General features: G+C 39.6%; 1 protein-coding gene across 5 annotated transcripts; it reads left to right on the top strand.

Moving 5' to 3' along the window:
* Positions 1–37,077: 37,077 nt before the first annotated feature.
* SDR16C5 (short chain dehydrogenase/reductase family 16C member 5) lies at positions 37,078–71,405 on the top strand. 5 transcript variants are annotated; one of them, XM_075213541.1, is made up of 7 exons: positions 37,078–37,158; positions 53,101–53,450; positions 56,452–56,583; positions 58,092–58,191; positions 62,715–62,859; positions 69,353–69,478; positions 70,912–71,405. In XM_075213541.1, exons 2-7 carry the CDS (start codon positions 53,130–53,132, stop codon positions 71,003–71,005), a joined length of 918 nt encoding a protein of 305 aa, XP_075069642.1. In that variant the 5' UTR covers positions 37,078–37,158; positions 53,101–53,129; the 3' UTR covers positions 71,006–71,405. The 5 variants fall into 5 exon arrangements, with proteins under 5 accessions (XP_075069642.1, XP_075069641.1, XP_075069643.1 ...); XM_075213540.1 differs by lacking the exon at positions 37,078–37,158 and adding an exon at positions 37,165–37,246; XM_075213542.1 differs by lacking the exon at positions 37,078–37,158 and adding an exon at positions 37,172–37,257.
* The last annotated feature ends 684 nt before the right edge of the window (positions 71,406–72,089 follow it).

The raw sequence follows: 72,089 nt of genomic DNA, 5'->3' as shown, positions 1-72,089 counted from the left end.
TATTATTTCTTGACTGTGGTAGTTGACGAGCACTTGTAACATTTCCTAAAGCTTGTTGCCTGATTTGGATATATTTTGTTATTTTAAACAGCACAGTAAATGCTGTACTGTGTAAGCCAGCAACATATAGCATAAAGCAACACAATAATTGTTTATCCACTGTATGACCATATCATCTGCTTTTACACCACTATCAAGGATTTGTGCAGCAGGATCCTGTCTTTTACAAACTAGCAATTTTTATGATGTGGGGATTTTTTGAATGATGGACATCTGCATGTTATATGAACTGCATGTTAATTTACTAAGAGCTACAATAGATACAAGGATATACGCCAACCCAGACAGATTGTGAGGTGATGCAATCATTAAAAACATTTTCAAAAGATACCTCAGGAGCAAATTAAAAAAATATATTTAGTCACAAAATAAATATTTAAGCAAATACAAAAACTTTTATATACTCTCCCCCAATTTCTTCAAAATAATATATTTAACATAATTTTATGTCATCTTCTAAAGAATACTTAAGATTGTTGCCCTGTATCCTTCACTTCTTTCCCTAATGTTGTCACACTTGGGCCAATCTCCACTGCTCGATGCAGGAATAGAGGTCAGGGATCATCATTCAATGTTACTACATATGTAGGTAACCAAATCATCCAAAATGTTAAGTTTTTGCTGTTCTGTGTTGTTTTTGCTGCCCTGTTGTTTCAGATATCCAGTCCAGATCTTGCTGAATGTCAGAGTGTTGTGTTTCTGTTGCTGAGCAACCTTACTCAACCAGCTTCCTGAGCTGCTCATGAGGATTCCAACTTGCAGCTAAACAGTCAACAATTTCTGCTCCCATGATTTCTACACCGCAGCTAGTTGGTCAGGACTATTTACCTAGACTAGTTCCTCCCTCTTTCTCCTATGAAGATTGGTATATCTTCTGCTGCTGGTTCACTTTGTTGGACCTTGACTTTGTTTACTGGACCTTGCTGTTGGTTCTCTGCCTACCCTTGAGCTCCCGGCCTGTTTATTGACTTTGTGTACCTCTCCTGTCCTCTGTCCCTGCTTGCCAATTAACCATTCTCTTTCATGTCCTGTTTGTCTTGTTCTAGCTGTTTGTTGCTCCATAACTATGTGTCTCCCTGACTCTACTTCACTCACAACACTACATAGGCTCTGTATAGGAGTTATTAGTTGCTGATTGTGGGGTTCACGACACATAATCTGGTAGTTCATCTCTATGTCGAGCAGCACAATCAATTCCGGCTTTATTGCATTCTGCTATTGTGCTCACATTCAGGCTGTTAGAGAGCATCTGCCAACCATATTTTCCATGATGTCCAAAACTAGCATGTAGATGGCAGTTAGAAATGGCTGCATGTTAGATGAGCTCTATGTCCTATCATCCACATAATCATCTCCTCACAAATTAAAAACAGTTAAAATATTTGTGAAAGCAGTGAGAAATTACAGAGTAGTGCATCACACCAAGGATGGAGTTGTTTTGAATATTTACTGGAATACCATCTCAAATCAGCTGCTGGATGCAGTGAGTTGAACTATCATTGCTGTTGCCATCTCTGTACCTCCTTTGGTGATCTCTGCCGCCACTATTAAGACTTTGATCCTAATTTGTATCTGCTCTGCAGTACTGCTATGCTACCAGAGGTGGTGCTGTTTTGTCATTTCCACCTTGCCTGCATTACCTGCACCTGTTCCACTGGCTATTAGACCCTATCATACATTGCTTCTTGCAGTTCATCGTTGTTTAATGCTTCTGGTCCCTGTCAGTACTCCTATGTAAATGTACCTACTGTGCTCCTGATTATCTGACTTCTGCCTGTTCCATCACTTTGCACCGTTCCCTGTGACCCGAGACCCCAGCTTTGTTTTGACCTTGCTCCTGCCTAATCCCTGGTACCTTTGTCTGATTCCCCACTGGTCATCCAGTCTCTCTGTGCCAGCAGATCATTTCACCTGCCGGGTCTCCAGCTCACAAGTTTCCCAGCTTAACCAGGACATTCGGACTTGTTGTGCATGCAGATCACATCACCTGCCTGGTAACCAGAGTCTTCAGCTTCTTAGCCCTTTCTGGCAATCCAGAACTTGTGTTATCTGCCTTTTCATTTGATACATCTCAGTTTTACCTGTATGTTCCGTGTTTAAATAAATCCCAACACAACTCTCCATGGTTCTGTTACTGGGAACCCTAACTTCCACAAATAAGCCACAACTTCTGCTAACATCCAGAATGTGAGGGAAGTGGGATGACAGAAACCAAGAGAGGCGATTGTCACACATGGTGCACACTATCTCCATTGCTATTGTAATTGTGCTCATTATACTTCTCTTATAAACTGTGTGGACTCTAATTGCACTGGTGAGAGATGAGTTAGGAATGATGTTATGGGGTATAGGACTTGTTTGCGTGATTCATTAAGGAAAGTAAGGCAAAAAAAAGTAAGTTTTCTCCTGGACAAAACCATGTTATAGTGTAAGGGGTGCAAATTAGTTTATTATTTTGCACATAAGATAAATACTGGTTTTTTAATGGCTGTTTTTTCATGTAGCACACAAATACTTGATAGCTTTATTTGTACACTGAAATTTAAAGTTTATCTAGAACATGTCTTACCCCAACTATAAATCTGCCTCACATTTTAAATTTGCATTCCCCTCCAATTCAACATGATTTTGCCAAGGTGCAAAGTTACTCATTTTTTTGCTTTACTTTCCTAAATGAATCAGGCCCGTTATATTTAAATTACATCAGGTGGTATCATGTGGAAACAACATTACTGGCCCACTGTTTCCTCTCCAGTGGTTCCATTGTCCTACCATGTCCCTCAGCAAACTTCCAGGTGCCCTAACAGTGGTGGAGTACCTAGCCCATATCACCTTCGGGAGGGGTGGAAAGGTTTGGCCAGTGACAGTTTTATTATATCAGTGGATGCCTCAGGATGGGGAGCTGTCAGTTCCCAGGAAGAAGGAAAAAAGGAAAGACTGCCCTGAAAGGTGATTCTCTGGTCAGGGTAAACTTGTCATCAGGACTGACTTTTTGCCAGTCATTTGCTTTGGGAACTGTAACCTGCCATCTGATGAACTCTATTACCCAGTCAGTGATAGTATTTTATGCTGGTGTGTTCTGTTGATGTTTCTGTCTGTCCTTCAACACTTAAATAAATCTTGTTGGATTCATACCTGGGGTAAATGTATCAAAGTGCGATTTTGCAAATCCAGCGATTTTCTCGGGAGAGTTGAAACTCGCAGATGTATGAAGCTGAGATTTCATACAAAATCGCCAGAGTTCTGCTTCTGTCAAAATCGCTATTTGCAAAATCGCCAGAGATTAAACTCCCGACTGTTTGCCACTGCAGCTATACAAGTCTCCAATGTATGAAGCTGCGAGTAAGCAAACTCATGAGAGTTTGCTTCAAAACACGCCAGATACAACACGCTGCTTGATAGCAGCGTGTTGTATAAACACATCACTGTTACACTGCCCTGGCAGTGTTAAAATGTTAAAGAATAGATAAAAGTTGAAAAAAAAAAAAAGCGTGAGGTCCCCCCGCTATTCATGCTTAACCCTAGTGCTGCCTGACTAGTGCTGGTGCCGTGAAAATCGGGGGAAAATTTTGCATTGGGTCCCCCCGATTTTCACTTTACTGATTTTCAGTTATACAGATCATACTTATCACATAAAAATCAGTAGAGATGCAACAAGGAGTAATCCAACTGGTTCAGGGTAGATGCTTTAGCAGAAATGACTGTAGACTAGGGTCACTTTACGATATACAAAACTGCAGGCTTAAGTGAATTTTCAACTAACACATGAAGCTTATTTACTTGTACAAAGTGAAATCATTAATCAACTTGAAACATACATGACTCCAGAGCTCTGTAAATTACAGCAATTTTGCACAATAAAAGATTTCCAGTGTAAAGGATTCAGTGTCCACTTAGCAATCTGTCTAATGGAATAAGCAGCTCTCTTACAGCAACTGTAGGGTTAAACAACTTGCAATTCTCTCTACATTTTTAGGCAGTTTCACCAAAGAATCAAACTTTTGATGCAATATAGACAAATTCTTGTTATAAATGATTTCTCTCTCTATGTCCCTTATATATTGCATCAGCTTGCAGGTAACTTTAAATACAGCAGATTTGGCTGGAATAAACTTTCTCTTCAGAAAGCAGTATAACCTCTCAATAGCAATATTACAGTCCCAGTCAGAGGTTTTAATCACACAGTTTGCTGCCTCATTTGTTTCAAGAACTTGAACAGAGCAAAGGAAAATACATCATAAACCTATCTGTCTTCATATGAGTCCTGCTGGCATCTGATAGACACTGGCAAGCTAGGTCTTTTCCTATTTCTTCAAAGATGTTTCCTTATGGGCTGGCTTCAAAGTCTTAGAACTTTAGCAGCAGAAATCCCTCACGACAAAGAAATATCATTCAGTGGCTCTTTGCGGGAAGATCCTCCATTATCACGAGCAGCCTTCATAGCACACTTCACACCAAAACATCCATAAGTCTCTAACAGTCAATTTTGACCCTTCCCCTTTTCCCCAAGAATCTTTTGGAGCCTTCTAGTTCATTCATTGCACTTTGTCCACTCCAAAATTGCTGACACAATTTGTATTTAACTTTCCAGAGGCACTCTGGGGAACTGTAGTTTTCTGAATGGGTACATAAAGTACTAAACCTGTAATTTGCAGGGTATTACAGAAGTACCTCAGTACGGGGTCTAGAGAGAGGCAGCTTTGTGTCCTGCAAGAAGCAGGGGAGCTGAAAAAGGATCAGTTTGTAGACAGCTAAAAGGACTGGATTCCACCTGTCAGGATAATAGAGTCCTGTATTACAGGGAGAAGTTGCAAGCCCAGATCTAGGACAAGTTGGAAACAGACAGGTGCTCTGTTTACCGAGTGTGTGCCATACAAGAGCTCAGCAGAGTTCTGTATTACAGAAAACAATGATGTCTACAGTGTCAAGCTGGAAACAGGAGAGAGTCTTATCCCTGGATAGCTGGAATCATGTCAAGTGATCAGTGACTGGCTGAAGAGGGACTTCAGATGTGCAATGACTTTTGACTGTAAGTTTTGCCTCTAAAGAGAGTGGTAAGTGCCCCAGTTGTACTCAAATTAGAGAAGTAATATACTTCTGTGAATAGTATATTTTTTGGGGGGAAACAGTTAATATTGCTTGTGGTCCTAAAGCTAATTAAAATAAATTAATTATTTATGTTCACAAGTCGGATGTTACTGGGTGGAGACTATAATGTGCACCTAAACACCATGGGCCTCACATAGAGTTCTACGTATGCATTTCCGTACTGCACATGCACACCAAGGATAAGTACACATACAGCTGTATGCAGATTGGGCTGCAGATTGCACTCAGGACTACTTACACTTAAAAAGATTGAATGGGGGAGTGAAGGTGTGACCAAGCATAGGCTGAGTACAGTACGGGTATGTTCCTTTCATTTTGAATAAATCAGAGCTGGATATAACCTGTCAGTGGGCACAACACTTGGGGACGCTTGGCCACTGGTGTAAAGATACATCCTAATAATGATGATCATCAGAATAGACCTTTATCGTGTAAACAAAAAAGCATCTAAAAAAGTGAACTTAGCACCAGTGCTCATAGCCTGAATTTTTTAGGGAATTCAAAACCATGCTGAATGACTGGGCTGGGGTTGTGCCCCACTATAATAGGGGAGGGGTCCTACTGTAAGGTCTTGGTATTATAACTGGTTTATTCCAGTAACATTAGAGAATACACACATTCTTTTGGAATACAAAGATTTTGTAATAAACTTCAGTAGCTGACAGGTATTTTATTGCAGTCTTTAAGAAATATACAATATAAGTTGCTACTCAGGACAGCTTACACTGATTCCAGTTTGAGGCCGCTAGTCTCCGACTCTTTCATTCTGGCTGGTTGCCAGGTAGCTGAGACATTGTGCTTCAGGGATTGATGGACATGACCGAAATTACCAATTACTGCAAGGGGGCATAAATGCTCTTCATGGAGTATTTTAATGTCCCTCTTAAGTTTAAATGGCTGTCCCTTGAAATTCTCTGCTTGCTGTCCGCCTTAGACTCCTGGCTTTGTTTCTGGACTACTTGCTGCCTGCCCTGACCTCTGGCTTGTCTCCAGTTATCCCTGCTCGCTGCTTGCCTTCAACCATTTGCATTTCTCTCTGGATTATCCTTGGTATATCACCTACTACGCTCTATCATTTTCTTCCAGTCTCAATACCCCATCGCTACCTGGTACCTAAGTCCCAGGGGATCCCAGGAACCTGTTAGAATATCACTCTCTACAGGAAACACAGCTTGCTGGAGGTGAAGACCGCTCTTACATCTTGTTCTAAGAGTTTATCAGGTTTCCAGTGGGAGCTGTTACAATAAGAGCTTTTGTACTTTGGGTACCAGAATGTCCACTGAAATAATTGTGCAATATGTAGCCAGTTTAAAGGTCCAAAGGGTAGCCAAGGGTTAGCAAACAAGCAGGTTAGTCTTCTGGATCCAAATGTGTTAAGAACCAAAAGGGTATTCATGCAAACTCAAAGGTCAAACACAGGTAAACAGTCCAAGTCCCAAGAAGTTTTCAGTGCACTGGTACAAAGAAGGAGCTTCAATGAAGCAGCATTGTGTTGTTGACAGGAAACTGTCTATAGAGGCATGAACATGAGGTAACAAGTCTCAGTTACTGGCAATTCATTACCAGCAGCAGAACATTCTGCGGCTCAAGAACTTTTTTTTTTTTCTGCAATCAAGCACAAAGATTCGGGAAATTACAAATATGGGCCCCTTGTGGGCGAAGTGTTCCAGTTTCTCAAGAATCGTTTATGGAGGTATAAAATGGATGGGACTGGGGCAAGCCGTCAAGATGGAAGTATAAATATTAAGGGACTGGGGCAAGCCAGAACCTTGGTAAGAAGAAAGAAGATAGCATTGGTAAGTATTTGTTTTTTTTTATTTTTATTAAATAGATGTGGTAAAAAAGAGGGTGGGTAGTGTATTTATTGTGGGGTTTTTATTTTTAATAAATATATGTGGTGTTTATGAGGGTGTTGTTATTTATTTAACTTTTTTATTTGTGGAAGTACAGGTCCCAGCGAGCCAGGGATGTCAGGGCATGTTGGCACTTTTGGTTCTCCAAGTGCCAACATGCCCTGGCTGCCGTGGGTATGCTGGTGCTTGTAGTTATACAAGCAACAGCATGGCCACAGTTTTTAGGGCAACCTGGCTGGCTGGGACTTGTAGTTCCACAAAAAAAATTGGTGTCAGTTTGTTTTTTTCACTATTTACTGCCGTATTACCCTACTACCCGCGGCCCAGGGGTAGTAGGAAGAGCCCTAGTGCTATCAGCACTGGGCTGGTTTTTTCTGGGGGGGGGGGGGGGGGCGCTAGTTTTTTTCCGGCGGACCCCACTCCCTAGGGAATCCAGCCCAGCGCTGAACAGTCTAGGGTTGGTTAGTCATTATGGCAGGGGGACCCCTGCCGCGCGTCCCCCTGCTATAGTGCCGCCAACCCTGGCTGGTTTGCCTAGTGTTGGTAAAGTGAAAATAGGCGGGACCCCACGCAAATTTTTCCCCGATTTTCACGGGACCAGCACTAGTCAGGCAACACTAGGGTTAAGCATAAATAGTGGGGGGACCTCACGCTTTTTTTTAAAAAAACTTTTATCTATTCTTTAACTTTTTAACACTGCCAGGGCAGTGTAACAGGGATGTGTTGATACAACACGCTGCTATCAAGCAGCGTGTTGTATCTGGCGTGTTTAGAAGCAAACTCTCCTGAGTTTGCTAACTCGCAGCTTCATACATTGGAGACTTGTATAGCTGCAGTGGCAAACAGTCGGGAGTTTGATCTCTGGCGATTTTGCAAGTAGCGATTTTGACAGAAGCACAACTCTGGCGATTTTGTATGAAAACTCAGCTTCATATATCGGCGAGTTTCAACTCTCCCGAGAAAATCGCTGGAGTTGCAAAATCGCACTTTGATACATTTACCCCCTGGTGTACTGATGAAAAAACAGGAACAAACAAGTAATAAATAGTTGTGCTCTAGTATGTCCTAGAGCTTATATCAGAACTAGGTAGAAACAGTGAAGTCAGTGAATTGATTCAAGCTGACAGTCTCAGCATCCAATGAGCTATGAGGAAGAACTAATAAATGATTAATAATTAATTCCAGTTTAAGAAGAGCTCTTAGCTGTGCATAGTATTTTTAATGCTGATTCTGCATTTTGACTTTGAAATTATAAATAAAGTATGATTTACCCTTAAAGTATGTGTAATATGCTGCAGATGATTTTCACACAAATATGAATTCAGTTTGCACAGTCTGCAAATTCAGCTTAGTCACCTGCATATAATGTTCCATTAGAATCATGAAATGTTCTTCGCTTTTCCCTTGCAGTTTAATGTAAGCAGCAAAAAATAAAAAAGGTTCTAAAATTTATTTTCAAAAAACCAGAATGAGTTCTAAGTTTAAAAATGACCTTAATAGATCACTAAACCTCAAAAAGAAGTTGCCCTTAAAGACCTTATTTACATTCAGAAATATATATGTTACATTTTCAGGTGGATATAAGGTTGGGAAACATTCTTATATGCACAGAAAACTTGCTTTAAGACTTTTAATAGGTACAGTCAGTGGGCATCTCTTAGTCTAAAATTACTAATAAATAGAATCAACAGCTATCAGTAAATATAAATAAATAGATACAGTTCCAAACTTCTCTCAATATATTGAAATATTTACATAATTATTTGTTGATTTGATTAAGATCTCTATTTTAAATAAGGCAATGCTTTAGGTTAAATTGTCTTCTAAAGAGCAAATAAGCCATTATATATATTAAAGATTGTGTATTTCCGGCCTAAATTATAAACCTAAAATAACTGAAGAATTTAAACTTACGGGGGGTATTCAATTGACTGCAATTTTTTTTTCCCCTGCAGCGTTGAAAAAAAAAAAAAAAAATCACCCGCGGTTTTTAACTGCTATAGCGACCGTTTTTAGTTAACGCAGCGCAAAAACTCATGCAATTGAATTGAAAAAGAGGGAACGCTGCCCCTGCGCGTTAATCATTGTGTTTGCCGAGTTTTTAGGATAGTGAAGGGGAGTTTTAAAGCGATCATGTATAACACAAAAAAAAGGATTTGCATACATTTTCATACATTAGATTGCATTACACATTGATAATATCTACATTACAGTACTTTCTTTAGCATATTTTTTTATTGAACTATTTTTTACCATAGAATCATCTATACATGTCAAAACACATTAGTACATTCATATTTGTACCAAAAACATACATAAATCTAATTGGTGATTTTAATTTTATATTTTTTTCATTAATGTTTTATAAGAAAATCAACTTTTACATGTTAGGAATTACTGATAAACATAGTTGATCTTTTTTTTCAATATTACATGATTTCAAATACTTTTCTTACGTTTTTTATTTTTATCACACCCCAAAGAGGTGCGAGATAAAACAGCATATTTACCTGTTTAACGCGCCGCGTTAAAAAATAATTGAATAGCTTTTAACGCGGCTGCCTCTCGCACACCCTACACTTTCAATAGACCTTCTACTGGAGTGCGAGAGGACCGTTTAATGAAAAAAAAACGTAGCGGTAAAAATGGAATTGAATCGCGGGTAATGTTAACCCGCTCGAAAATGATAAAAAAAAACAGCTTTAAAATGACTTAACGCGGTCTAAAAAAAATACTTGCCGTCAAATGAATAATTCTCACAGAATGATTCCAACTTTACTTAGCTTAGTTATATTCTATCCCAAAGTTTACTTACTATAGGTGCAGTGTGTCTTGGTGTTCGCCAGATCCTTTGATGTCAAGTGCTGTTCTGTTGCCTCCTGCTCCCCCAGCTGGTAGCATGTGGCCTGTCTGAAAAAAAGACAGGAACCGCACAGCATTGAGGAGAGTGCAGCAGAAATCATTAGACACTCCTCAGTGCAGCCAGACTCCAGGTAAGTAAACATTTGGGATAGGGTAAGAATTCAATTCTTCTGTTCAAACATTATTTTTTTTCTCTAACTTTCTTCCTTACTGTCACCTCTTATTTCTTCTCTGTTCAACATTATTTTTCCTGCATCTTCCTCTGTCTCTTTTCTTAAGATATCTCAGAGCAGGGGCGGAACAGTGCATCACTGGGCACCAAAGTTTGAGTAGGAGCCCAGCGATGACCTTCTAGGTTCCTGGGCATCCTGCTCTGCTGTAAAAAAGTGTCGTGGGGCCTCTTATGAGCATGCGTGGGCCAGCACATGTTCAGAAGATACAGTCAAATACTGATCAATACATCATAGGTTATGTGACTTTGAGCAATAAACTGATTAAAAGCTTTATTGTTAAATGAAGAACTGTATTAAGGTCTCCAGCAGCACTGTCAAGACTAGAGCTAGCCATTATATTGTCTGGATTAACGTGTACCTTGTAGAGTGCAGTAGCCGGCTCACCCCATTGATCAGGTCCCACCACCCAGTCATCTGCTGAGTTCTACCATGTTGCCAGTGACTTGAACCCACTTGAGCACTGTAGGAACTGACAATCTTGGTGCAGACTATTTTGGGATACTACCAAAATCTCTTTCTCATGACTAATTATAATGTGCTCCATAGATACTTGTCCAGGTAACAAGACAAATCAAGACTTCACTGGATTGGCAGAGGTTCAGGAATTCATTAAATGGAAGTGGAGAAGAGTATCATGCAGAGGACAGCCAATCAGAGTGTCAGCAGAAGCTTCACTCTAGCAGTAGCAGGGCCGGACTGCCCATCTGGCAACTCTGGCATTTGCCAGAAGGGCTGAATGCCAGATGTCGCCCATCAAACCCTGGTCATCAAACTGTGTTTTTTTTCCCTGCCGTGATGACGTCATTGCATCATTCGCGGCCGTGACATCATGGCGCTACCGCGTAGAGGCTAGGAGGAGCGGTTCCAGTAGCGCGGCTGCACACACTGATGCCCATTTAATAGCAGCCAGCAAGCAAGCAGGTAATTAATTCACAGAATCCATTAATATTCCCCGCTAAATGAAGGGACTAAAAAGTCCAGAAATCGTCATATCAGGAGGAAAGACCTCATTATAGACCCAAGGTACCCTCTTTCATCTTTTTATCAGACGTGTCAATTTGGTAGTAAGGATTGGGGTTGCCTTTGGACCGGAGATTCCGGGCATAAGACTTATCCAAAATTCTCTTTCCTTCTGATATGACGATTTTGGGACTTCTTTTTTCCTGGTGGCAACTGGAATAAATATATAGAGGTGTTTTCCTATATTTGAAGGGACTGCAGTGTTTCATGTTCAGGAATATTTATTCAATGGTTGCCTTTTTTGAGAATGCTTAATGCTATATGGATCCATTTACATATATTTTTTCTGGGCTGATTTTTTTCATTCTTATTTTTCATTTTCACTTTTGTTTGCAGGAAATATTAACTTTTGTGTGTGTCTAAGTTATTTTACAATTATACGTTATTTATTTGTGCCCTTTCTTTTTTGGCATTTAGTCCCGTCATTACTTATTTAGAGAGGATTAGGGATCTCCTTTCTGGTTCCCCACATATGGCAGCTCTTTTTAGGACACAGCGGAGAGCGCTGGTATACTTTTATTTTTTGAATTCATTAATTCCATTAATGTACCGAAATTGAGGGCGTCTGTGTGTTACATTACAGTGCAATTTTGTTTTAAATTTATTTTATGTCTGAAAAATGGTTATTCAATAATATTTCCAGCATTGGATGGTATTGTAATTTTGATTTTTTAGGTGTGGACTTATTTAGCTCTTCAACTGCCATCCATACACATACTATTTTGGCCCCGCCCCCAGTGATGTAATGCCTGTTTTCGGTCTTTTTACACTGGTAAAAAGACCCAAAGCAGGCATTGCACCGGTGGGGGTGGGGCCAAAATGTGGCGATTAGCAAAGCCCCGCCCCCTCCACCCATACACATCTCCATGACGGCGGTGATGCGGGAGAAATGCCAGGTCTACTCGGCATTCGGCAGTCTCATGAACATTCTGGGAGAGTTGTCATGTATGAACAAAGTGTGATACACAAGTTTGTGCTGATACTTCATGTTGGACTGCACTAGCAACGCCACTTCAGCTTGTAACAATATTGTGCACGGAGCCCACAGCAGGTGGGCCTGTGTGCTTTAAATGCAAGGGCTGATTTTTAGTCCCAGTCCGGCCCTGAGCAGTAGTCATGTATCAGTCGAAGTATGATCATCAATGCAGCTGCTTCCTACATATTCCATACGTTTCAAAGAAGAGCACTTTAGCCTCAACTGTTTTGTTGCTACATAGGTTTTTATCAGGTGAAAGCCAAGCACCAACTCAGAAATTATATTGGTTGCAAAGTAAATTTGGAGGTGTCAAACGTACAGTATATATCACTTTCTTATGAGCGCCCTGTCTTTAAATCTTTGGATCATGCAGCAAGCTTCTAAAAGTATGTAGACAACAGTTTTCTGCCACTAGAACCTTTCAAAACAAGCTGTGTTCTAACATTTTCTTACTCTCTGAAAGCTGAATCTCCATTTTAGACAATTACAACTAGTACTACTATTTATGTAAATAGAAACAACGTATTCTACACAGCAGCACGTAAGAATGAATAAATCAAAAGAAGCACAAATAACATCTATTGCAAATAATCACCAAACATCTTGGCAAGCAAAGCAAAATGACAGAACTACCCCAAGCTCCCAAGCTCCAACACAATACGCTTTGCGACATTGCTACCTAAGCTTTAAAAAAACAACTGTCTTTATTACTAAGGATCAATCAAAATGTTCCGCTTTATCAGACCCTGCCTTTTAGGAAGAGCTTTCAGATGTCACCAAATGTGTATTTTAAATGTTAAATTAATATTGTTTACACTTCTACTTTATTCCGGATGGTAAGAAGAGAATGATGGAAGACTGGATTCTAAACTGATTCCTCAAATTACATATTTCAATGTGCGCAGGGAGCTCTTTGCACTCATTAATACACGGGACGTGCATGCATAAGTGCCTAAGGTAGAGGAAAACTCTAAATATCAAATCTCTACAAAGCAGAGAATCAATAATTTAAAAACGAGACACCTAGAGACCTAGAACACAAATATCATTAAATGATAAAAGTCTTTAGGCACATGAATGTAAACAACACCAATCTATCACAGACAGACGTTTTACGTCAAACATAGCAAAAAAGCAATTGCACCTTTGACATGTAAAAGATAGTGACATCCTTTTACTACAGAGAGTTGATAATATTTTCTACACATCACTGATCGGTTTGTATCATCGCTAGAGGATTTTGCTTCACTTTTGAAGTATTGAATCAATCATAAAAACAATCTCGCCTATAAATCTTATTGCCTTTAATGTTACAGCTTCAGAAATAGTATGTATTATTAATCACAAAGATTATTATTTGCTTATTTACATAGTACCAGCATACACCATGCAGCTTTACAATTGGAAACAAACACGTTAACAAGACTGGGCATTAAGCTATAGTAACAAATCTATAAATTACTAAGAAAATCTCATACAGCAAATTACATACATTAAGGTGTGTCAAGAGTGGGGTATCAGGCACTGTTAAAAAAAGGTAAGTCTGTGTGGAATTACCTTCCATCAAAAACTATGTTATTTCATTTTTTTTCACACACATTACCATTCATCTACCATTTTGAACACCCACCTTTTTGCTAATTTTCACTGTTTACATTCCTCTGAGGCTATTGTTAAATAAATCCTGTGTGTAGTGCTGCATCTCAGACAATTCCTGCATCATCCTGAGGACCACTTCTCACCTCTCTCCTGGATGGCGTTAATGTGTGTTTAGTACTTTCAGTTCAGTGGTTTTACCATGTGTAGGGAATGGCATTGGGGTATTATAACTATTATTGGAGATTTGAAAGGCGCCATAGGGCTCCACAGCACCAGTGGGGAAAATAGAACATACAAGGTAAACAAAATACATGCAGATATAAACAAAGAATAAAGAGGGCCATGCTCATGAGAGAGCTTATATTCTGGAAGAGGGCACTTCTGAAACAAGAAGACCGAGTGTGGCTCAGAGAGGAGATTGGGACAGCTGTGAGGGTAGTATTAGTGTGAGTAGTATAGGTAGGAGCAGGATAGCTCTAATAAAGAGATGGTTTATCAGAGCCCATTGACTCCGCTCCTTCATTGTCTTTGCACCTTTTTCAGTGGCTCTAAACCTGTCAGTTGTGCTCACACTAATGGGCACAGGTTTCAGCCTGCACTGAATATACTCTTTGCACCCCAGTAGCTGTGTTGAGAGTTGCAGTGTTATATGTTTACTGTATTGTACTGTTATATCATGTACTGTCTCGTTGTTTGCCCTCTGTACAGCACTGCGGACCTCATGTGGCGCCCTATAAATAAAGGTTAATAGTAATAATATTAGGCATGCGTCAGCAGGTTTGATTGAGCATGTTCCAGCCTGAGAACTTCCAGTTTATTAATTCACTTGAATAAGGTCTAAACATTGCATTAAAGGCCATGGGCATTGAATAAGATTGTATTGCACACTTGCCATTTTTAAGAGGCTGGAGCATGCATCTACTACATGGCGGTAAATCCGTGGACTTCTGGTGCACGTACTTCCAATGCAAGAATTCACTATGAAAGTGGTGTATAATCTAAAAGAGAAGATAAAGAGGGTATGAGCAGGTTGTAGATTACCAGTAATGTGTACATGCTCTAAGATCATACAATGATACAAAGATAGTAAACATGATTAAATGAATGACGTCTTGATAATATGAATTGGGGCATCAGGTATTTTTGAGGCACCTAAGTTCAAATAAGTAACTATTATCTTTCTATTGTCTATTTTATTGTGTGATTTTATAATAGTGTTTACACATTTGCCAGTTTTCCACAACCGGCGAAGTTCTATCGATCTCCTCTTTTACATTATACAACACTTTCATATTGAAATCTGCTCTTTATATTGGATTGGAATCTAGCTTTCTAAGGTAGCTTTCAGTCACTTCTTGGATTGATGGGCTATTGAAGTGTAACACCCTTTTGGGCCCTTTAATGTAAAAGGCTGGGTGACTGTAAATAGGAGCTGTGTAATTGTCTCTCACCTTTAAGTCTTGATGGTGCCTCCACCTGAACCTGGATTCTTCCTCCGGGCTGTGTTTCAGGAATTTGTACACTGGGGATCTATTCAGGAGAACCTTTGCCCCATACTAGACCAAGGGTATATCTACTAAACTGCGGGTTTGAAAAAGTAGGGATGTTGCCTATAGCAACCAATCGGATTCTAGCTTTGATTTATTTAGTACCTTCTACAAAATGACAGCTAGAATCTGATTGGTTGCTATAGGCAACATCCCCACTTTTTCAAACCCGCAACTTAGTCAATCTAGCCCCTAGTCCCCCTCCAAAGGACACTCAAACAATATAATAATGTATAAACTACCCTTTGGTGTGATATTTATTTACAGTATAAGTAGTTGTTCCGCGATAAATTGTACAAAATAACTTACTGTCTCTACTCCATCACAATATATATTCCTCAGAAGCGCACATAAGTATTTCTTTATAACTCACTAAGATTTATTAAAAAACTAGCAACTAATAAATACATTACGTTTTGAGACAATATAATAACATACTCAAAAGTTATTAATTACACTGCATCACACAATATAACTAGGAAAAGGCCTCCATTTTGCTAATAGTAATCTTATGTATACATGGCCAAGGACATTGGTGCACATCAGAATTACACTGGTCAACACTCATTTTATTGCCAATCATAATAGAGTAATTTTGGGGTATCTTTTTGGTGCTGATTTCGAATATGAAATCGGTTTTGCTATTGGCTCTAATTTTTTAAATAATTGGTACCCCATTGAAGAACATAAAATGCAAAAAATGTAATGGTACATCATAACCTACTGACAAATCACATTGAAATTGTCTCAAATCATACAAAAGAAACACATTAATACATAATGGCATATTATTCTGTATACTAACAGGTAAACATAGTAAGCCCATTCGGATAATTACAATTAATGCATAGTAAAAAGCTGTTTGCATGATTTTCTTTCATGTTGGGACAATCACGTTGGAGGCTCAAGCATCATGTGTCTGTCCCATCTGCCTGGATACCTTTCCTCCATCGTCTTTATATCTTGATGAAACCTCTCCCCTTGTTCCTCACTGAAATCTGTGTACGTGGCGATGGAGAAAGTGTTCCTTTATACTTATATTAGTCTCCAAATTTTGGGAGTATGTTCATAATTGTCTGCTTTGTGGTTACCCAAGAAGCTCTTGACAACTGAGACATAACTGCACCAGGCAAAAGCTTCAACACCATTGTGGAATTAGAATCCTTGATAAGTTTACGAATTTGAGAACCATCAAAGATTCCAGATTTTAGTTTTCCATACTTAGTCCAGGGAACGATCTACAAATGTATTTGAAGCAATGGCCATCTTTTTCCAAGGCCTTAACAAATTCTTTCATTAGTCCTGGCTTGATATGGAGTAGTGGGAGAATGATATTTTCACTCTGTATATACAAATTGTCACTACAACCACTCTCGTATACAACTTGACTTATTTACACTAATTACATGTATACAAATATATTACACAGATGAGAAACAAGAAAAACACAATAGACAACAGGAACCGCTCAACTGCCAACTGACTGCTGGTTGGGTGACCGATCACTTATATACAGAAGGGGAATATTCAAGAATAACCACGGAATGAACACCTAGGGGTATATTCACTGAACCTGTGGTTTAAAAAAGTGGAGATGTTGCCTATAGCAACCAATCAGATTCTAGTTATCATTTATTTAGTACATTCTACAAAATGATAACTAGAATCTGATTTGTTGCTAGAGACAACATCTCCACTTTTTCAAACCGCAGGTTCAGTGAATATAGCCCCTAAAGTATTCAGGTGTCTCACCTTCTAAACTGTTCCGATAGATTCCCATATGCAAGTGTTATAGCTAAGTTCTCTATTAATTGAGGGTATACATTACCTCAAGAACTAGAGCCAATTGAAAAAAGAATACTTTCGTTTTTGAAATTAGCAACCACAAAATACCCTAAATTCGTTCAAATATCCTTAACAACTTTTTTTGTTGGGCTGTGTTATTTATAAAACATTGGCAGTTAGATGCTGGTAGCAAGCACTGTTCCTGAATGGAATGCAGTAGTATCAGTGACAGTGAAATAAGACAATGAGCTCACAATTTGTCAGATAAACAGGCAAGTGCTGACATTGTCATTAATTGAAGATAGCGTGAATGCTGTATAATTTTGTTAGCTTGCCAGAAGATTTACTCTGCAACTCATATATATACAGTGTATATATATATATATATATATATATATATATATATATATATATGTAGTGTTTAACTGAAACTGGCAAATTAACTGTCAGTAGATACATTGCTCCTCATCCTCCTATTGTGACATCACCCACTTCATATCACTGTGATGTTAGCTCCTGTAAACTGTTTCTCACTGTCCTTTCTATGCTTCTGCCAGTATAGTTAGTAAGTGCTGTACACAAGTATATTAATCCTTGTACCGGACTCTGACATCAGACCTAACTTTCCCATATCTCGCAAGGGGGACTCCGGACCCCTTACTTGAACAGGTACTCGCTTGACCTTAGCCAAAAGGCCGAGAACTATATAATACGTGCTTCCAGGTACCTACCATTATATGACTACTTGGCCACTGCACGGCATTTCTTCTGTTTTCATCTACAGAATATATTTCTGAAGCTTTTATTGCAGTGACTGGGACACATCTGATCTCACAGATGCGATATGATTTATTTATTTCTTTTTTTTAGAAACACCAATGTTTAAATATATGAAAATATTTGAATACATAAACCAGAATCATAAATAAATATTCTGTTTGTTTGGAAACCAAAATCGATTACAGATCTTTGTGACATTTGCAATTAAAATATAGTTCATACACAATCTTCATTGTATATTCAACATATTTTAACAATTGCCTTTGTTGACCCAAACTTTTGTGGTCTCCCCAGCTTGATATTGTGAGATATACAGTACATGGTATTAAAAAATTGGTTGGAAATCATTGTCCCACTATGGAATAGATGCACAGAGGAATCATTCACTGTTCACAGAAGAGAAGTGTGTCCATTAGACTAAACGCAGTTAAAATCATGCGGGTGAGTGACTTGCCAAAGAACCTGTTATCTGTGTATTCCTGGAGTTTCAGCCAATGGAAGCAGGAAGGGGTTGGGACTTATATACAGTTATAAGTCAATGCACAGAGGATATAGTTCTTCCTGCTTCTGGATTCCTCCCGCCCTCCCTGCAATTTCTTGGGTAACTTTGAGTTGTAGTTGGTTAGAGTAGGAGAGCAGTGCAGTCGGTAACTGTGCATATGGTGCTCGGGTCACTACCCCTCTGTGGTTATGGTGTCATACCATGGTTGGTCCGTATGTTAGGAGGACCATTGGGCCAGTTTTGTATGGTTTATACTGGCGGAGTTTATAGGGGGCGTAGTCTTGCCGTTGGACTTGATCTTAGCACCGACTAATAGATAAGGTATGATCCTGGGTTGGTGGTACTATGGTCTGACCTTTCCACCTTTATTGGTTTTGCATTCCTGACTGCCCTGCTCTCGTCCGCCTTACAGTCCTATTAGTTTAAATATTAATAAATACCGTCATTCATTTCAACTTTAATTTGGTGTCCGTGTTTTTAATTGGTTTGGTAAAGGTTATGTCACAGGTGTGTTATTTGGGGAAAGCTTCCCCGCTGTGCATTTTATAACATTTTAGTGAACATGTACAGATAATAAAGTAATAATAAATAATTTTTTAATGGGTTGTAGCTTTCTTTTAAACTGAGATAGTGATCCAAGCCTGATAATTCTGAGAGGCTTTAAGGAATTTCAAGGGTAAGCCTACGTTCATAGAATTGTCCAGACACAGTTGGGTTTGTTTCCTATATGCTTAGAATCGAAGATAGATTTGCTCTGCTGATGCATTTGCATCTAAAGCAAATATCTAAGGTTAACGCTGCTAATTTGCATGGACAGTAGAATTCTCGGAAGATGGGCTTCCCTTTAAGTACCTGTACTAGGTCATTACAAAGGACACACATCATTACTATATTAGATGACATTTAATAACAATAAGGCTTTTTTATAAATATGCATATCAGCTAATGAACCAACTAATTATTGTATGCAACAGTTGAGACAGTATAGGAAATAACTCAGTGGAAATGTTTTTCTCTTGAGCTAAATAAGTAAAATGTGTGTAAATTACATTTGCATATTGATACACCCTACTCCCATGTCCACATGTTCTGACGTACACAGCAGCAACACCATACAGCAGCAGTGATGTATAAAGCTTCCACTCTGGTGATCATAGATGATTTTAACATTAGCTTTAAATACATATGTATTAACAAGTTAACCCATGCATGATACTCATGCATTCTAGTCAAATCAAGCTACTTAAGGTGTTAAAAAGGTTCTTGTCATGCATTTGGGCCTAGCCCAGGCCTCCTCAGGGGAAGAGCGTTACTTCCCGACGCAAGCACCCTTTTTTAACGTGGTTTTGTCCACATGTCACCACCTCATCATTTTTCTCCATCACCTCATCCTTCATCTTCATCACCACATCCTTCATCAAGCTACTTAAGGTGTTAAAAACTCCCCACTGTCACCCCCGACAACCACCAACCACTCCCAACTGTCACTTCTCCTTCAAGAAATATATAGGTCAGTGTATAACTCTGCCCAGCAGGTGGCACTGCAGCTTGGTTTTTTTTTTCCACACACGCCACTAGGCATTTATATAGTAGATGTGCTCAGGGGTGTAGGAATAATGGGGGCAGAGGGGGCAGTTGTAGAACAGTGGCCTAGTTGTTAGCACTTCTGCCTCACAGCACTGGGGTCATGAGCTTGATTCCCAACCATGGCCTTATCTTTGTGGAGTTTGTATGTTCTTCCAGTGTTTGCGTGGGTTTCCTCCGTGTGCTCTGGTTCCTCCCACACTCCAAAAACATACTGGTAGGTTAATTGGGTGCTATCAAAATTGATCCTAGTCTGTCTGTGTGTGTATGTTAGGGAATTTAGACTGTAAGCTCCAATGGGACAGGGACTTATGTGAATGAGTTCTCTGAACAGCGCTGCGGAATTAGTGGCGCTATATAAATAAATGGTGATGATGATTTCTAAAGGGTGGGCAAGGACTGACATAAGGTCCATTTCTGAGCTTGCGCAGAGCTATTTTACGTAAGATACACTACTGCAAATTGGACATATGAACATCAGGCCCCAGTGGCGCATGCAGGGGGGGTTTCTGGGTCTCCAGAAACCCCCCCTCCACTAAAAAGTACCCTACATGTCGGCACTGTAGTATAGAGCAGCCGCGGCGCTGTCTAAGAAGCGTCCGCGGCGGTGCTGTATTGTATACAGCACCGCCGCGGACGCTTCTTTGACAGCACCGCGGCTGCTGTATACTACAGTGCAGCCGAAACGGCGCTGCCGCGCATGCGCTGCAGGTCTCTATAATTTATTCTTTTTCCAGGGGCGGAGGAAACCCCCCCTGACAAATCCTCCGTGCGCCCCTGGGCCCATTGTATCTAAAGTGTTTTGGTTTTTTTTTTTCAAAAGTTTTGCCCATGCAGTACCTCTTTCTACCACCAGATGTCATATTGTGCCTAAAACACAATTGAAATGAATGGTAAAACTCCCTAATAGATTAATAAATAAGCACTCATGGTCTGTTGAGGACAATGCAATTTTTTGATGGGGTGCGCATTGTCACGTATTAGGACTTTTTTTTATTTTATTTCTATTGAATAATGCAGTGGATGAGAATTTTCAATTGGACTACAGTACGTCTGGAAGAGATTTTATTTTTAATAACATGAAGAAAGAGAAAGTCTTTATTACAATAAAAGGTTCATTAACCCCTTGTGTGCATCTTTATCTTGTTTGCTTTTTCAACTGTTGTGGAACTGCATGATCCACAGCAAGCACTGGCATTCCTGCACATGCTGGTGCTTACAGTTCAACAACCTCCAGCATTAACAGTCGATGGCTGCCAGTGCTTGCTGGGTCATGTAGTGCTACAATAGCTGGAACCACTAGGGTCGAGTATTTGCAGCTCCAGTGACACAAATTTATTTATATTACTATTACCATGGTCTCAAAAGACCAGGAAGTATATTTACTAAACTGCGGGTTTGAAAACGAGATGTTACCCATAGCAACCAATAAGATTCCAGCTGTCATTTTGTAGGATGTACTAAATAAATGAAAACTAGAATTTAATTGGTTGCTATAGGCAACATCTCCACTTTTTCAAACCTGCAGTTTAGTATATATACCCCCAGTTGTGCTGGGAAGCTGCTATTCAGAATGGGGATGATGATCTTTAGAAGACATTTCTAATACCTTTATTTTTTACACTGCAGTACAATATTCCCTACAACCATATTGTGTGTGTGAGTGTGCGTGCGCGCGCATGTGTGCATAGGAGTTATTCAGCCTATACATTTAACTCCTGTAGAGGGATTCACAAGTATGTTATGGAACAGGAACTTGTAATAATCTTTTAAAGTTGTATGTTGCGGTGTTAGTCATATTAGCAGGGGAACCCACAACAGGGGTCCCTCTGCCATGATGCCATCCAGCCCCAGGCTGGAGAGCACGGGGCTGGGTTCCCTAAGGAATTGGGGTCTGCAAAGATAATGTGGGCCCAGCTCCGTGCTGACAGCACCAGGGTGATTGTCATAATCACTCAAACACAGCCGGGCCGCTCTAGGTAGCTCTAAAGGTGTAAAAAAAAGAAGATTTTTTTAACCATTTACTGCTCGCAACCACCACCAAAGGGTTTTGCAAGCACCAGGGCTCTTGCAACACCCCGGGGCGGTGGTTGCAAGTAATAAATGGTTAAAAAAAAATCTTCTTTTTTTTACACCTTTAGAGCTACCTAGAGCGGCCAGGCTGTGTTTGAGTGATTATGACAATCACCCAGTCTTCCAATTAAGCTGTCACTCACACTGTGCAATATTGTTAGACTTTTCCAAACTAACAAGTCTATTTTAAGTAAGTCCAAAATGACTGGATGTAGGCACATGGTATGTGATGTAAATCATAAGATATACTATGAAAGATAAAAATTAAATATTTCCTGGTGGTGTGTAAAACTCAAAAATGAAGTCTTGAAAATTGACACTTTTCAGAAAAAATAGCTCGGCTGAGAGAGCAATTTGAAGGGCAGTGTGATAGTCTCTCGGCATGAAGGTGATGAGGCAAACATGCCACCTTAATTACCAGATCATCCAAATGACTAACTGCATGTTGTGCAGAGAGGAAAATGCCCTAGAATGGAAAGGAATGCATTCTTATTTGTCACACAAGAGAGTATTATTAGCTGTACAATACTAGATACCTTTGTGCTGGGTGTTTTTCAGATATCTTGGAAGACACGAGTTCAAAGTATGATTAGAGGAAACATAATTGGAAAAGAGCCTGAAGTGTGCAGTCTGGAAATGAGAAAAAGAAATAGCTGAAAAAAGTTGAAATTAAAGCAAAGAGAGAGAGAGAGGGAGTTTTGTTCTCATGTCAGTCAACACTTGTTTAATACAGTTAGACAAAGCCACACACAGGGAAGCCAGTAATATGAGGGCGGTAGCTTTTTAGCAATGTACTGAGATATCAGACCTGGTTTTTTTTTTTTAACTCCAAATTTTATTATGTGAAAGCATAGATGACACAGACAGAAAGAGAAAAGAAACTTGCACGAAGCATTCAAAATACAAGTATCAAGCAATGTTCCTTTTCACAATAAATAATTTTCTTCTTTGTTACATTCCTTGTATTTCCACAACAATATTTCAGTCCCTTTTATTTGTAACACTTTACATGCACAACACCTTTCCATCTCCAATACTTTATTTACTCACGTTAGTTTCCTTTTATTATTAGAAATGTTGTTGCCACATGGTATGTGCTTATAAGCAGGGGAGGGCTGGTGAATGTTAGCCCAGGGTGCAAGACTCGACTCAGCAGCCTATTAGGAACATTTTAAAGAAAAAAAATGCAGGTGGCCCAGTGACCAAGCCCAAAGTAGCCCAGTATGGGACCGGCCCAGGGGGCTAATGCCCCCCTGCCCCCCCAGCCAGCCCCTGCTTACAAGGGTATTTAAAATATTTGTAAAGTGTCAAAATACCCTGAAATAAAGGATGTAAGCCTTTGTTTGTCCCCTACGGGTTGCTGCACATCCCCTTCAGACTCACCTGTCACACCCAGGATACTGTTTAGTGGGTTCCATCACAATTAGGTAAATAGCTAAATGTAACTGTGATACAATTTTATTCAAGATTTCACAGTTAAAAAAAAAAATCAACATTTAAAATGCTTGATCATATATAACAGTAGACTACAGATTAATTACACTGAAAAAAACGAATTAAAACATTATAAGAATACTGATAATTTTGTCAAACATATAACAACAGTTTACTGGCACTATGGCACTTCTCGCTAGAAGCTCCAGATCATTCCAGTGTCCCACCGCCACTGTGGCAATGATCCAGCTCAGGAGGCATCAGCACACACCTTCACAAAAGACCTATGGACATGTACTGCTTATAACTTCCAGAGATCAGCACTACTTCCCAGCCAGTCCTTGCTTCAAGAAATTACAGTTACACTTCAGCTCAGTCCTTGCTTCAAGAAATTACAGTTACACTTCAGCTCAGAACTTCCTTACTTCTACTAGGATGGGACTTTTAAACTCTCCCAATTTCCCACACTCTAATCCTATGGGGGCTGCCCCTTATTTTTTTTTTCCATTGGATGGCATAATCTTCAGGAAGCTGGTTAGCAGGGATAGGTACTGCCTGCCACCCACCCCAACCGGAAGAGGGTCCTTTAAATCTGGAAGGGGGCTCTCCAAGGCCACACAGAGAACAATAGCTGGTCAATCGGAAGCCTCCTAGATACTTATGCATTGGTGAACATACATGCAGCACATTGGTCAAATACATTTCATATATTAACAGTCCCTTTCAAGGACAATGTAAAAATCAAACATTAACATTACAAATATACAACACAGAGATCATGTTTCTGCTGTATACTCTGTATAACAGCTTATGCCATTTTGTGATTGAAAAGTTTGTACTGGATCCTACAGTTTCTGTTTCCTTCAACAGTATCACTTTCTGTGTTGCCCATACTAGCTTCAAGTAGTGAGTACAAGGACATGTTGGACATATAATGCAGTGAATATACATTGAGAGGCTTTTTAATAATGAATGGCTTGTTTCCCTGTTTAGGATGGTTTGGTGATGGTGTCTTAGTGGAGGCAGCCCAGTTTCTCTGCCAGAGAGGTTGAACTGCTGGTGAAGAGGCTGCCACAGCTAAACAGCGTATGTTGGAGGAGATCACAGTGCAGGGCAAGCAGTGACTGAGGTCAATAAAGCAGCAATGTTTTTTATAAATTACTATATTATACTCTGCATACCTAGTACACTTTGTCAAAACATTAAAACATTGTCCAACAATGATAGACTAACATCTTTAATACATTTAAAAACTTTAAAACATTGTCAACATTGACAATCCTACTAGTCTTAAAAAAAGGTTTATGACTGGGTAGCTTTCTGTTATTAGTATGTGACCTTTAGGCCCAATACATTTCTATCTAAATGCATGTCTGCCCATGGCTTTGTATATTATTTTCACAGTATAAGTTACAACATTGTTAACTTTGGACATTTCACACAGGGGGCAAGACTTTAAGCGTCGCCTCAAGGACAAGTTGAAGGACCACTGCAGACATGCTAGGGTGTTACGTCCGTATGTATTGTTTGCAATATTCTCCAATGCGATCGCTGTGGATATAAAACACATAGGTTTTGGCATGCATACGCTTGCACTGTTAGCAGTAACACAGGCTTCTATCAGAACGCTCTGGTTTCCAAACCCAGAGGTGAACAATTTAAACACTGTAGAGTTGTAAAAGGAGTGACATCACAAAGATACACAGTTACAGTATTAAGGTCCACATTCATAGGTCGATGGGTCATGACCTCCCAAGAACTCGATGTACCATTGGTTGATTCCTCTGGTCATTGTTCCTTCAAGTGGCCAGGTGTCCTTTCCTCAGGCTCCCACCTCAAGACCTGTATAAACTGGTTCTTTTATGACATCTCTAGACTTGCTATTTGGTGTATGAAAAGTGATATTATTTATAAAACTCGATACTAAACTTGATGTAATTTAAATATTGGAAACAATAATTAGCCTTTTCACCATTTTATATAAAAAAATAGAAAATACGTTAAACTTATTTGAATGTTACGATAATACTTGCGCTGCGTATTAATCGCATTGCAACTGATTGTAATGTACAGAAATTATTAATTACCACCTTCGTCCAATTATTAAACTTCAACAACGGGCACCGGCAGTGGTTCCATGGCTCCTTGGACCTCAGTCCCCTGGAGATCACGGCATTGGCCTGCATAGATGATTAGTTCATGCAGGGTGTGGGCTGCATAGACACCAGCAACAGCACCCCACTCCCTAACCACACCACTATCCCCCAGAGGTAACTTTCAGATCACAATGCATAAATAAAGAATTCAAATTACTATTGCTTTGTTGAAAGAAATATAAACACACCCAACAGCAATAGAAATATTGAAGGTTTTTTCAAAATATAGTCTTGTATTTTTAGCACTTAAAACAGGGATACTCTGCACTCTCCAAACACATAATTAATGCTGTACTAAATACTTTTCTATATTAAAAACAGGGAATGTTAGTTCCACATATTGCAATATATGTTAAGCTGACCAACTCACGCCAAAGTCTTCCCATTCTGGTCAGTCCTAACATGATCAAATGCTATGCTTTTTTATCTGGGCTTAAGGCTTACCTGCACACAGCTTTTAAAGGCAAGTCTTTCCCAAGCACTAGCAGCCATGGGAGACCTGGGACTCACCTGACACAAGTTGGAATTAATTCATTGGAATAGGCACAGTCATACAGTCAGCGCCATTTAGTCTCTGGAAAACTCCTAAACTCCAAGGAGCAACAGTGCATCACTGCTGTTGACACATATACAGTCAGGTCCATAAATATTGGGACATCGACACAATTCTCATATTTTGGGCTCTATACACCACCACAATGGATTTGAAATGAAACAAACAAGATGTGCTTTAACTGCAGACTTTCAGCTTTAATTTGAGGGAATTTAATCCAAATCAAGTGAACAGTGAAGGAATTACAACGGTTTCTATATGTGCCTCCCACTTTTTAAGGGAGCAACAACACTACTGCACCCACTACTTTCAGAACTCACTGCACCCCACCACTGCCTGCCAGAACATACGTACTGCACCCCACCACTGCCTGCCAGAACATACATACATACGCGCTGCACCCCACCACTGCCTGCCAGAACATACGTGCTGCACCCCACCACTGCCTGCCAGAACATACATACATACGCGCTGCACCCCACCACTGCCTGCCAGAACATACATACATGCTGCACCCCACCACTGTCTGTCAGAACATACATACATATGCGCTGCACCCCACCACTGGCTGCCAGAACATACATACATGCTGCACCCAACCACTGCCTGCCAGAAAATACGTGCTGCACCCAACCACTGCCTGCCAAAACATACATGCTGCACCCCACTGCCTGCCAGAAAAAAAGAGCACACCGACACTGGGCTGTGGAGCAGTGGAAACGTGTTCTGTTGAGCGACGAATCATGCTTCTCTGTTTAGCAGTCAGATGGGCGAGTCTGGGTTTGGTGGATGCCGGGAGAACGTTACCTGCCTGACTGCAGTATGTGAAGTTTAGTGGAGAAGGTATAATGGTATGTGATTGTTTTTCAGGGCTTGGGCTAGGTCCCTTATCTCCAGTGAAGGGGAATCTTAATGCTTTAGCATGCCAAGTCATTTTGTCTGGTCTTCGTATTTTGTTGTTCATGTATCATGTTATGTGTAATGGATCACTGCTTTCTGTATATGTCATGTATGGCGCTGCAGACCCTTTGTGGCGCCTTATGAATAAAAGATAATAATAATAATAATAATAATAATAATTTAGGACAATGCTATGCTTCCAACTTTGTGGCAACAGTTTGGGGAAGGCCCTTTTTTATTTCAACATGACTTTGCCCCAGTGCACAAAACAAGGACTACAAAGACATGGTTTGATGAGTGCTGTGTGGAAGAACTTGACTGGCCCACCCAAAGCCCTGACCTCAACCCCATAGAACACTTTTGGGATGAACTGGAACGGAAATTGCGAGCCAGGCCTTTTGGTTTAATATCAATGCCTGACCTCATAAACACTCTACAGAATGAATGGGCACAAATTCCCACAGAAACAATCCAACATCTTGTGGAAAGACTTCCAAGAAGAGTGGAAGCTGTTATCGCTGCAAAAGGGGGACCAACTCCATATTATAGTATATGCATGTGAATACAATGTCATTACAGTTCCTGTTGGTGTAATGGTCAAGCGTCCAAATACTTTTGTCCATATGGTGTATATAAAGTGACCGGAGGCACAAAATATATATGAGCAACATGTTCATTGACATTGCCTACAATATAAGCTTACTACCATTTGTATATATGAATGTACTATAATAGTTTGAAGTACATTAACTGCATAAGCTTTCATACTGCCTGTCTGTTCAACTGGGAGCAACTGTATATATGTATATATCATCTGTTACAACAAGTTCTGAAATAAAACCAACACATTGGTTAAGTCTAAAAGTTTCTTGTGGTTTAACATCTACCACCAACGCCGTAAAAACCTATTATATATAACAGTACGAGTGCCCTGATAATAGGTTTCATACCAATACCATGATGCTGCCCACATGCCCAGTGGCATGGTGCTGCTCACTGTAGGCCTTTCAAAATTTTCAGCATCAGATCCATGTGGCCCTTAATTTGGCCCTGTGCTTGGGAGTGGAGCAAACATGATTGGTGCATGCTAATGACATCCATAGAAGCAGCAGCTAATGAAGACCTTGTGGTTATATCTTGAACAGATTATTGATTAGTATATCATTTAGGATAGTGACGATTTATTGTTTTATAAATTTGATATTCACTCATTCCACACTTCTATGCATTCCTACTAAGTTCTATGTACAGAAGTGTGGCATTGGAAGGAACAGGTTTATAAAAATGTTATATGGGTATACTATGTACAAATAACTGCTCCCAGCAGATACTATCATTGTGTATGTATTGTGCAGTCCTCAAACTTCAGATTAAGTGGGAGAGCACAGACAGGACATAAAGTATGGGTAGCCCCATTAATCAAGGAGAAAGGTTGGAAGAAAGGTAGACAGACAGAAGTAATAGCCTAGGGACCAGGCGACAATGCTGCTGTTTTAATTGATGATCATGATGCTGATATCAGATATTTCCCTTTTTTACAGATTACTACCTTTGCCATAAGATGAGAGAATAATGTTTTACTTCAACTGCAAACCAAATATTCTGCTGCAATAACACGTTGAATTTATGCACACATGCCATCAGTGTGAATACGTCATGGACTAGCTTTTACTATAAAAGACATTTTTTGTAAGAGCATTAAATGGTAAATGTAACATGTAAACATATGAATTCTTTAGTCTCTCGTTAGCAGGTAACAAATCATGGAGGTCATTTAGAGTTGGACACATGTTTTCTGCATAAGATATGCATTTCCTTACCACGCATGTGTACCAGAAAGTCTTTTGCGTATCAGTGACTTGCGCCTTCTTGTGCCTGGAGAGGCAGAGCGGGTGCTCGCAGAGGTGGCCAAGCGTAGGCTGAGTAGAGTAAATGTGTGTTTTACGCAATTGCTACACAATTAGATATGGACACATATCCATACATGGAGCTGTATCGCTAACAAGTGCTGGAGGGTGGTGCAACAATCCACAATGGTGATGATGACTATCAGCAGCATAATGCAGCTTATTTAGCTGCTTTTGATTGGCTGATTGCGTATTGCTATTACTTAACTGTCATTTTCATTTAGACTGCTTGTAATTATATTTATAAATCAATATTCTCCCTCTTGTATAGGACGCTTCATTATATTAGTATATTGTGCACAAATATGGTAACGTGACCACTGTTCCACTGTTGCTTATCTCTAAAACAAAGTCCAACACTGGAAAGGATGAAACGTGTTGGAAGATTGAGCGACCGATTGACCGACCAAAACTAGACGTCTAACCTGCACCATTCAACCCTTCACCTTGCGTCCACCAGACACCAAGGGAACAACAGGGCTATGCACCAGCGTCAGTGTTTTCGCTGAACAGAAAGTGCAGAAGCTGGAACACAAACTGTGTTACAAGGAGTAACCACACTACTGGACAAAAGAAACTGTGCATACAATGAATAAAAATAGAGATTCAACTGGATATGCTTATAAGAGCACTCCCCCTAATCACCCACTAGCCCCACAGCTTCATCACTTACCCATTACCCAAATTAACATCTCAGTACCAACATCAGCACCACATAAGTAACATCACACATGCCCACCATTACACCAACGCATCTGTTCACGACGACACCTCTATTCAATAAACATCTGACACCACTTAGCAAGCAGCAGCACATATTGTGGCACGGAGCACATTCTAACAATAGATTGCACAATATATAGACAGTGTGAGCTTTAAACTTTGTTCGTATTACACATTCCCAATACCGTGAGCCATAAACATTACACACTGAGCTATAAGAGTTAGAGCCATAGACTAATCAAGCTATAAACACAGTGCAGTAGTAACAATATACACTATAAATACACAGTGCTATAACCATGGAACGCTATAAACACACAGCTATAAACAACAAAAACAAAACAGCATTCAATAAAAGGATATACCTACAAGGTAAACCTTTCACTTTCTCCCAGACCTTCTCTTTTTCAATATACAGGTAAAAGAACTGAACAGCACCCCCAAAAGTACTGCACCATGGAAACCCTTGGCACATTCTGAACTACAGAACTGGAACTCCTGAACCTCGAGTAACACAGCAACTTTCACCCAAGACCCCACAGACAGTCTAACACTCCTTCAAGTACATATCGCAGCCTTGCAGAATATATTGCCTTTGGATTTAATATTGGCTAGCAAGGGTGTAGTGTGCGCACTGGCAGGGTGGGTGCTCATGATAAGGTTGAAGCTAATTTTCAAGACACAAAGTAAGTCCAAGAGATTAAGTTGAGGTAGTGGTTATGGACATTAAATTCTGCATGGTATCATTATGCACTTTTTATACACTTTGCAGTTGTAATGCTACTGAAATGTTTGAGTTTGAAGTGTTCCAATGTCTCTGTAAAGCAGGGGTGTCCAACCTTTTAGCTTCCCTGGGCCACATTGGAAGACGACGAGTTGGTTTGGGCCGCACATAAGATACACTAACAATAACGATAGCTGATCATCCAAAAAAACAGAAAACATAGTTAATATATATATATGAGAAAAAAAGTGATATATATATATATATATATATATATATCACTTTTTTTTCAAATCCCCCTATTCTTACCCTGTTCAAAAAATCCTCTCTAGTTATTATACTATAATCGCTTTTTGTATTGTTACGATGCAATATCAATAAAGTGCATTTAAGCCAGGCATTGTATATCAGGGTGCCCTGACCAGGCCTGCGGTACCTGACATATACACCACTGTGACCCCAAATTGTCACCTGTTTTGCTAATTACACCACTATGTTAGTTAAGAGATAACAACTTATAATGGGCCAAAGAGAATAATATATAATGCCCCATTAGTATTACAAGTAGAAGTATGTAGCAGGGAGATAAGGTCTATGATGCTCCAGGACCAGGTGATTTTTATTCACTGGTCAGCGTCCCTTGAAATAATAAAAAAAAATCCCCCTTAACTTACCTTTTAATCGGCTTGTTCTCCTGTCCTCTTCTCTTCTTTTCTCCAATTCTGTGCTGCTGATTGTTCTTCTCGCGCGGGTGTCTCCTCTGTGCTGCGCTCCGCAATGGATGTTGGGCATGACATCACGCCCGACATTCACTGCGAGCACCTCATGGAGGAGGAGACAAGGGAGGGAGCCGGAGTACCAGCTGACGTGACCGCAATGTAAGTATTTTCTTTTCTTTTTTTTGCAGGATTTTTTTTTCCCATTAACAGTGCTGCCCCCTTGCCACAACCAAAACTCTTTCTGGGCCACATTTACAGGCGTGCTGGGCCGCATGCGGCCCGCGGGCCGCGGGTTGGACAATCCTGCTGTAAAGGATGTATCTCTTACTGTTCTCACTAAAACTGTGAATCAAGGTAGTTCAGTTCATTGATACATTTCATGAATAGCAGTTATATACCACAGGTCTGATTTATCAAGGAACGCAAAATGAACATATACTACATTTTTAAAAAAACGTACATATATCAGGTATACGCGCGTCCATATTCAACAAGGAACGGATCTGAAGATCATCATCATTTATTTCTATACCGCCAGCAGATTCCGTAGCGCTTTACAATTGGGAACAAATAGTAATAAAACAATACTGGGTAATACATACATACATAGAGGTAAGAGGGCCCTGCCCACAAGCTTACAATCTATGGGATACTAATACACTATGGTTTCAGCGCTCGCCAATAGTACCCAAATGATCTATGTGGTGCATATGCCTCTATCGATGATCAGATGTGCTATAATGAATGCAATGGACTATCTCAAAATAACAACATTTATTATCAAACAGTTAAAATTAAATATAATAGCATAACATTAAATTGATATATAGGAAATTATGCATAGGCAAAAGATCTACAGGTAGAAACATCCATAAGTGGCACATAACAAGAGGAGCTTGTGGTGATAACAGCTGTCCCCAATGGCCATGCAGATAGAGCCTGTAAAACAAGTACACGCAAAGATCCAAATGATGCAAAGGACTTTACGGATAAAGTTCCAATACTTGCGGTAAGTTGCTCAGGAGAATAATGCCCCTGATCTGATTCTAACGTCAGTGCGGTCGTGCCGAGCCGTGTCTGTCTATGGGGAGGAGACGGACACAGGTTATCAAAAATGATAGCCCCAAGGAAGGCACGATCACGGGACAAAACGCGCCAGTGGCAATCAGCATGCCACTCCAAAGAAGTAGACAGGTGCGCGCCATGTTGTAACACAAACTGACTTTTCAGATCCCAGCACAAACCAGCATCGCACCTTCTCCTACCCATAGACAGACACGGCTCGGCATGACCGTACTGACATTAGGATTCAAAAGACTGTCAAATTGTGGGAAGATGATAGGAGTGACTTGCCAACACTGCTAGGCATATCAAAAACACCCACCCGAGCAAAAGAGAGGACCTCATTGCAGGACCTGCCAAAGCAGAGGACCCGGAATCCGAAGGCAAGTACATTTTATTATTTAATTTAATTAATTTCACCTTAAGGTTTAGATTTGGATGGAGCAATACTTTAGTGTTCTCCCCACGCTTTATTTGGCGGGCCCCCAGCCCGGCAAAAATACTCTGCCGCCCAGCACCAAGAACTCACTACTCATTATGACGAGTCGACTGACAGGCAGTAACCCTTGACGTCCGACACTCATATGATGTGACCAAAACTGGTGTATATGGGGAGTGGTGAATATGGGAAACCGTGGGGTGGGGTGAATATGGCAAACCTGGGGCCGGGCGGTGGGTGTCAATTACAGGTGGAGTGTCAATTTTGCGTGTCAGGGGGTGTCAAACTTCAGGGGAGAGGGTGAGAGCACTCTTGTAAAAGAAAGCGCACGTCTGCCAGCAGTTCACTTGCTGGTAAACCTTAAAGACAGTGATTCTTACTTGGGCGTCTTTTGTGTATAGCCAGCATTAGTGCATTATCTGGGCACAGCTTAAGCAGCACTTGTGCAGTATCTGGGCACAGTATAAACAGCATTTGTGCAGTATCTGGGCACAGTTTAAGCAGCATTTGTGCAGTATCTGGGCACAGCTTAAGCAGCACTTGTGCAGTATCTGGGCACAGTATAAACAGCATTTGTGCAGTATCTGGTCACAGTTTAAGCAGCACTTGTGCAGTATCTGGGCACAGTATAAACAGTATTTGTGCAGTATCTGGGCACAGGATTTTCTAGTCTAAAACAAATTAAAACCTGTTTAAGGAATCGCATGAAGCAGAGCACACTGAAAAATCTGATGCTGATTTCATTAGAGGGACCAGATCCTATACTCTCTGATTATGAAAAAGCTGCAGATGACTGGTTCTCCAAGAAGAAGAGAAGAATTAATATATAAAATGTTAATCTAGAGGTTAAATCAATATAAGGTCAGGATTTCAACATTTAATTTGTGCAAAGGCCCCCAAACGGCTACTTTGTCATGCTACTCGGCTAGTAAAATTTTCTGGGGGGAACACTGCGTTATTATGTACAGCTAAACAAATGTATATGTTAGTACCTATTAATGTATAATATGGCTGTACCACAACATTTTTAGACCAAACCCTTCCCCCTATTTGTTAGGTACAAACACTTACTGGAATAACTAATTAAAACCTTGGCCTGTCTCTGGAAACAAAGACTAATAAACAACTATGAATGACCACTCAAGCAAGTAGTAAACATACCTGTTATCAAGATCCTAACTCACAATCAGAAGTAAAAGCAAGCTTACATCGTTGTGCAGATAATGGGGCTTATTTAACAAGGCCCTAATTCTCTGACCTCTGCACCTTTAAGTATCCTTTCTACTTCTGAATAGGGGATAGTTATGAATGGCGTCAGTCATTGAAGTCTATAGGGAAAGCATTGCGGCCGGTAGAGCAGGGGTAGGGAACCTTTTTTCTGCCAAGGGCCATTTGGAGATTTATATCATCATCTGCGGGCCATACAAAATTATCAACTTAAAAAATAGCTTGCAGTATTTGGTCAAACATTTAATTAACTCACCCTTAATGTGATGGCTGGAAATGCTTCTTTTTGGTAGGGTCTGTCAGAGAGGATTTTTTAATTTCTTGTGGGCTGGCTGAGAAGCGGGGGAGCGCCTCTTAGGTTTGGTGCCCCCCTGCCTTGCTTACCACGTTCCGCTGACTTTGCTTGGCATGGCCAGACCAAATGATTTTCCAGGCCTTATACAGCCCACCGGACGGATGTTCCCCACTCCTGCTTTAAAGGGATCTTTGGATCCTTCACCGCTTCTAACCTGCTCTCCCCTACAGTGACTATTGCAAATATGGCCATATCATGATAATGACCATAGCAGAGATAGATGTTCGCCAGGATAGTCATTTATAGCAACTGCTGTTCTGGCTGAACACTTTTAATAAATGGTCACGATCTTTCATTCCTTATGATTATAATATAATAAAAGAATGAAAATGACAGTGAAAAAAAAATTGTCAAATATACCCCTCTGTTTCCTAATTTACCTTAGTTATAGTTGGCTAACAACACCTCAAAGCAATGAGACAAGCCCTGCCTCATTTATATAAGCTTCTCTCAGTCTGGAAGTCATTTCCCTAGCAATTTATAACTGTTTTAGGTTTTAAAGAACTGTCCTGGCTTTTCTGTACCTCTTTTGATATTGTTTTTAATATTGATCTATTGTTCTGCACTGTATCCCATGTGGTTTGTATTGGTGTTCTGTGGCCCCAGTATCCTCAGATTCACCTGTCAGTCAGCAAGGTGTCCTGTATATGGTTTGCAAATGTAGAATATAAACCCCTCACAGCTCCTCCTTTTCTTATACATTGTCCTGGCATCTCCCACGTCCATATCTCTAACTATACCTAGGCACTACCCTTCCTATGCCCCCCAGAATGTTATACACTACTACTACGCCCCAATCACACCCCTGATTGTTATACACTACTACTACGCCCTAATCACCCCCATAATGTTATACACTACTACTACGCCCCAATCACCCCCCATAATGTTATACACTACTACTACTACGCCCCAATCACCCCCCTGAATGTTATACATTACTACTACGCTCCAATCACCCCCCATAATGTTATACACTACTACTACTATGCCCCAATCACCCCCCTGAATGTTATACACTACTACTACGCCCCAATCGCCCCCCTGAATGTTATACACTACTACTACTATGCCCCAATCACACTCCTGAATGTTATACATTACTACTATGCCCCAATCACCCCCCATAATGTTATACACTACTACTACGCCCCAATCACCCCCCTGAATGTTATAAACTACTACTGCGCCCTAATCACCCCACATAATGTTATACACTACTATTACTATGCCCCAATCACCCCCCTGAATGTTATACACTACTACTACGCCCCAATCACACCCCTGATTGTTATACACTACTACTACTACGCCCTAATCACCCCCCATAATGTTATACACTACTACTACTACGCCCCAATCACCCCCCTGAATGTTATAAACTACTACTGCGCCCTAATCACCCCCCTGAATGTTATAAACTACTACTGCGCCCTAATCACCCCACATAATGTTATACACTACTATTACTATGCCCCAATCACGCCCCTGAATGTTATACACTACTACTACGCCCCAATCACTCCCCTGATTGTTATACACTACTACTACGCCCTAATCACCCCCCATAATGTTATACACTACTACTACTACGCCCCAATCACCCCCCTGAATGTTATAAACTACTACTGCGCCCTAATCACCCCCTGAATGTTATACACTACTATAACTACGCCCCAATCACCCCCTGAATGTTATACACTACTACTACGCCCTAATCACCCCCCATAATGTTATACACTACTACTACACCCCAATCACCCCCCATGTTATACACTACTACTACTACGCCCCAATCACCCCCCATGTTATACACTACTACTACGCCCCAATCACCCCCCATAATGTTATACACTACTACTACAACCCAATCCCCCCCTGAATATTATACACTACTACTACTACGCCCCAATCACCCCCCATGTTATACATTTCTACTACGCCTCAATCACCCCCTGAATGTTATACACTACTACTACGCCTCAATCACCCCCCTGAATGTTATACAGTACTACGCCCCAATCACCCCCCTGAATGTTATACACTACTAATACTACCCTCCAATCACCCACCTGAATGTTATACACTACTACTACGCCCCAATCACCCCCCTGAATGTTATACACTACTACTACGCCCCAATCACCCCCCTGAATGTTATACACTACTACTACAACCCAATCCCCCCCTGAATATTATACACTACTACTACTACGCCCCAATCACCCCCCATGTTATACATTTCTACTACGCCTCAATCACCCCCTGAATGTTATACACTACTACTACGCCTCAATCACCCCCCTGAATGTTATACAGTACTACGCCCCAATCACCCCCCTGAATGTTATACACTACTAATACTACCCTCCAATCACCCCCCTGAATGTTATACACTACTACTACGCCCCAATCACCCCCCTGAATGTTATACACTACTACTACGCCCCAATCACCCCCCTGAATGTTATACACTACTACACCCCAATCAGCCCCCTCCGGATCAGCCCCTGTTGTCCGGTGGCCAATATAGGTTCCTGGAGGAGGCTGACCTGCAGTAGGTGTATAAGGTTCTTACCACGGATAGTGGGGAGGGTGAGGTCTCTTTTCGTGTATCATTAATTGTATTTATAGTTTATAATAACTGTCTTATTATAGTTATTCTCCTTCCTATAATGTGTATTTCTTACAGCCGGCTGTTCTGCCAACAAACTGAGCTTTTAAATGCAGTCTCCCGAATGGTTCCTATTCCTACAGTGTTCTGCTTGTCACACATACTCCTCCTCTACACCCAGTCATTGCCCTGGCACTGTGTAGGCTGCTCCCTCGTCACTATGAGTCGCATGCCCAGTATGGTACATAGCTGCAGCCCATTTAACTCCTAGCTCCTCCTCCCACTGCTCGTACCCCGCCCGTCTGTCACTCCTGGAGGAAGGGTCACTGGATAAGGAAGTGTTCCTACATGCGCAGTGTGGGGTAAGCGCCCCCGGCTATAAGTGTAATTGCAGAATTATTGTGATACTCTTACACTGAACTTGTCTGTACCATATTCCTGCTGTGAGTGGTGAGTCTATGGTAATGTTAAAGCTGTACACTATGTCCTATTCAATTTCAACTCTTTACTGCAAAACCGTTATAAATAATAATATAGCAAAGTTATGTGTTCTCTACCATATATCTGCATTGCGAATAACAAATGTAATTGAATACATGTTAATAATCGTTCAAGTAATGCATGTATTTCACTGTGTATTTTATTTCCACTGCTGTTCATTATCTTCTTTAAACGTTCCTTTGTCACCGAGTTATAGTAGTTGCCTATAATCATAGTGTTTGTTTTCCTCCTTATAGTTTATTTTTATTGATGTCATAGCAGACTAGTGCTCTCAAAAAAACATTTATACGTTTCTAGCTGGAGCACTCAGTTACAACATACCTTTCTTACCTCATTTACTTGTTTAAACATCACTTAAAATAAATAGACAATCAAAAAAAGAACAAAGGTTACATATGTAGGAAGTCTGTTGCCTACTTCTCTTTACACAATATTGCATTTTTCTGGCCTTGCAACATATATTGTAATACAGAGCAGATCTTTAGAAATGAATTGGGTAAGGGGTTTATTGCATTACATATTTAAGTTTTGTTTTATTGAGTAGCTTGTGTGGTAGAATATTTTATTGGCTTTTTTTACTTTTTTTTTTTGTTTTGTTTTGTTTGTTTTTTTACCTTAGATTATCTCTGTGGTTGTTTTTAGAACACCAGAGACCGGTAGAATACAGGAGGATGATAACTAATTATACACAAATGATGCTAATACATGTATGAACTCTTGTAAGTAATATCTGTAAATGATGAGTTCTGATGTCCTCGGGGCGGATTGGGGATTTAAAGTGGCCCTGGAAATTACTCTGAAAGTGGCCTCGTGGTAGGTGTGGTCAGATTGGCAGCAGGCAGGGTCATATCAATAGGAGGCAGGTTGTGTGTGTGAGTGGGGGGAGGGGGGGGGCGCTGCATATGGGAGTAAACAACACGCAAGGGGTGTAGCCTTCGCTTTAGGCAATGTTAAGCCATCCTCCAACGATATCCCTTTCAAACACACTAGCAAGGCTGCTTGCACCACTTTTAGGTGCATGTGGCTCCACCTTCAAGCAGAGCAGCGTAAAGTGGGATATACAGCAATACCCTGCCAACTCTCCACATTGACCAGCTATACCAACCCCAAACTACAGCAATACTACCAGCCGTCTCCCCGCACACTGCCCCTATACCACCCCTCTCACCCTGCACACTGCCCCTATACCACCCCTCTCACCCTGCACACTGCCCCTATACCACCACTCTCACCCTGCACACTGCCCCTATACCACCCCTCTCACCCTGCACACTGCCCCTATACCACCCCTCTCACTCTGCACATTGCCCCTATACCACCCCTCTCACCTTGCACACTGCCCCTATACCACCCCTCTCACCCTGCACACTGCCCCTATAACACCCCTCTCATTCTGCCCCTATACCACCCCTCTCATCCAGCACACTGCCCCTATACCACCCCTCTCACCCTGCACACTGCCCCTATACCACCCCTCTCATCCTGCCCCTATACCACCCCTCTCATCCTGACCCTATACCACCCCTCTCATCCTGACCCTATACCACCCCTCTTACCCTGCACATTGCCCCTATACCACCCCTCTCATCCAGCACACTGCCCCTATACCACCACTCTCATCCTGCCCCTATACCACCCCTCTCATTCTGCCCCTATACCACCCCTCTCATCCAGCACACTGCCCCTATACCACCCCTCTCATCCAGCACACTGCTCCTATACCACCCCTCTCATCCTGCCCCTATACCACCCCTCTCATCCTGCCCCTATACCACCCCTCTCATTCTGCCCCTATACCACCCCTCTCATCCAGCACACTGCCCCTATACCACCCCTCTCATCCAGCACGCTGCCCCTATACCACCCCTCTCACCCTGCACACTGCCCCTATACCACCCCTCTCATCCAGCACACTGCCCCTATACCACCCCTCTCATCCTGCCCCTATACCACCCCTCTCATCCTGCCCCTATACCACCCCTTTCACCCTGCATATTGCCCCAATACCACTCATCTCACTGCACCAGCACCATCCCTGTGCCCACACACTGCACCAATTCTATCCCTGTGCCCACACTAAAGACATCAGACGGCCTCATTAAGCTACCGGCCTACCGAAAAAAGTCCCAATAAGGCCCATGTCCAATCCGCCCCTGGATGTCATTATTTGAAACCAGTAAATGGTGATGTCATAACTTCAGTGTTCATTCAGAAATCTTGTGTATTATAAGGAACAATTCACACCTTGGTTATTAGTAGTCCTCTTTGGAGATCCCTGACTATATAGTGGTATTTGTGTAATACTGCTGTAATAAAAAACAACTGTGAGGCGATATGGCTATTTTTTATTATCAGATATTACTGGACGTTGCTTTAGCAGAGTTCAGAGGGAGAATTGCATGATGCAAATAGACCGGAAAAGGGGGACTGAAGAAGAGGAGGGTGAAAAAAGTTGGTGTAACTCAGCCATGTGTTTACATATTATAAAATCTGGCAATATTTCAGTTAGCTCCTTTCTTCAGGGCGGAGAGTGAGAGAAGGTCAGTAGCTGGCCGACACACTTGTGGACTTAACCTCACTTTTGATTGAAGACGAGATATGTATGTATAGGCTATATGCATTGTGCACGTGCATGAGTATTATGTGGGCAAATAATTACTGACCTGACTGTTTGACAATTGATGCATGCAACAGATTGTACCAGGTGTGACCAGCGTGTGGACACTGGTCTTCAGTTAGATCAGTTATTAAAGCCTAGTTTGATTACAAAGTTCTCCACTATTGGTATATACTCACAGGCATTTATACCGCCTGGTGCATTCCCCAGCACTGTGTTCACCAGCAGGTAAATGCAGTTTAAGAAGACCTCAAAATAGGGACTTATTGATCACTATGAGGAACGGTTTGTCTGTAATCACTGGACGGACCCTGAATGCAACTTTTTGGTCTGTCCTGTGACATTGTTTACCATAGCGATCAGAATACTATTGTAAGTTATGCTCATACTGCATTCTACTTTCAGAGCATACCACTACACCACGAGTGGACATATAACCGCCCAGGAGTACAAGCCTTATGTCTGTCAGGGATACAATTTCCTTTTGAAAATAGGTTTTTCAAGCTAAGAATGCTTATCTCATAGACTTTGATATAATATGAGTTTTATCTTTGTGACCCGACCTTAGTTCTAGACTGATATTTGCACATGTTTTGCACAGCTGGACATATTTACCCTAATGTCTAGATTGCAACATTGTAAAAGTGATCTCCAGTTAAAACAAAATTACCCCCACAGTTTCCTTGTGCCCCAACTACTATAACCACGGTTGTTGCTTTCTCTCCAACCCCATTATATGTGAAATCCATCTGTGCATAGCTGTAGATTGGAGCTGACTGGGCTGCTTCAGATTGTTGCTCCTTTACTCTGCTCAGATTCTAGCTGTCATTTTGTAGAAAGTACTAAATAAATGAAAGCTAGAATCTGATTGGTTGCTATAGGCAACATCCCCACTTTTTCAAACCTGCAGCTTAGTAAATCTAGCCCAAAGTCTTCAAGACTGACCAAGCTATGTAATATGAGGGTATATCCAGATCAACTGGGGTCCCTGGTGGAACTAAGCTGTTCTACTAGGTCAGTGATGGTTAACCTGTGACACTCCAGGTGTTGTGAAACTACAAGCCCCAGCATGCTTTGTCAGTTATCAGCTAGTTATCTACTGGCAAAGCATGCTGGGGCTTGTAGTTTCACAACACCTGGAGTGTCACAGGTTAGCCATCACTGTACTAGGTGGAGGAAGGGGAATTTACATAGAAATTAAGGTTGTTACTTTTATCCCAGTGGGAGCATAAGGGCGTTTGCCGTCGGAAACAAAATATGCAGATATATGGATTATTGATTGAAAAATTTGAAATGCATAAATATTTACTCTAAAATATTAATCTGTTAACATGAAGCACGACAGTTCTAAATACAAATTTATTTAAATCAAAGAACTACTAGTAACATTCACCAATGCAATATATAAGCACGTCTGGAACTTATAAGAGTTCAAGATTTTTCACATATGTAGAAAGCTGTAACCATATGGGATCATTTTTTTCCTATGTACATAAGATGTAAACCTATTCTATGTCCCTGTTCACAGCCTTTCAGAATATGAAATGGCTGCTAACATAAAAAACAAACAATAGCTTGCCTTCATCAGATCTAAATAGAATGTAATACAATATAAAGGTGGGTGGACACTTGGTAGAGATGAGCGGTTAGGATTACTTGAAATCCGACGTTGGGGATCCGAGTGAACCTGAGTAGTGACTCGGTTTCTCCCGCAAGTCGGATCTCAAAACAAGGCATTTCCGTGTTTTGTTTTTTTTTTTTTTTTTTTTTCTCCAAAACTCGCAAGAGTTTTTTATCGCCATCTTTTGTGTATATATATATATAGTCTGTCCTCGTTTTCTCAAGTGCCATTTTAGAATAGACAGCGTGTAGGGAGGAGGTTAGCTGCAGTGCTCTACTCATAAACACCAAGGACATAGGAAAGCAATAGAATCCTGTCATTATTGTAAAGCACTTCTGTAGAGAATAGTCAGCTACAATAGTTTGCTGATCAGTTGCTTTTAATTTCAATCTTAAATACACAGATTAGTTGCTAATGTTGGTTGTTAATGCATTCATCATCATCATTATTTATTTATTTATTTATATAGCGCCTCTAATTATGCAACGCTGTACAGAGAACCCATTCACATCAGTCCCTGCCCCATTGGAGGTTCTAATCTAAAATACACAGACCAAGAGAGACTAAGGGCAATTTAATAGCAGACAATTTACCTACCAGTATGTTTTTGGAATGTGGGAGGAAACCGGAGAAAACCCACGCAAACACGGGGAGAACATACAAACTCCACACAGAGATATATATATATATATATATATATATATAATTTATTAGTACTAGGCAGTATATACAGACTGAGTTAGAGAGAGATCATTCTGAACTAACTAGTACATTCTTTGAGAAAAGCAGTGCTCTTGCTGTCAGACTATTAGCAGCAGAATTCAAAAAACAAACAATTTCTTTTAAAATTGAAAGTCTTTCTAGTGTAAGTGCACTCAGGAGAGGAAAACCCCCCTGTGGAGGAAACCTCTGGGGAGCCATGGCTGAAGGACTGCCCTCCCTCTAGGCATTAAGAGGCTGTGCAGCGTTAAATCACCAAACTTAGTCGGCATGTGAGACTGAAATATACATAACACCACATACTGATAGCTAACGTAGGCTTGGCGGATACAATTAGTATAGCGTGTGCCCCCATCTTCTTACACTATATTCCTCACAAAGCTGTGCAATGTGCTGAAGAGAACGGTCATCCACTTTTGAGAAGCACCAAATTACCCGAATGTCTAAGGTATCGCCATAGCAGCGCTGCCCTGCTAGAACCTCCAATGGGAGAAGCAAACAAGCTCACGGTCATATTTTAGGGTAGTCGAGCTCCAAGTCTGCAGACACATCCCAGTGAAACGCCCTTGACGAGATCCTTACCTTATGTGGGTATCGGTCTGTCCATTAACTGTATGTATCAGGGTGCTAGAGATGTATATTAAGTAAATGACAGCAGTGATAGTGCTAGGTCAGTGTCCTGGATGTGTATGAGAGAGGCAGCAACAGCAAAGCCCTGATATCAGCAGTTACCATTATGACATCACAACATGACCTAACTGATGTCTAAATTCCATAAAGGAGAAGCACAAGTCATAAGAATCTGTGGTGATGTGTGATATGTTTATATACCGCCCTCACCGTTGCTTCTCATCATACAGAAGCCATTTATTACACATGTGCTTTTACCATCTCCTCAGTTCTCACTTCCTGCATCCAATTACATTCAGCTCCTATCACCTCTTTCTCATGTCATTAATCTGCTGTCTCTTTCCACTTTTCATTTTTGTGAAGAAGGCTAATTGGTTAGAAATCAAGCATGGGATTCCAGTAATTTAAAGAAACAATACAAATATTGCATCAAGTTTTTTCAACATTGCATTTATACCAATAGTCAGGCCAAAACCAGTTCCAGCTATGAGGATCATGTTGTCTTCTACATGACTGACATAAGGGAAATGTGGGAAAGTCATTTTTTTTTCCTTCCCGTTTTAAAACCATTCCATTCACATTAGAATATTATCTATTATTTCTATGGCAGGGATTCCTTGGTGGTCATTGGCTATACTTTATTAATTACCACAACAATCCTGTGTGGGGCAGTTACAACTGAATTAATTTGGAAACAAACTGGGTGTTTGCGTGTGAGATTCAGCAGCAGTCTGTCACTGGTGGGAGGAAGTGCAGTTGCTGTTCCACCAGTGGCAGATGCAGATTCACAAGATCCTTCGTTAAGACAACAGTGGACAACTACGGACAGCGGCATTAGTAGGCGCTTAAAAGATTATGAGAGGGCACAATGTTAAAAGATGCAAGTAAAGATGGCATTGTCCTTGGAGTGAGGTACATCTGTGCCGTAAGGCTGCCCTTCTGAATCAAACCAGAGGACTGGTAACAGACAGCTGGTTTGGCAGCTTTTTATATTAAATTATTGCTGCCTTTTGAATGGACGGGGGGGGAGGGGGTGCTCTTGTCCCCATTTCTCCTAACTCAGTGCTACTGGTTCCTGCTCATAAGCTGTTACCACGTTGAATTACGTCCTGGGGGGCATTTGAATACCTGTGAGTACGTCTAACTCTATGGGAAAGGCGGCTGCTATAGGTGAAGACCTCTCCTGCTAGTTCTAAAAGCTTATTACTAGGAAGCTGTAACATCATAAAGGATTATATCCTGGGACCAGTGGGGTAATGGCAATTTGACCTTACACTATTTGGTTTTGCTATTAGTTGTTAGCTGACTCACATTGCTCTCTTAGCCACCATTTTTGTTTAAATATAAACTGTGACCTTTTGCCAATAATCAGTTTATTATTTTTTGAATTGAATCAGAGAAACCAAATGCAATGATGGCAAAGTTACAAAATCCTTCATTAAGACAGCTCGCTGCAGACTTTGGCCCACATTGGTGAAAATTGGGACCGCTGTGAAGGGATCAATAGAAAATAGACTGGGAATGACTGTTAATGCTATAAATGGTAATATCGGAGTAAAAACAGCTCAAAATGAGATTATTTTACCTATTTCTCACAATTTTTAAATCAAATCCAGATCCAAAAGCAAAACCTTTCGCGTTTGTTAGTCAAAACCGGTTGCAAAGCCGAAACATGAGGTTGGTTTAGAACCCACACTGGTTTCGAAACCGAAACACAAGGGTCAGCACATCAAAGTGTTGTAGCTAAAATAAATGTAGTGTTTAAAAGGTAATTTAATGTTTAAACAATATGTGGACACATATCCATCATGGATGTTATTAATAATTATTTCCAGCAAGTTACTCACATGGTAAATTGTGAAAGGACAAAAAAAAAGAGCCCTCACTCAAAATGGTTTCCTTTGCATCAGATCTCTGTCAGGAGACCATTAATTGCTTCCACAGTTTCTTTCTCTTCCTAACTTATTCGTATTGCTTACAGTCCTCCTTGGCCGTTATTGCGTCCCCTGAAAACGTTATTAACCTTGTACATTTTAAAATCCATGAGGCTAATCTGAATGCACAGTCTCTGCATCAAAGAGATGTCAGGCAGAACTCCCCACAATCCCGTGCTCAGAGAGGAAGTGTTTCAGTGTTATAGTATATGTGTGTGTGTGTATAAAATACAGTATAGTATTCATTAGGGCACTTATCCAATTGGGTTGTGGCCTACTTGTGCTTGTTAGTACCTACTTTTGCCTCTTGAAAAGGTAAACACAGGGTTAAATGACTGAACCAATGCTGCTAAATCAAAAGGTCCCAGTATGTGACACAGTTTGGGGCACTGCCTCATGGTAATCAGTGAATGACATGGTGAATTGTGGTCGCCATTTTATTTTGTTTATTGTCAATGCCGGCTGAATCAAGTTTCCTGTGCTGCCGTTGCTTCCTATGCTTCAAACACTTTTAAATAGGCATAAGGTGGAAATGGGGGCAGGGAAGGGGTAAAGACATGCAATAGAAAGAAGGACTGGAGCAATGACTCTGTTGCCGCTGCTCCTGAGACCCCTAACAGCGCACTGGGAGTTAGTACCGTGGCACATGGTGTATGTGTTGGTAGTTCAATGCTGTTCATACTTCGCTTGGCAGATTTATTCGCATGTATTTTACTACTTGACGCATGGAAAGTTTTCTGTTTAGGACAGTGGTCAGGGAACAGGGGTAAATTACCCCAAATGGGGTCAAAATGAAATTCCTGGGGGTATGCTGTCAGTTGGATTGTAGACTCCTTTAAATGTGAAATTGCTGTTGTACCAGAAGAGCTTTAAGGGTTGGCAGAGGCACTTCTTGAGCTTCAATGCAATAATGAAGCACGTATTGCATTTAAAAAACAAAGCAGATCTGTCATATATTTGGATGCCAACAGCTGCAAAGGCATTCAACATTGCACATGAGGAGGCAGTCAAAAAGTTGCTGCCTTTTGCAACAACCTACCTTTGCGAGCAAGGATTTTCCACTCTAACGAACAAAAAAACAAAGCAGAGAAATCGATTGAACGCTGAAGACTGTATCCAAATTGCTCTGACATCAAAATGCCCCAATATTGATGCTCTCGTATCAAAAATGAAGCAACATCATTTCTCCAAATACTGAAGTTTTGAAGTTGAAGCTTTCAAATAAATTTTGAATAGATTCAAAAAAATTTGAATTCCAATAATTAATAATATATGATTTCCTTCCTTTCAAATCAAGGGGATAACGTCGGCGTATCTAAATATATTTTGGGGTAAAAGGTAAAAAAGTTCCCTGACCCCTGGTTTAGGATAACTAGAAAATTGGATTATGCTGGTTTTAAGTATATAATAAAACTGCAAATGCATACTGTTATCTGATTAGTGTACAGAATGTATACTTTAACAAGTCACCAATAGATTTGTGTGCTGTGTAGTTGTTGTGTGTTTTTTTTTATCTGTACAACTCCTTTAAGCAAGACATATTTTAAGTAAAAATTTTCATACACATCATATCTTTCCAGAATACAGTATACTGATATTATCAGTCTTCTCACCATAGTTTCACTCAGTAACGAGCTGTCTTTTACTGTGTGCTCCTTACTTATACCACATGCTTCAGAATAAATTACAGTTTTATTTGCACTTCTGTAAAACCGTTCCCCATCCAAGTGGATTTTCAGCTTATCACCTGTCTAACTTATGACATGGCTGTAAAGCTGTAAACATTTGACAAAGGGACTTGAGGTGAATTTTCTAATTTAGTGCTCACTCTGGCATTTTCTTTTAAGCACTGTTTGTTATGCACTATTCTCAGAGCTGCATAAAATGGCTGTGACACTGATATTAGTGGGAGGACCAATCGGAAAGCCCATTCTTCATATTGGCCGCTTCTGATTGGCCCTCCAACTTCTCACTTCCGTCATAATTTTCATCTAGTTCTGTATAGATTAATCACAGAGCCCTGTGGAAGCAAATCCAAGATGGATCAGTGACATGCCCAAATATGTCTTTATTTTTAAATTGAATATGTTGGCAGTCATAAAGTTTGTTTATTGCAATAGTAATGTCACTCACCGGACCGTGAGTGCCTCTGCGCTGGTGCGTGGTTCTCTATCCTTCCTGCCGGCGCCTGTCCTGAGCCGTCAGCCATCTTGATAGACTGCGCATGCGCAGCATCCATGAACTCTTATGACTTTGCTTTTAACCTAATTGGTGGAATCAATCACCTCTCCCTATTTAAGGCACCTGTGGCCATGGTATCGTTGCCTGATCTTGAGTCTCATTCTCTGTGAGTCTCTGAAGGTGTCTCCTGTGTCCTGCTCGTATCTTCAGTTTCCTGCTGGATTACCTGCTCTGCTCATCGGCGGTTCCCATACCCGCTACTGACTCCTGTGTCCTGCTCGTGTCTTTAGCTGTCTGCTGGATTACCTGCTCTGCTCACCTGCGGTTCCCATACCCGCTACAGTCTCTCAGCTCTCCTGCTGTGCCTGCATATCCTCGTTGGACAAGCTTCTCTACTCAGCAGCGGTATGCATACTTGCTATTGACTATCAGCCGTTATCCTGCATATCCGCTTTGGACAAGCTTCTCTACTCAGCAGCGGTATCCATGCCCGCTATAGACTATTAGCCGTTACGCTGCATATCTGTTTGAACAAGCTTCTCTACTCAGCAGCGATATGCATACTTGTTATTGACTTTCAGTTGTTATCCTGCATATCCGCTCTGGACAAGCCTCTCTACTCAGCAGCGGTATACATACCCGCTATAGACTATTAGCTGTGATGCTACATATCTGTTTGGGACTAGCTCCTCTACTCTCCAATTGTATTTATACAGTTATAGACTCTTATCACTCCTCCACTTATCCGCACCTGGACAAGTCCTCACCTCATCACAGCAGTGGTACAACTTGCTGTACGCAGACCACTGACTCTCCCGCTACCTACCTACACCTGGACAAGTCTTCCCTTCACAGCAGTGGTACAACTTGCTATACGCAGACCACTGACTCTCCCGCTACCTACCTGCACCTGGACAAGTCTTCCCTTCACAGCAGTGGTACAACTTGCTGTACGCAGACCACTAACTCTCCCGCTACCTACATGCACCTGGACAAGTCTTCCCTTCACAGCAGTGGTACAACTTGCTATCCGCAGACCACTGACTCTCCCGTTACCTTCCTTCACCTGTTCACGTCCACTCTACTCTCCTACCAGTACAGCTGCAAGTCGCTGACTCTCATCTCCATTGGCATTCTCTCTCCATCTGCTGTTATATACGTTCCTACTATTCACCCTACTGCCCAGAGGACCGCTGTGTAAACCTCGCCCCTCTGGTAACCATTATCAACTGGTGAATCCTGGGCAGAACTCCTAGTGCCCGTGACAAGTAATTGTTACAGCAAGTCATCACTTGGGGCATTTTACTTCTCAAACATCTCAAACAGGTCACAATTCATAAGATTTGCTCTGCGACCACACATGAAGTTTTGTAATACTGCTTCATGTGTAGCCCTATATAGCAACTTTTTTTTTTCAGGAATGATCCTATCAGAAATTAACAAATTGTATCCAGATAGCTCCATTTCCTTCCATCTTCGTCACCTACATTTGTGTGACCAAATTGGAAATGGGCCTTGTTTATTATGTGTTGCCAGCATCCGGGAATTTGCACACACAAGTCTGAGAGCTACAACATTTTTGCACCATTAGAGGTGCTAGGAAAAAAAAAAGAGTAATTGAAAGCAGAGAAAAATAAATTTATATTTGTAATAATCAGCCATTACTACATTATTTATACTTTTATTACTTGCATTCTTGTTTTTCTTTGCTGTATTTTCTAAGCATGTGAATATTCAAGATGACCTCTGGGTCAGACAAAGCAAAATGTTGACACTTAATGTGAAAAGCGGATTTAATAATGTATACAAATGTATGGAATTCATTTTTTATCCTTCGTTATTAACTTGTAAAAACAGAGCTGATTTCAGAGCCTTTAAAAATAAAACTGGTTGAGATTTAAAAGATGTGACAGGACCTAATTATGTTTACTGTTGTCACCTATGTGTAAGGCGTCATAGTGCTCTGCAGCGTCGCATATTGAGAAATGTCAATTTTCATAGGTCAGAATAGATTGAACTACTGTGGATACCATTTTTATTCTTCATCCATGTTTGAGCTTATCTTTTGTGGGGGGAAAAAAATACCTATTGTTAATATTGGCTTTTTTTATCAGTCAGATGGCATTCCTATACATAGGTGTGACATAAACGCAGGGAAAGGCAGATATGTATCTTACAGACTTCTGGCTTGTACGTTTTAAAAGCCTGGGGAGATTGCTGCATTAGGAAAAGCTGGTAAGGGTCCCTGGGGTTATGAATGGAGAGAGAAGGGCAGGCTCCATTCATTTGAACCATTTCAGATTTTCTAGGGAGCTAGGAAGTTGCTGGCTTATCAAGAGTTGCACCTGCAATATTAAGGGCTGTTATTTTGTGTGTGTGTTTTATGTCTTGTTTATTTTTGATGCTGGTGAATAAGTCTAGCTGAGGCCAGTTAAACCAAGACACTGAACTGGTGTGATTTATCTGGCTGGAACGTGTGAAGTGCAGCCATCTAACCCCAGGAGATGCTACCCCAACCCGATCTTATGACAATAGGATTGCATCTTGGACATGTTGTGTATGAGGCTTGAGTGACTTATAATGTCTGTATGCTATTGATGGCTTGGTGATGGCCACCAAATGTAGCAAGTTATATAAATATCATTACAATCTATTTATGTTTTCATGGCCTCCAGCTTTTATGAGGGCTCCATATGCTTTTGAGGAGTTTATTTTTTAAATAGCCTTCTTCATAGTAACACTTAGACAACACTGACATATACACAGATTTCTGGTTTGTGCATCGCAGTGACAGCCATCCTTTTTTCTTTGTCAGCTTCATCAATATTAAAGGACAGCTACACCTAGATTCAGTTTTGGGTGAAATATCCAAAGGTAAACCTGGTCCCCAAAGGTTCCTTACCTGGGCTCAGGCTCTTTGCTGAGTGCCCTGACGTGCAGCTAGCACTCACTGCTGCTTCCCTCAGTCCTGCATGCTCCCAGACTAGAGTCCAACTACACTCTTCTCATTCCCGTTGACCTGGTCTTTGTTCAGACAGGCCGTATGTTGTCCACCTACTTGTTCCCTGAGGCAGTGTGCAGGAGTGAGAGGTGCATGCAGGACATAAGAGGACCCGCCAGAGAGTCTGAACGCTTGGCCCTTTTAAGTAATCTGTGGGAACCAGTTTCACTTAGGATAGTCCAGCCAAAACTGAATTATCCTTCGCTCATCTATTGCAAAATTAGTCTTGAAAAGTTATTGCAGACCTTTAACCTTCAACGGAGCCGCACATTCCCTTTTTAATCTCGATAATAACTTAATACGATACATTTAATGAAAGAAAGACACCTGTCTGTAATGACATATCAGCAGACATTTTAAACAAGTGTTACAAGCTATGACAAACAAATATGATAATGAAGCAGGAAGGACCTGGAGGCTCAGAGGGCTGCATGTGGCCCTAAGGCTGCGTGCTGTTCATGACTACTGTTATTGACTATTATTGACTCTAAACGTTTGTATAGTTCTGCTTTGCGTATGTTTAATAGTTATCTTATACTCAATTCTGATTGACATAACATTTGATAGATTCCCCTTTCTGCCCCGAAGCTGCATACTTCAGATACTTCCCTAATTTTTTTTCATGCTTTCCTATTTAGTGACATCGTAGACGACTCCTCCTCATGCTCCACCTGCCCCTTCTTCTTCATTCTCTCCATCTCTATTGTCTTTGTTTGCTTCCCATCCACGCTACACGAATCTCTCTTCTTGCTCATCGTATCTTCCACTCACCATTATCGTCTCCATTTGCTTCTTTGCCCCTCTTGAGTGTTGGCTCTCACAAGCTTGGCACACCTACCACCTATCTCCTCACTCTCTTTGTAAGGTTTCCTTTGTTCTAGTTGTGTCTTCTAACCTATTTGCTTTCTATATTGTCTCTACTTGTATTGGTTTTTACTGATGCTATTGTTGTATGGTGGATTCTGTGGAATCTTGTAAATAAACTATAATGATGATGACTTGTTCTCTAATAATTATGTAAATTTGTAGCCAACCATCATGTTTATCGAATATATTAACATATCTTACCCATATCCTATAGATTTCAATCTTGCAAGTTTAGCTCTCTTACCTCTTTGTCTGTATAATAATATCCAAATGTATTTTATTTACTGTGTTTGTTCCCAGTTGTAAAACAATGTGTAGTATGCTAGTGCTATATAAATACATGTTAAAAATGAGCTAACATGAAGTTGTAGTGTGAGGTACAGATTTGGCCAAAGACTTTTATATATACACTAACATCATAATTATACTTCATTATCTAGGTTACAAAACCGGTTGGGCACCTAAGCACTCTTAAAGACGTGAAATCTAATCTTTATTAACTGCCTGCTAAAGGTTGTGACTGAAATAATGGCGTGATCTATTATTTATGTCTCCATAGGCTGAAATTAAACGACAATACAAAAAACAAGCTTTTCAGTACAGCTTTGTAAAAAAAAAAAATATATATATATCAAAGTATGATGGGGTATTTCCTTCCCTCTCCATTGCAAACTGCAAAACACAAAAATCCCACAGCTTGCAATCACTGAGGGTTATTTATTAACATTACTTAAAGGTGCAAATCTCCACTAAAGCCAAAGTAACTAAACATCTGCTTTTGTTGTCTAATTTAGACCAGTGGTTCCCAAACTTTTGCAGTTCGCGACACCCTTAGAGTCTCCATAATTTTTTCAAGGCACCCCTCCAAAATAATTACTGAACAGTCCTGTTTTAGAAGTAGTTGGGTCAAAAAAACGTAAGTATTTAGGTCAGGACAGAAATACTTATTTAGTTGTATGCAAATATAATACACATAAATCCAAGGGAAAATAATATTTGTATATTTTTTTTTCCAATTATATTTGTGTCAAAGAATAATTGACAGCTAACTCGCACTGTGTCCTCCTTCATCTCCTCACACTCTGCCCCCTCTGCATCCAGTCATGCTGCCCTCTCTCGTGCTGCCTCCTCTGCCCTCACTCACGCTGCCCCCTCTGCATCCAGTTACGCTGCCCTCACTCACGCTGCCTCCTCTGCCCTCACTCACGCTGCCCCCTCTGCATCCAGTCACACTGCCCCTTCTCATGCTGCCCCCTCTGCCGTTGCCAGCCAAAGAAAAACTTGCCAATCCGAGATTTTTTTTCACCTAATTATATAGCTCTGCCAGTGTAGAAGGACAGGATTCCATAAATAACTATATTTATCAGATAGATTTCCCTCAACTGTTTTTCATGGAGATGCCCTTAATGCCCCAATTCGGTTGGAGGAGATAGCAGGTGCCATAAAACTATGCCCCTTGGAATGCCATCTAGGCACGCGCTTTGGCCAAGTCATTTATATGTCCCCTTAATTTGGGCTTTCTCTGAGTGTTTGGGTATTGCCATCACCAGAGACTGGTGGGACTATGGAAAGCTAAACATAACACCTGTGATGGACCAATGCAAGACCAAGCACTGTGGTCACTCCCACTAACCCCCAGGTAGCATCAGCATAGTTAAATATATATTTCTTCCCTAGGTACTGTATGCTATACGTCTCCGCTCCACTACCATGCCTAATGGCAGCTACAACAACTCTTTCGTCTAATACATTCTTTGTTTACCTAATTTATATTGGTCTGTCGATAACCTAAGCTGGCACCAGCCACAGTGTGAAGCCTCAAAATAAACAGTGGCCTTAGAGTCCCCAAAAAAAAGGGAATATGGTAATTATAGTATGCCACAGTGATTTATGTTAAAAAGCAAAAACAAAAAAACCACTCCTTTTCTCATGGGATTGCATCTTTAAGTAGAAAGTAATGTTAACAATGTAATAAATAGTCATTGGTAGCCTACAATACTTTTATTTTGTAAAAGGGACCATATGCATGGTTGTCATTGTCATTAGTCTTCGTGAAGTTCAGAGTTAATACTGAAAGTAATGTTTTCTGATTATCTGGTAGTATGTGGGGCTCTAAGAAAGTCAACACTAAATTGTAATCTATATAAAACTAGACTCCATCCTGTTTATATTTTACATTTTCTGCAAATAATATTTTATTTTCTATTATAATAAACAAGTACTCTTTTACAGGTTTTTTCCACACACAGAAAAACTCAACCATGAACTTTTTCCTGGAGACACTGAAAGTTTTGCTCCTTACAATCTATTTGATCTTTGAGTCCATAATCTTATGGTTTATCCCATCTCGAAGGAAGAATGTTGCTGGTGAATTGGTGCTCATTACCGGAGCTGGCAGTGGGATAGGAAGGCTTATGGCACTACAGTTTGCTCGACTCGGAGCTACACTTATTTTATGGGACATCAACGAACAGGGGAACAAGGAAACAAGCAGATTGGCTAAAGAAAATGGTGCCATCCGGGTACACACATATATATGTGACTGCAGCAAAAGGGAAGAGGTGTATAAAGTGGCAGACCAGGTAAGTGGTATATGTGCACTTCCCAATCTTTCACAAGCCGTTCTATTTCTAAAATAAAGCACCAGAGCAGCATTGTTATCGCCCAACACTGGGACCATGGGCTTAGATACCACACTAGGCCCTATAGTTGTGGCGTTTGTATGTCCTCTTCACGTTTGTGACTCTGGTTTCCTCCCACACTCCAAAGACATATTGGTAGGTTAATTGGCTTCTAAGAGAAATTATCCCTTTTGTGTTTGTGCGGTAGGGAATATACATCCACTAGGGCACGGACTGGTGAATGATTAAATATTGTCTGAAATGCACTGCGGAATGTGTAAGCACTATATAAATAACTGATCATCATCACCATTTATTTATATAGCGCCACTAATTCGGCAGCGCTGTACAGAGAACTCATTCACATCAGTCCCTGCCCCATTGGGGCTAACAGTCTAAATTCCCTAACACACACACACACACAGAGAGAGAGACTAGGGTCAATTTTGTTAGCAGCCAATTAACCTACTAGTATGTTTTTGGTGTGTGGGAGGAAACCCACGCAAACACGGGGAGAACATACAAACTCCTCACAGATAAGGCCATGGTCGGGAATTGAACTCATGACCCCAGTGCTGTAAGGCATAATGATAATGAATAAATAACCCAGAGCCCATCATTTGCTTCTGCCTCCCTGTCTGTCAAATATGTTTGTTGACCATACCGTGCTGTGCAGTATAGCATAGCGGTAATAAAAATAGATCTGGTTACGAAAAAAAGTTACAGGATATGCAGTGCCAGTAGGCTTTAGACCTTGGGCAATTGGAATTTTCAATAGCGTCTTATATAAATGCAGTTTGTTACATGTGTAATTTTCAGACAAGAACCCAGTTTAGATCTCTGGCAGAACTATCCAGTTGTAGCACTGCTGAGAAATACAGAACATTGGCAAGCTCCACAGAGTTGGCTTCGTCATTTTTCTCTCTTTGATGTTGTTTGACTGCACTACTCACAGATTCCTAGAAAGACAGATCTGCGTAAAACGACATGAAATGGGAAAATGCACCTGATTGTTCATGTAACATTTACAGCGAATGCAAAAGTTTGTTGTCTTATGTATTTATATTTTGAGATCGGGGTGGGATATGTTGGCCAATGATTCTTTACTTCATCTCCTGGCAACACATACTTAAATAATACTTTTTTTTTTAATGTTGAACAGCATGGAAGGTACAGCTGTGTGTGGGTGCCACTTACATTAAAAAATAAATACAATTGAAGTGATAAAACTATGTATAAATAAACTAGAACTAATAATCAGGTAAAGATAAATGTGACAAATACCTAAATCATATAGAAGTAATGAAAAGTGTGAACAAGATGTGGTGGGAAAGGTATGAGAAAAAAAATCTATAGATGCACAATTTAGATGAAAGTGGACGTAATATGGACTAGTCTGACAGTGCGGTTCACACCGAAAAATGGGGGAAATGCAAGGTTCAACAAGCAAACTGGTAAAAGAACATATACAAAGCATCTAACACTTGTAAAGTAAATGACAAATAGACGATAGAATGAAGTTAGTTGCATCAACCTTTTTTTTTTTTAAGGAAAAAAGTGATTAATACTATTTAATTATCCTGATCCATTTCTAATAACAGATCTAGATCATCTACCTTCCTTTTATTCAATTTAAAGGTAAAAGATAAATTACATTTATTAGAGTTGAAGGTTTGGGCAAAATTTTCTGACTCTTCTGTCCCATCCCACACCAACAGTAGATTGTCGATGTAATGGCTATAGAGTTTAATCTTAGGCCCCACTAAAGAACCATTAATAATGTGTTGCAGCTCCCAGCCCCCCCCCATAATCATGTTGCCATAGAATGGGGTAAATGTTATCCCAATCACTGTGCCCTGTGTTTGGAGATAGAGCTGGCTCTCAAACATAAAACAATTGTAAGTTACAATAGATATAAGGCAATAAATATCGATTATTTGAGTTTTAAATACTGCACAATTAGAACTCTCCTTTTTGTATTTTTATTCTTTTTTATAGACTAGTGCTGGTTAAGGATGCAAAGTAAAGGAGAAGCAGCTTCCAATTCATGTATTTGTATTAATTGTGCTTTCAGATTATTAAATTTAGATCATATTTCTTCTTTTTATTTATGGTAAAGAAAAAAAAAAGTGTTTAAGAAAGACACAAATCCCCTATCAGATACCCTAGAAAACCTTCCCTTTCTAACATCTGCTGCTTATAAATTAATTGAGCAATTTGTGTAAATATAGGAATGAACTGTGTGTTTAAGTGTTACCTGTTTTTGTGTGTTGTTGTTTTTTTTGTATGGTTTTTCTTCTTTTTGGTGTTCTGTGCTTTTAAAAATGTAATGTAATCAGTGTCGCCAAAATAAAATGTCAACTTGTGTTTTTTTGTTTAATTGATTTGTAGTCAAATCAATACAAGAACTATGGACAACAGCAAAGTTTCACATGGTGATATTTATTGCTCCAGTCACCCAATTAGCTTGTATCAGGCCATCTACCCTGTAGACCAGGGGTAGGGAACCTGTGGCTCTCCAGGTGTTGTGAAACTACAAATCCCAGCATGCCTTGCCACCTCTCTGCTGGTTATCTACTGGCAAAGCATGCTGGGACTTGTAGTTTCACAACACCTGGAGAGCCACAGGTTCCCTACCCCTGCTGTAGACAATACTATTCATTAGTTGTTGGTAATGTCACTTTTGACTGTTTTGCAAACAGTTGGAAGATATAAGATATTGAAAGTGAGGGAATAGAGTGATACCTGCAACTCTATCGTGCTCTAGCTGACTTCTGTAAAATGTAGTGTAATATTCAAACAGAAATGTTATCACACTTCTATCATACGTAAAGTTATGCTTTAGCATAAATATGTAAAAACTACATTTTGATATTGTGGTCTAAAATGCTTTTTATAAATACAAAATATGCATTTTTTTAAAATATATTTTTCAGTCTTATAATATCCTCTCACTCCACAGGTGAAAAAGGAGGTTGGTGATATTACTATCCTAATTAACAACGCCGGCATTGTGACTGGGAAAAAATTCATCGACTCACCTGATGCCCTTGTGGAGAAGACTATGCAAGTGAACACAATGGCACATTTCTGGGTAATCCAGTTTGTCCTGTTATTGACATTTGGCGAATTATTTACAACCTGCATACTTTCATTTTCCTGTTTAGATTAATTAATCCCATCTCATTAATTATTTTTTTTATTTTTTTTCTTTAAAGCCGGGAGTCCTGGACCCAGATTTAAATCAGGGAGTCATGGATTATATTTAATTTAATAACATGTATTCACTCTTTAATTATTTTTTTTTGTAAGATGTTAAACTTCCTAGTAATGAAGCCCTTCAAGGGCTTCTATTTCACCTCTCTGGTATTCTAGGAAGACAAGAGACCACTTTTTTCAAAAAGGGGATTATCCTCCTTTAAAGTGAGTTCTAACTTCTTGTAGGGTAAAAATAAAAGCCATAAGCCCATTCTGACTTTGATAGTCTTCTGGGGTTCCCCTACTTTTGAAAATAAAAGTTGGGACACCCATGTGATCTGTTTGCTCAGGCCTTAAAGAACCTCATATTTCCATTTAGTTCCCAAATAAGATAAAACTATTGTTGGAACCAGTTTGAGAGAAACCTTCACACAGCGTACAGTAATTTAAATTTTATTTTTTGTACTGCTGCTTTCTTGAGAACTTGATGCACTCTACTGAGGCTGTAGATTAAAGTGTCCCCTTGGGTTTGGCAAACTATTTACGGGGGGGGGGGGCCTTATGTCATCTTGGCCATAGGCCTATAAGTGTCCCAAGGCAGCCTTGACTATAAGCCTGGTTTATTTTCTTCTATATAGGCAGTAAGTTAGATGGGAATGTGTGTAGTTATTGATTGCATGCGTAGAGTCTTTTATACATCACAGGACATAAGCTTTGAACAATGGCTAATACATTCATGTAATTTTGTATTTATTACAGTAATAGAAACAGCTAAAATTATTTCATATGTACTGAAAAGGAATACTTATAGTGTGTAATAATTAAATATGTATAGCCATACTCTGCAAGCATGTCATGATGGGGTTGTAGTTGCAAACTGTTGCACTGGCCAAGCAGGAAAGTCTTCCTGTAGGTTATATCAAAATGTTGGCAACTATGCACTTTGTTAAATAAACTCCTTTATCATCGTCTAAGGAGTTAACAGAAAGCAATGATGTGCTATAACCCATAACAAATAATTGGATGCCAGCTTAAAGCCGTCTAGTGTAATCAGACTAATTAAACCTAATGTCTATTTGGTTGCCACTGGTTGCAGTACATGTGCTTGTGTGTGTGTGTGTGTGCATATATATATATATATATATATATATATATATATATATATATATATATATATATACATATATATATTATATATAATGTGTGTGTGTGTTCTTTATTTGTATAATTGAACTTTATTCAGAAGATAATATATCATTCTGATTACCGTATATGTGTGCATATCAGTGCAGTCTCTTCTCTTGCTTACAGACAGCATTTAGCTGATGGATAGATCTTCCACAGCAGTGGGATCCTTTTATGAGTAGTGTATGTCTGTATAAGTAAATGTCTCTTTCATCATAGACCTATAAAGCTTTCCTTCCTGCTATGATGGCCTCCAATCATGGGCATCTTGTGAGCATTACGAGTTCTGCTGGACTTATTGGAGTGAATGGGCTAGCAGGTGAGAACAGTACTTAGTAAAGTTGTACATAGCGTCGTGGAAATATGAAGCCATTCAGAACGTTGAATAATCAGAGATGCTTTATTTAAAATCAAAGAGCTATTTAATTATAGAGCATCAATAAACAGGTCTTTATATTTCTTTAAAACTATGTTGATATGTGTTTGTTACAACTCATGTGCACTACAGGGTATAATTAGCAAGCACAGCGATTGCAATTAAAAATAATGAGAGGAAAACAATATAAATGCATAAGTCAAAATGTCTATGACAAGTTTTGTATTACTCGCTAATGAGCATTGGCAGAACACCCAACTGTCTGATTGTGAGACCCACCACAGCTGATCCTTGTCATAGGGACATTTTATTTATTCACTCGATTGTGGACTTTTCAAATAATAAAGAACAAATCATTTATTGAAGCCAACAAGTTCCATTTAAATCTAACCTAATAGAAAGAACCTATATCTGGCTAGTCAACTGGTGAGAAGTTAGTGGCACAATAGTTCCTCCTATTAGATATGGTCCACAATAACGAACATGTGAGTAGATGCTCATTGATTAGGATGATTGTTGATGATCTGGTGTGTTAGTGAGTGTATATATACTTGTATGTTTTCTTTTATGTCTAAACATAAAAACTTGTGACTGCATTTACTAAATTAGTTCCTTTCTCTTAATTGAGACTCCTATCCTGTCAGCACACACATGACTAGGACTGCGCTGTTTATAGTAGAAAGGGGTGGTCATGGAAGCAGTGGGAGATATGTAAGATGACCTGCAGAGAAACTTGGCACCCTCAGGTAGTGCATGTAGGTTCTCCAGCAGCCCAAACCCCATTACTGCAGCAACCAGTATTGCTACACAGAGGACCTCACCTTCCAGTCATAATTACACATAACTAGAAATAGAACTGTAAATAGGAAATTGCTTATGATTAAGGGGGATGTTGTTACCCCTTTTTGGGGCCACCTGTTGCAATATTTTTTTTACTTACACCTTATGACAGGGGTCGACAACCCCCGGCATGCATGCCAGATGTGGCAGGTGGACCACTTTTGTCTGGCACGCTGAGCTCTGCAGCTAAAGTTAAGTATGAAGCACACTATGTAGTGGGGGCACAGCTACATGGCATTCTATGTATTGGGGGCACAGCTATGTGGCATTCTATGTATTGGGGGCACAGCTATGTGGCATTCTATGTATTGGGGGCACAGCTACATGGCATTCTATGTATTGGGGGCACAGCTATGTGGCATACTATGTATTGGGGGCACAGCTATGTGGCATACTATGTATTGGGGGCATAATAATAATTATTTTGCTTCACGTAGGTTTCTCAGGGACATTTTGTGAAGTGTTCACTAGTTAGAGAAGTACTTTGTACTGTAATCCTGTTCTATATAATATGGACATGAAACCAGAGTGCTCTCATACATACTGTGCCCGAGTAGTGACTTGAAACAAGTCTGTATTTTTCTGAACTGCATTGCAGCCGACCTAAGGTTTCAAACAAGTAAGAAAAGAACATAAAATTGTGCTTGAAACACATTATCAGTTAATTGTATAACTTAGTAACTTTATATTACTATAAATAATGACCTTTGATGTTGTGGCGGCTAATATCTTATCTAGAAGTGTGATGTCACTGCTAAAGTGCATTAGCCACACTACCAGGACAAAGGTTATGGTCACATAATTTTCATAAATGCTTGTGAAATATGTGGCACATGCTACATTATTATTTATTATACATGCGCTCACTGTCCAGTGTGCAGTCTGCAACCAGGTCTCAAATACAGACAATCCTACACAAAATTTTACTTTTTCAGACCTGGGGCTAGATTCACTAAACTGCAGGTTTGGAAAAGTGGAGATGTTGCCTATAGCAACCAATCAGATTCTAGCTTTCATTTATTTAGTGCATTCTACAAAATGACAGCTAGAATGGCAACATCTCCACTCTTTCAAACCCACAGTTTAGTAAATATACCCAGTGGTGTTATAAAGATGCCTTCTTTCAATAGGAGACAGGGCCACTTTACTACATTAGTGTACTACTGGTGCAAAGCCAATAGTACAAATGCTGCTGTGTAAGGTTTCAGTAGCTCAGCAACTGCTGATTTCCAGAGAATGGTGCACATAACAAAAAAACATCCAGCGAGCAGCCGTTTTTTGAGTGAAAACCCCCTGTTAATGAGAGAGGTCAGTGGAGAATGGCCAGACTCATTCAAGTTGATAGTAAGGTGACAGTAACTTAAACGTCCATGCATTACAACAGTGGTCTGCAGAAGAGCACAGCACTTCATACTGTGAAGGGTTGAGCTACAGCAGCAGAGGACCGCACCAGTCCCATCATCTAAGAACAGGATGGCGGGAGTGGTGCCTCGGCCTAAAAATGCTAATACATATAAATCTGTCTTTTATTATAAAGTATAATTCATACTGTCAGAAAATCAGAAATATAGTCTCAAACATCTATATATTTTTTTTTTGTTGCATTTTAAAATGATGAAGTTAAAACTATTTACAGACAAATGTTTAGTATAGAACCTCCTACCGATACATTCTAACTTAGACCAAGTTGGCTTTGTCCTAGACCACTGGTAGAAATAATTGTATTACTTGTAATTATATTGCACATCAATGTACTGTTTTACATACACATTCGCTAATGGTAAATTTGACATTGAGAGTATGATAAATTGGGAAACAGAATATGTGATCTATATCTTACACTGTAGTTGCAAACTTCAATATGTGGGCCCAACACCCCATCTATTAATGAAAAAGTTCTTGTTACACAGAAGAATTATAATATAAGAAGTAGTTACCCATAGTGTCTCACAACACTTCGCTACATCCCATAATGGAGACCCATGTGATTTGTCATTGTCAATTTGTACAGTGGGTACAAGATGGACAGTTTTGGTGAAACAAACATGAGCATCCCTTTATGGCCACAGTCTACGCATTTTTTAATGGCTACTTGCAGCTGGATAACGTACCATGTCACAACGCATACGTCATCTCAAGCTTTTTCCTTTTTCCCACCGGTCGGCTTCCTCTCTTTCTCATCCCTTTTTCCCTTCTCCCCCTTCCTCGACTCCGTCTCCATCTCTCTCGTCTCATCCAGGTGTCTGTCTGTCTTCCCCTCACTTTAGATTGTACGCTCCTTTGAGCAGGGCTCTCCTACCTTCTGTTTCCATCACTTTTAACTGCGCTCTAAAGCTACTCAGCTCACCTCCTCTCTGTCCCTCTGCCCTCTGTTGTCTCCTCTCGCTTCTCTCCGCTCCCCTCAGTGACTCTTAACCCGTCATCCGTGCCCACCCTCTTGGGCCCAAGTTACCAGCCTGTACTCACTTTTCCCCTCCCTCCCTCTCTTTCTTGCTGTACCAGAGCCCCCAAAGTTATAGTGCTTACTGTTACTTGTACCGTGCTGTTTCACCTTGTACTGTGCCATTGTTTGTCCTTGCACTGCGCTACGGATACTTTGTGGCGCCCTATAAATAAAAATTAATAATAATAAAAACATGACAACTAGTTCAGTGTACTCCAATGTCTTCCATAGTTATCAAATCTCAATGAAATAGAGCACCTTTGGGGTGGAATGGGAGATTTGCAGCATGAGTGTGCACCTGACAAATCTGCAGCAAACTCCCAGCACCTTGTTGAATTCATGTCGTGTGTGTGTGTTTATTTTTCATTAAATGGGTTGTCCATTTTTGGACAATCCTACCTTAATATAACCTACCCTCCTGTAGCAAATAGGGATGTAGGGATGTCCCTTAAGGTTTCCTGAAGCTGGATAGTTCCACAGTACACAGTGCTGGAAGATTACATCTGTCCAGTCATCAGTACAGATCCATAGAACAATGAATGGGTTCTAATACAGGGCTGTAAGCTACAATATCACTGTATTAAAGTGATCCAGCATGTGGTATAAGGGATTCACAGTTGAAGTGAGATCTCCCTTGCTACATAGAGGTTAAACAGGTTACAATATTAAGGGGTTGTCCAAAAATTACAACCCCTATTTAAGTGAATGTACTAGCATCTAAAATAACAGTAATCTAAAATGTAGGCATTTATTTATGTATCAGAACACACAAAAACCACAAGATTATTAATATTATCTATTTATTATTTAAATATATAAATAATAATATAAATAGATGATGATAATTAAATGTATAAATAATAGCTAATATATATTATCATCATCTATTTATTTATATTATCTATTATTTATATTATTATCATCTATGTTTATGAAAACACTCCTTGGAGAGCTTTCAGCAGAAAATGAGAAACTCGCTGAACTTTACATTCAGAAAAATCATTCATTTCAATTAGATTTTTTTTTTACTTACAGGATTTGGAAAATTATATTTTAAAATTAAATTATTTATTTGATGGTGCCAACTACTGCAGTAATATTTAACAACATAGTTGCTTTATTTAATCATTCTTTATCCCAAATTATTAGCTAAGCATGGATGTCATTTTCTTTTCTCTTGCAGATTATTGTGCTAGTAAGTTTGCAGCCATCGGGTTTGCAGAATCGGTTGGCCTTGAAATGTTGGCTCTGGGGAAAACAGGGGTGAAGACCACAATTGTTTGTCCATATTTTATAAACACCGGAATGTTTGATGGATGTACATCAAAGTAAGTATTCAAGAGAGACCATTGTGTGGTATAAGCCTTGACTTGGATCCACTTTGTACCTTATACTGCATCTAAGAAAACTGATGCCCACCTAAGTCTTGACACCCAAAATACTAGAACTATATATTAAAAGTTGCTGGTGACACAACAGCTGGGAAGTATGTTGATTAATTCCAGGTTTTGGACACACTACAGTTCGAAAGTGGAATGACTGCTCTTACTATTATAGCATGACCTAATATAGGACATAACTAAGATATTACGACCAGCCTCCCACAACCACTATTGTATTAGCCTGATAACACCAGTAGATAGACCTCACTGAATGCTCTGTCATTCCTTGGTTGTTTTGATGTCCTCTCATTGGACTTGCAGATTGAGATATTACTTTGGTTGATAAGTGTGAGTTGTTGTGGTTTCTATGCTAGGGCACTTTTTTTTAATCTTCCATACATATTTTATATAGGAACAGATTGAGAATACAGAGATAATTCAGTAAATAGTAATATGTTAGGAGAATTCTTTGAGATAATATCTGAGGCATAATCATGAATTATGAGTAAAGTGTGGAAGAATATTGAACCCCATCAACTTTTGTAAATGGCCATAGAGAAACCACAAAATGATTTTTTAGAACTACTTCTATGGAAAACGTAACTTACACTCTCTTGAATATTTAATTTAAATTTTTTACCTTAATTCTACATCTCAGTCCAAAAATCCTAACACATAGGGGTTAAGTGGATGGGTGGTAGGCTTTGAGAAAGAGATGAGTTTTGAGTGCACGTTTGAAGGAGCACAGAGTGGGAGAGAGGCGGATGGAGCGAGGGAGGTCATTCCAGTGAAGGGGGGCTGCACGGGAAAAGTCCTGGATTCTAGAATGGGAAGAGGTGATCAGAGTGGAGGAGAGGCGACCGTCATTGGCCGAGCGCTGGGAGCGGGCGGGAGTGTGAATGGAGAGGAGGTTGGAGATATAAGGGGCAGTAGAGTGGGAGAGAGAGTTGTAAGTGGTGGTAAGGAGTTTGAAAAGTATTCTGTAGGGGAAGGGGAGCCAGTGAAGGGCAAGGCAGAGAGGGGAGGCAGAGGAGGAGCGGCGTGAGAGGTAGATGAGTCTTGCGGCCGCGTTAAGTATAGAGCGGAGGGGGGAGAGACGAGAGTGGGGGAGGCCGGTGAGGAGGAGGTTGCAGTAATCCAGGCGGGAGATGATGAGTGCGTGTATGATGGTTTTGGTGGCCTCCCGAGAGAGAAAGGGACGGATGCGGGCGATGTTGCGCTAGTTGGAAGCGACAGGCTTGGGCAAGGGAAAGAATGTAGGGGGCAAAAGAGAGAGAGGAGTCAAGGGTGACACCCAAGCAGCGGAGTTGGGTTACAGAGGAGATGGTGGTGTTGTTAACGACAATGGAGAGGTCATGGTGGGATGAGTGGTTGGGAGGAGGAAAGACAATGAGTTCAGTTTTGGAAATGTTGATTTTGAGAAAGCGCTCCGACATCCAGGAGGAGATGGCGGAGAGGCAGTCAGATACCTGAGCGAGGAGGGTGGGGGAAAGATCAGGTGAAGAAATGTAGATAAATCTGTCTTTTTTACAAAGCATAATTCACACTGTCAAAAAATCAGAAATGTGGTCTCAAGCAAATAATTTTTTACATTTTAAAATGATGAAGTTAAAACTATTTATAGAAAAACTTTCAGTATGGAACCTCCTACCGATACAGTACAACTTAGACCAACTTGGCTCAGTCCTAGAACACTGGTAGAAATAATTGTATTTACTTGTAATTATATTGCACATCAATGTACTGTTTTGCATCCAAAATAGCTAATGGTAAATTTGACATTGAGAGTATGATAAATTGTGAAACAGAATATATAATCTATATCTTACACAGTAGTTGCAAACTTCAATAAGTGGGCCCAACACCTCTTCTGTTATGTAAAAATTTACTGGTACACAAAAAAAATATAATTTAAGAAGTAGTTATCCATAGTGTCTCACGACACTTCGCTACATACCATAATGGGGACCCATGTGATTTGTCATTGAATGAGATTGAACATATTACAATTATAAGAGAAGCATATGGGATCTTTATCTCAAATGTCCAATTTCCTGAGGGATTAAATAATAATATAGAGTTAAATAACCTTTACAATTTGAACAAGTTACAATATCCGACCCAGCTCCTTTAAGCACAGGGGCAATGCGTATTTATGTATTGTCCTTGCTACATTATTGGAATCTGATTAGAAGTTGGAACTTTATAAATTAATCATATATTATATGTAGCTGGCTTTAAAATGTATTACTTTTATTATTAAAATACTTTTTTCTTTAGATAGACTGTTTACAAATATTTATTTAACTAGGTCTGATTAAATGATTTTTTTCCAATTTTTATTTGAGTAGATATTTCAGTTGTCATCCCTATTTGCCTCTATTGGTTATCGAATATCTTGTTATTTGTGTTATTTTTGATTGCACATTTAACCATCTATTTTTAGATCCTAGCATTTTTACTGATATGTTGATTTATATATAGTCATGTTATCACTATGAGTAATGATTGGGTTCTACTTTCGTATATATACTTGTCATAGCTATAACCAATACAAGTTTTAGTTATCAAATTTGTACTCTATATTTTATTTTTATTACAAATCTAGTAGTTATTTTTATAAAAGTTTGTTGGAAACTTTAAAAATATAGACAATTATAAACGAAAATATATATTCTGTTTGCTACTGTGTTAGATACTTTTATTTAATTCTGTTCGATTTCCATATATGTAAAGTATAGTACACCCATGTATATAACACTAGGGGGTATATTTAATAAGCGGCGGTTCCAACAATCCGATGGGCTTTGTCTTTAATAAAATTATCCTTTTAAAAAATGATGGTAAACCGCTGAGAATCGGTGGTTTGCCGGGACAGCTGCTTATTAAATATACTCCCAAGTATCTATCTATTTGATTCAGTTCAGCTTTCATATATATATAAGGTGTATTAAACTGTTGAATACTGTTCTCTTTTTATATTCATTGTCCATGTAGTTTGAATATACTACTATTAGACTTTGGAATCAAGATGGTTTATCTTATCAGTATTTTTGTAAGGTATCAAACTCCTGCTTATGATCTATCTGTCGCTTATTGGAATTAGAATTTCTGTTAATATTTTATGTTGTAGAGGAGTTCTAACAATTTTTAGAACTTTATATATGTTTTGACTATATAGTAATATTTTATCTTCTGAATTATGGATTCACTTCTACCTTTCTACATATGTTTTTTGTGTCCTTAGATTTATAGTTTGTTCTGTTGTGCAACTCTGTAAGGGTTAAAAATTCAGAGATTTAGATGTTGCTCAAAATAGTTAAAGCTTCCTCATTTCACACTTTGCTTATTATTTTCCAGTAAGGTCATGAGACATACGGTAATTTATAAAATTTTAAACAGATAAGGGAAGTGGGTGCCAGCCATAGAATTATGATGTACTGTGTCAATTGGATGAAAAAATTAATATTGTTGCAAAATGAATATTTGAAATGTGTCTATAAAATGATGTCTGAGCACTGCCCAAACGGCTGTAGAACTTCTGCTTTGACGTTCTGCCATATAGTCTATATTGTTTGCTATAAAAGAAATATTTTTGACTCCATTATTGTTTTCCTTGGACCTCATTTTATGGGATAAGAATATTTGACAGTGCTGTTTTGCTTAATGCACTTTCTCTTATATATTGAGGGAAAGTGTGCTTTTTCAATATAATACTATACAGACACAAAGATACAATATCTAAAAGATTAGGGGGTAAATGTATCATACCCCGGTTTGTTCAACTCGCGGGAGTTCGGCATCTACGCAGCTTACATTTAAAGCGGCCGAACTCCCGGAGTTGAACAAACCGGGGTATGATACATTTACCCCCAGGTGCGCCAAGGAAACCAAGCATTCAATAGATAAAATAAAAAAGAGAGATGGATGACTTCTTCTAAAAATACAATATACATTTATTTATAATCAATTCAAAGAATAAAAAATGAAAATAAAATACACAAATCATGTAAGAATAATAATAGCATATATCACATCAATAATGAATACTGAAGACATCACATTCTGCGTTAATAATACTATGCCTGTCTAGTAACAAACGACCAGATTAAAAATACAAGTTATAGGACTCTGTAAAAAATGTGCAAATAGTTTCAAGTTGATATAAACCGAGTGTGTTGCCAGTACACTTTGTATAAAAAAAAATTTTTTAGAAAAACATTTCGGCAGAAGAGAAGTATATCGGGAATTAATACAAATGTAGTAGTCACACTTTAAATAGATCCTAACACATGTATAAGAAAAACGTTTGTATATTGGATATATGTGGATCCACTAAATATAAATAATGAAAATCTTCTATAGTGAAGTAAATAAATAAAATCATTTGGAAAAGACAGAGCAGTCAGGACTCAAACCTTATCTGGCCCATGGAAATGGCCGGATCCTAACACGTCAAGCCGTAGCTTGATGTATTTATATGTAAGTAAAAGAATAAATATAAGATCAATTAAAAAGCATCTTAAAAGCATCCAAGAAGTAGAACCTATTTTGTTACCTGACTTACCTTTGACATGGCTTCATTGAAACTGTAGCAATTTTGATATTGATAAAATAATCCACTTTTGACTCTATCTAGGTTCCCCCCTTTTATATTATAGACATTTGTATCCTATCTCTGGCTTACCATACAACATCATTGTTATATCCAGTCGATTATTTATCTGCTATTAATTATTTAAAATGTATATTTTTACTTTTCAATAAAGATTACATTTTTACTTTTCTATCTATTGCAACACGGCACCCTTCTGGTGATGCACACGGCAGACATCAGTCACAGAAAAGCTTCTTGCTTGAAATAAATGGTACTTTATTGTTCACTTCATATTAATAGAGCAAACTTTCATCAGGATGACACCAGGCAACCTAACTGTGGCTAGTCCCAGTTTCCCTCACTGGCCACTAGCTGGTGTCGGTCAACATGCATAGCAGCACAAAACTGGTTTGTATAGTTGAGACTCCTCCCACAGCCTTAGATTCCTCTTCATTGCAGACACACCCCGTCATCCTGCTGTAACTGTGGAAAAGACACTTTTATAGAACACAAGTTAAATCACACTTTACACTTTTCACATCTTACACCTGCATACCGTAATCTTTCAAAATTTGAGCTTCTAATATTTCCATCAGACAATAGAATTTACCTAATCACACAAAATAGCTTTTGCTACAACCGTGTACAACCGGTCCGCTTCTATGAAGCAGAATATATAAACGCTTCAGCGCCGTATACGCTCATTACGATCTCCGAGGAGACTGATTACCATCATTGCATCAGGCGCTTCAACAGGTGACTTTTTACCATACTTTTGCACAATGCAACACCTCCATTGCTATGTCAACGTTTATTAGAGGTGCTTAAGCTTATGGGGATCCCGAGGAGTTTGGTCATTAATACCATCTCAGATATTTCAACAAGCGATATTGCATTATACTCTGGATACGGTACACTAAATCCGTTTTGCACTGGGAGTCACTATACCCTTTGGTACAGATACGCTATAAATGGGTGAGATCATCCTTATTAAATCTCATTTGTCCACACAGGACTAACACTCTGCATCAATAGATTTACATTGTGATATATATGGTGTACTGGCCAGACACCCTCACAAATTTATTGTATAGAGATAATTTGTTTAGTGCTGTGTTTATTTCATTTTGCTTATGTCAATATTTTGAATCCATTTAAATAAGGTTCATACCTTATTTATGTAACACATGTGAGATTCACTGTTTTTTATATATATTTCAATAAACTATTTCATCCTTTATGGACGCACCCTGTACATTCATGTTCAACAGAATTTACCTACTTGGCTTACCTATTCATTATCTCCGTGCATTTCCGTTTACAGAACTTTTAGGCTGCAACCAAAACTAACCATTTCAGACAAGCTTATCAAATTCCCGAACAACTTTCTTAACATCCCTAGACTATTCAGTCACCGCTAACTACCCTCTAACCTCTCATTAAAAACTTACAAATACTTTCCATTCTGTTTAAGCAACTCTCTGACCCCAAACCAACACTGCTGTGTCACTATATAGCCCCATTGGCATAGAACCAGAAAGCAATAAGTGGGACTTAACCTTCTGTATCCAACTCCTATTGTTCTATAGATATTATAGAAAATAATCCCCTCAATGTATAATGCATAATATGTCAGCACTTCAAAAATAAATGATAATAATATTAGATTGTATGCTTGTCTGTCAACACCCAGTTTTGTTTTATTACTGTACTTATTACTGTACTGTGCTGCAGAGTATGTTGGCGCTATATAATTATATGTTAATAAATATAGAAATGAGTAAACATTTGTCATGTGTCCTCAAGGATTTTTTTGTATTTGACAATATTTTTATATTTCAGATGGCCTCGATTCATTCCAATTTTAGAGCCAGACTATGCTTGCAAGAAGATTGTGGATGCTATCTTAAAAGAACAAGTGTATCTAGTGATGCCTCGCAGTTTGTACCTCATATTTGGTTTAAAAAAGTGAGTCCTGTTTTCACAGTCTGTAGTATTTATGGTACAATTATAATTTTCCCTCTAATTATAGATCAGTGTAAGGTTGGTAAGTGCTTCCTACATTTGCATTTGGCTTGGGTCTAAGCACCTTATTGTAGCAAATATCAGTCTCCTGGATGTAACCTGTTTATTAGCCAATCAGACCATTGGAGCGTTCAGAGAGTGACCAATCAGATTTTGTTTGCAGATGATGAGCGTGCTGATCTTGTGTAAGGTGTGATAATGGTAGTCAGAAGTGGGGTGCATGTGACAGGGGCAGTGTCACCAGGTGAGGGGGTGAATGGGGGTGAGCAAGAAGCAACGGGTTACATAGTAGAAGGAGACTGGTCCCTAACAGCACAGATTAGTTATGTGAAGGTCCTGACAAATTGCTGAAGTAAGAGTATAAAAGTCAGATGGATCTCTGTATGAAAGAAAGTTCATACATACAACTTTTTTAAATTTTAAGTGTAGAACTCCTTTAAATATAACCCTTATATACTGGAAGAAAAGTGTCCCACTAAAGAAATTTATCATGTAAAATGACACTGAGAAATCCAGTCTCCCATAAATGCTGTGGCTTCTCCAAACTTCAGTCTATTGTCAAGGAGTTTTCTAAAACTGCAAATAGGTCTACTGTGGTAGTGGGTTACTAGATAACTGGGTGAGTCCTGGGGAATGGACCTTGTAGTTTTACTGGCTTGATGGTGTTATGGGAAGGAGGGGTTGTTACAACACTGGATTTGTCCTTCAAAAAGTACAAACCAAGCAATTATATAATCGGTCAATTTTAAGCTTTATGGTTAAATAAATGTATAAAATTAATTAAAATGCATGTTGTTACAAATCACAAATACATACATTTACCTGTATGTATACTGTGAAGTATTTGGTGCGGTGACAGTCGGGCGCTTTTCCCTGCACGTTTAAAGCATTTAGCGTAAACGTTCCAAATGGAAGTAAGTCACAGGGAATGTTACACAAATGAAATGCTCAAGTGGTTTTTAAAACTCTGCCAGCAAAGTTCAGGACTAGTGTTCAGAGCATTTAATAAAAAACACTCTCTAGTTGAAATAGGTCTGATTGATCCTGAAGCTTGGAAAGCGATCGCTTGAAACGTGCCTGTGAGACTTAGAATCACATCATATGAACGCTGCTATAATAGATGTGTATTGACATTAGTAATAACCTTGTAAAGTGCAGAATTCTAACATTATCCAGGTAATATTGGACCGACCTATTTGGATAATGTTAAAGAATGTTATCACTTTTTTGACCTGCCCTTTTTTAGCCTTCTGCTTCACCTCTGAATCTTTAAGATGGCGAGTTCCAACATGGGACCTTGTTTTTCCTCCATGTCATGTTTGTTTATATTTTGTTTTGTGTGTAAAATTCCTCTTTTGTTGTTTTTTTCCATTTAGTATTATGTCTGCAAAACTGGGAGTTGTGCTTGGAGATTACTTTGGAGCTTTTAATTTCATGGATCATTTCAAAGGTCGTGTCAAAAAGGAATAACTTCAAGCTGTACAGTTACCAGAATTACAGTGGCCAGTGAATGTACAACAGCTTTTAGTAATAAATACATAAATACATACCTGAGACTTGGGATCATGACATTCTCAATAAAGAAATATTTGTGCACCAGATAAATTCCAGTTAAAGCATCAACAACTAGCAGAAAATGAATGTAAAAATGTGATTGTTAGATTAGTAAAATGACAGAATGTTCTTCCTTAATTGGTAAATATTATATTGTCTTAAGTGTTTTTTCTAACTATACTTATATATTTTTCAAATAACTAATATAAACATATACCCAAAATGGGGTAATTATAGTCATGCATTTCTGATGTTTGTTGCAGATCATTGCCATTTCAATGTTGCTTTACAAATAAACTTGTTTATTTTATAACCAGCATAGAGTTGAGAATTCTATAGTTTAAACTACTAGAAAATGTTGCACTTGCCTTGTCAACCTAATTGCTTTGTCTTTCTGGAATGTATAACATGAAAGTGCTGGCTAGAAACGTATGGGGAGAAATACATTCTAACCTGATAAATTCAGCTCTGTTTCATGCAGAGGTTTTTAGTTTTACTTCTAGCCAGTGAGCCAAGGCCTTACACATAACTAATCATCGACTTCCTAACGGGAGTCCTATCTGCTGAATGTGGCCCTCTAAGAGTTTACTCTTGGCTCGACCTTCAATAAATTAAAAATAACATTCCAGAATAAATCCTTTAAATCTTTCTTGGGTTTGTACATTGTTAAACATTGTTTTTTACATATAGAATTTGGACTCTTACTAAATAAGACTAAGGATTGCACCAGATTTACGTCCGAGAAAACAAACGATAACCATATAATGAAAAATATATATATGGAAGAGTGCTAATAAAATTAATTTTTAATTTTTTTAAAACAATATAATATATTAAAAATATTATTCACTAATACATATACAATCTAATAGATACGCTCAGCATAGCAGAAGGAATCATGGATGTTTCTGAATAAATTGTCCGTAGGCAGTAGTGTCCATTAGTATAGCATGCATAGGTGACTCCAATATTCCTGATAAATATAGGGTGAATAGTTCCT

The sequence above is a fragment of the Mixophyes fleayi genome, chromosome 5, assembly GCF_038048845.1.
Source record: "Mixophyes fleayi isolate aMixFle1 chromosome 5, aMixFle1.hap1, whole genome shotgun sequence".
Classification (NCBI taxonomy): Eukaryota; Metazoa; Chordata; class Amphibia; order Anura; family Limnodynastidae; genus Mixophyes; species Mixophyes fleayi.
Note: the sequence above shows the minus strand (reverse complement) of the source record. Positions and strands in the feature narration are given on the sequence as shown.

Coding starts and splice junctions, on each gene's coding strand:
- SDR16C5 (XM_075213541.1), top strand. CDS start 53,130: ATGAACTTTTTCCTGGAGACACTGAAAGTTTTGCTCCTTACAATCTAT. Junction 62,860..69,352: donor TTTGATGGATGTACATCAAA/GTAAGTATTCAA, acceptor TTTATATTTCAG/ATGGCCTCGATTCATTCCAA. Junction 69,479..70,911: donor CTCATATTTGGTTTAAAAAA/GTGAGTCCTGTT, acceptor TTTTCCATTTAG/TATTATGTCTGCAAAACTGG.